The sequence below is a fragment of the Dipteris shenzhenensis genome, chromosome 10 (genome assembly GCF_047967505.1).
Source record: "Dipteris shenzhenensis isolate YYH24624 ecotype China chromosome 10, Dip_SZ_1.0, whole genome shotgun sequence".
Lineage (NCBI taxonomy): Eukaryota > Viridiplantae > Streptophyta > Polypodiopsida > Gleicheniales > Dipteridaceae > Dipteris > Dipteris shenzhenensis.
The window spans coordinates 40,276,235-40,348,323 of NC_141605.1; the positions used below are offsets into that span (position 1 = coordinate 40,276,235).

Consider the following 72,089-nt stretch of genomic DNA (forward strand, 5'->3'; position numbering starts at 1 on the left):
CAATCTATTGTACTGTCCCATTGTATATTACCTCTCCACTATTGCTAATAGAGTTCCTCCTCTCCCTGCTATGCTCTGGTAGTCGTCCTCACCTCCCTTGGCCCATCACTTTCTTTCTATCCATCCCTTATAATACAATACCCTTTGTAATGACTCTCCCCACCTTGTCCCTTCCATGAACTCCAACATGTGCCCGTGTGTGCATGTGCGCATGCACGCGCATGTGTGTGTGTGTGTGTGTGTGTGTGTGTGTGTGTGAGAGAGAGAGAGAGAGAGAGAGAGAGAGAGAGAGAGAGAGAGAGAGACAGAGAGAGAGACAGAGAGAGAGAGAGAGAGAGAATATAACATGAATGAGATGATTGAAATAGTTGTAAAAACCAAATCCAACATTCATACATAGCATCACCTCTGATCGAGAGAACCAAAACACATCAATGCGATATTGCAAAATAACCAAGCCATACATTCAATAGAGTTCACTTTCTTATTCCTCGTTCAACCCCTTTGTCCCCATACCTAAAATAGAAAACAGTGATACAAATACATACACATATTATACTCATGCCCAAGCACACTCATGCACATGAGAGAGAGGGAAAGAGGGGGGGGGGGGGGAACGGGGGGGTTGGTCATGATATACTGAAAAGTTGACACATCTATAAAGGACTAGATCCAAATTCTGCATTTGACACAATTATTTTGTCCAATCAAAAATGTACAATAGACAACTTATAGATAAAATGAGGTACTTCATGAATAAATATTTTATGATATCATGAAAACTTTGTTACTATCCTTTAGGCAATGCCTCGACTTCATTTGAAGAGACCATTTGAAAGTATCAAGTGTTAATTATTTCCAACCAACAACATAATCTAGAAAGGCAACAAGGCCAATTGACAAAGGATACAATAGAATTGCGATAACTGCTAGCCATAAGGGGAAAACCTTTTGAAAAGAGGCCAAAATCCCCATGATCACTACTATGATGAAAATCACAAGCACCTCAGATGAAAAATCCCAAACCAAATCTCGCAAGTAGATTACTAACAAGAAGATTCCCAAGCATAGTGTATTGTTAATGGCCACAGCACCATATACCTACACAACACAAAGCAACCAAAATGTCACACACACTCTCTCTCTCTCTCCAATTGGAGTAGGAAATAATATAAGAAAAGCTACTAAACATGACATGGGTGTAATTGCACGGTGGTAAGAAGGCAGAGTAAATGCAATGTAGTAAAGGGAAAACCAACAGATGCACAAATTTTATAAAAAAAAGGATATGATACAATAGGGCAATGTTAGGTGTGATTTTAGGGCTCCCATGGAAAGGGAGAGTTGCCATTGGTCGACATGGTCTCCAACATTGACTGCACATACATAATAAATGGGGGCTGGACCCAAGGAAACAACACTAATGATGAAGGCAACATGGAGGGTGCCATGGTGATGACTGGGTAGGGAAGTTCCCACATGAGATTGTGCCATTATAAAGTAGGTCCTTACTTTTTGAGAGAACATTGCCATGCTCTCGTATTTTCAGTGCTATATTTCAAGATGATGCATTTTGAAATGCTTCCATGTGCTTTCTTGGAGAGCTTGCCTACAAACTAGGGAAGAAGAATGCACCCGCTAACATCAGGGATTTAGTTGAAATTAGCCATGATGTTAGGGCTCCCATTGTCAAAGTGATCTGCAACCCTGACTGTACATCCATGATAAATAAGGATTGGAGGGATTTGAAGGCAAGGGTGTAGTACAAGAGAATGCCTCTACCTCTCTTTAGCATTCCTCTACCTCTTTCTAATCCCCCGAATCATTCATTGGTGCAACCTCAAAGTCACCATCCACCTCCTCGACCACATGTAGCCCACATATGAAGTTCATAGGGCTTAATGTTGCAAAAGGATCCATGATCTAATCCTTCTCTAAAAATTGAGATTATTCAAAAGATACTTCATGGTCTAATGGTCAATGATGATGATGATGAGCTTGCTGCCATTCCCTTTTGTTTGGGGCATTATAATTTCACATTGCATTGTTTGTTCAAAAAGTTTATGGGCAAGTCTACCTCATGGTCTGATTACAAGACCACTCGCATCTACATGGACATAAAATATGACATATCCCAAATGGACTAATGTAGAATAGGTGCTTTTCCCCTTAAAGTCTCCAAATGAGAGTTGTTGTGCCTCCTTCAAGACAAAGGATCCTTGTGGCGAGGCACTTCTACAATGCTACCACAAAATTAGCATAAAAGCAGATGAACCTCTTGTAGTATCAGACGTGTCCCAAGAGGGACTTAACTTCTAGGGAGCATGGGAAAATGGGAGGTTGATAATCACCTCTACTTTTAGATGGATTTGTAGCCTTGCCATTTGGAGACACAATGTGGCCAAGGAGAACCCCTTTGAGTGCCAATAAAAAGAACTTATCCAGATTCAAGCACAACCTCACTTCCCTACAGTTATCAAAACCCCATTATAAGTGATCTATTTGCACCCTAGGATTGAGCAAGGCACCCTTACTGTTAAAGGTAGAGAAATAATCCATGAAAAAAACTTTGATGAACTTCTCGAGGTTTTCTTGATTAGACATTGAAAGGTTGCTAGGGCATTGCACCTCCATTGTACAGTCTAACTAGCATCATCCAATATGCATAACTTCATCATTGCATTACAAAAGTGGTAGAGGACCTAGGTACTTAATTCTTTATTCCTTGTGGCATCATCTATTATGCTAATGCCAAGACATAGTTCAAGGCTATAGTACACTTCCCTTGATTGTGTGTCTTACAATTGTCTTTAGCACCCAATTGATACAAGGTAGAGGAAATGTGTCCCATGGAGTGAACAACTAAAATCCACATAGATTTGGAGCTTGCCAATCTCAATCATAACATGGACCCAGTTTGAGCAATGTACTCGATAGTTAGTCCTGATTACTGCATCTTGTAAATACTGCATTACCATAGTTAGCATTCATGTAACATAGCCTAGTTACTAGATCCATACAGGTAAGGCTGATTGGAGGACTGTGGAGGATCTACGAGCTTAGTGGCACCTATCTAATGGCAAGGCGGAATTGTTGAGAGCAGTTTTGGAGAGAATTCTAGAAGGCTGGTTGACAAACATTGTGGATGCTTGGTAAAATGCAGCTAAGAAAGCTGTTGGCTAATGTAATATACAAATCCCTTCTGGATAGCTAGGGCGCTATAGGTCGGGGGATTAAGGAGAGGTTTGATGTGGTAGAGGGTGAGGTTGAAACACATTTGGAAAGGATGTGCAGTGGGAAAGCTAAGTTCATAATGTGGAAGGTTTTGAATCATTGGATCCTGTGAAATCCAAGATAGGCAAAAAGGCTACTGGTTAATCTGGGTTGTGTGCTATGTGGTAAGGCGACGGAAGGTCTGAGACATCTATTGTGGAAATGTCCGATGGTTCGGGAAGTCTGGCACAAGGTTGAGTTGGCAGTGCGTCGGTTGGGCTTGATGACGAAGTTTGCGCTACGACACCAATGGAGGATTCCCTTACTAGGTGATACGGCGAAGATGCCTTCTACTTTGCCATTTGGGAGGTGAGAAATAGGAATGCTTTTCGTCACATGATTCAACTAGGGTTCAAAGAATCGGCCATTGTGGCTGTAGGAAAAATATTACTTGTTGATTTTAGCCGCATCATAGTTAGCCATGCTATCCTGCTTTTGGAAACCAACCTTTGGTTGGGATAATTGATACATGCTATGAGAAGCTTAGGCCTAGGATTATCTTCCTATAAAGGCCATAAGGTCTTTTTTGCTAGGGGTGACCACCCCATTTATAAAATCTGCACGTTTTGTTTTTATTAAAAAAAAAAGTATTCTTGCAATACTTCAAGGTGTGAAGGCTCACTCCAAAGAGCTTCAAGGGCCCAGGTCACCTGTATGCCCAATGGTGTTTACAGATGAGAGCCGCCCATGCGAGTGCATCCAAGGTGTGGTGCAATGTTCAGAGTAAAATCTGCAAAATTTTAGGCAGTTCAATTATATTTTAGCTAAAGAATCTGTAAATTCTCAAATAAAACCTGAAACCCCAAGTTTTGTGATTTGTTGAGAAAAATGTTTTCTGTGAACACTGGTGTGGTGTGAGGAAATCGGATAGTTGCCTTGTTTTAGTTGCTGAATTTCTTAAAATCGACGGGACTGGGGGGGAGGCGGTGTGAGGAGAGGCTTCCAAAATGAAGCTGATCTGATAGTAAGCAAGAAGGGATGTGAACTCAACCAGAAACCGGGTTGGGGAGAGCTCAAAACGAAAGGCCAAAGAGGGCTAGAATGCACCAAGCATAATTGGAAAAAGAAGAGACGGCGGAAGGAAAACCAGTCAATGTACAGGCCACGCGCAGGGAAGTGAAGAGGCGAGGGGCAAGGAAGGGGGCCTTTAGGCGTGGAAGGGGAAAGGGGATTGGAACTAAAAGGAGGAGGAAGGTGAGGGCAGCAGGCTTCGAAGCTGGTTGCCGACCTCAAAACCTTGAAGGACCAGCTGAGTTTGCCTAGCAAGTATGTAAACTCTGGTTCCGAGTGCCTCTGATGTAGAAAATGTGCTTCTGTTGTGCACAGATGTATCTACTTTCCACCTGAACATGAAACTTACATTTCTTCTGCAATGCTCTCCTTTCTACTATTTGACGTGGGGAGACAAACCACTACAGTGACGGTAGCACTTGCGAAACTATGAGCGACCTCTCGGACACTACAGAGGAGGAGGGGGGGACTTAGACAAACTGGTCGTGCTAAGCACCACAAGCGTTCCGTTACTAATTTATTTCCTAGACGACGTGAGCCTCTCCAGATCTAGAACCTCTATCGGACAAGATCATCTGGCATACATAGGTCCCGTCACTCGGATGGATGGTTAGTTAGGTTGCCGATGGCCAGGATCTCCCTCATTCTCTCTCTCATGGCAACAGTGCGATGTATTTACTTTCTTGTATCAGACATCAGCCTTGGCTTGGTTTGGTTACAGAAGTTCCTCTCTTCCTGGTTTGCCTTCCTCTGAAATAAAGGTCGTTAGGGTTGATAGGGTCCCAAGGGGTATAGCCATTGTTGCTATCCCTAATATCTCCAATGATCACATTAATGCTTCAGCAACCAAACGGTTCTCTTTTCTGATAGGGAGTTGACATTTTGTGCCGACTCTTTAGGCGCTGCGCTCGAAATTCCTAAGGCCACCTAAGGATACTTGTGTCTCCCTTCGATAGGGTGCTTTTGTGGCACCTCCTGCCCCTGTTGCTCCAACGAAGATTGGTTGTAATTATGGATGGTAGAGTCTTAGATTCAGTTCCAGCTACGAGAGCCTCCTTCTGCAGATCTTGGCCCCCCATCTCCCCATAAGTAGCTCCTCTCTCTAGCAAATCCTCCGTCTTGATCGAGGGCCTAGGTGGCCGTTAACTCTTTTTCACCTTTCCTTGATTGTAGAGACTTGAAAAGTTCATGCCTTTTACCTTTGACAATACTAATTCTCCAGTTTATATTATAGAGTGTCAACTTCCATTAGGTTGGGGTATATTCTAGTTGTACAAAGGTATATCCTTTTCCAAAATGGCTACTTTGCAAGGAGAGGTGCTTCCACTACTAGGCCGTTGAGGAAATTGTTCTAGCCGTCTTCCTCCCATCGACGAGGATCGTTCATTGAACATTTAGGAACACTGCCAAAGGTAGATGATTTGTAATCTGCGTCATCCAAGTGTTACTGGATGACACCGGAGTTTGCAAAAAGTCAGGTGAACTGCTTTTAAGTCATACTTATTGACGTCTTGCTTTTGGTGGATTTACCCTCTAATAAAGAAGGTGGATTAAAAAGGGGGAAGGAAAGCTTCACTCTCTTGAGAGAGCTGCTTGGGATGCTTTCTTTTTTTAGCTCAATAGCAAAGAGTCTTCAATAAATGATAATTTTCATGCTATGCCGTTCTCACTCCTATTTTCTTGGTCAAATAGGGGACGTCGCATGTCCATCCATGCATGGATTGTTAGATTTTAGGTTCACAATTAGGCATTGGATACTATTTGCATTGTCCGAGGGGTCTCCAATTCGGATCACTTTCCAATGGTCATGATAGTTTTCGAACCATGTGTGCATGCTCGTTTTTTTCAATAGTAAGATTTCACTTCACTGCCAGTATCAAGAAACGTGAGATTTGTAACATCGGCCATTAGCAGCCCTACAAAGGGAAGAGCCAAAGTGGCCTGCAAGTGCTTGGATTCAGGAGCACATTGCTATAACAACAAGGGCTCAACAACAGGCACTTTTGGATCAAAGAGTTGAGTATGCCTTTCATGTACATGAGTCTTTTTGGATTCAGATAGGAGGGAGAGTCAATAAACACTTTTTCTCTACTCTTGATCCTAGATGGGAAGAGAAAGTGTTTTTTATCTGGTTGAATTTGACGCAGTTTTACGGTCACATCCTGATACCATAATTATATTGCTTCATATTTTCTTACTACATATGAGGACCTTACTTGATGCAATCTTTCATTGATCTAGGATTCAGGATTGTTGTTCTTGCCCTTCGCAAGGACAAATGTCGTGGCTTAGATGGGTGGGCCTTCTCTTTCTTCACTACTTTCTCAAACATGATTGATGATTATATCACTTCAGCTTTGCAGAGCGTCTGGGACTCCAGTGCTATGCTTGATTGCTTTTGGGACTCGAGTGTTATGCTTGATTTACTTGTAGAGGGTTTCATTCATCTTATATCAAAGGAGGCTATGTATATTCGGTTATCCAATGGAGGCCTATTACTCTCTTAGGTGCTACGTATAAGATCTTGGCAAACGCAATGAACTTGCAATTGTAGTCCTTTCTCCCATAATTTATTCATTATACGCAAAGTGGTTTTGTGCATGGCTAGAGCATTTTCTATAATATATTTCCATTTGGAGGCTTCAGAGTGGGCTATGCTTAGTGGCCAGGGTTTTGCCATTCTACTCCTAATTTGGAGATATCTTATGACAAAGTAGATTAGGGTCTCTTGAAGGGTATCCTACAACATTTTGGTTCTTTCAGATGGAGTTTCTTCATTTTACATATCACTCCATAGCCAAGTGCTTATTAGAGGGATTCAAGGAGTGAGGGTTTTAGATTTTCAAACCAGTCCGCCAGGGATGTCCTCTTTCCCCTTTCTTGTATGATTTGTGATTGCACATTGAGCATCTTTTTGAGATCTCATGGAGATATCTTTGGTCTTGAGTTTGCAAATGACATTGTTGTTTTTCTAGATACCACTCCCCAAACTCTCATCTCTTTCAAGATAGCCTTGGATTTATTTTGTATTGCAGTAGGAGCACATCTTAGTTGGAATAAATCCCATGGCTTTCGATTTGTGACGAGGACACCCCCAATTGGGGGGCTGATTTCTCTTTCACTTGGATTCAAAAGGCTGTATCTCTCAGATATTTGGGCTATAAGGTTGGTGTAGGCAGCTCTCCCTCGCTGTAGTTCACTCTTGTGTTGGAGAGCATGAGAAGGAAACTTCTCTTTTGGAGTTTAGCTAAACTTGACCTTGCTTCTAGAGTGGTAGTTGTCAACCAAGTACTACTGGCTTGTTGGTGTCACTCTAGCGACTGCATCACTCAACCCGAAAGATCAATTAGGAGAGTTTTATGGAGTGGGCTTGATGTTTCAGTAGATGCTCTGTAGAGCCAGGGTGTGGACTAGGAGAGCTTGATTCTCCCAATGCAAGGATGAGGCCTTAATATCGTTTATTTAACTCTACAGTGCAAGGCTTTGCTTCGCAAGTTTGTGATTAGGGAATTTTTTTGAAGACGAGCTTTGGAATGATTGTTTTATTCAACGGATTGGGTCTCTACTGCCTCCTCAGGTGGTATTGTAGGGATAGCACCAGGTGGATCTGTTGCATCCACACACCTTAGGATGCCTTCCTTCACCTTTATGGTTGCCATTGTGAAAGCTTGGGACAGCTTCGGGAATTCTCTTGGATCTCTTCTAGAAAGAATTTACTTTTCTTGCTGTTTGCATAGAGCTTGGGATTTCGCAGCTCTTGGAAAACAGTAGCAAGATGCTCTTTATGCTCTTCTTTGGACTTAGAGAAGACAATGATGTCATCAAAGAAGGTACTTGTGAATTGTCTATAAGGGTAGACGATAGGATCCATCATCCTGTTGAAGGTAGCCGGGGCATTCGTTAACCCAAAAGGCATCACCAGATACTCATACAGCCCAAAAGTAGTGTGAAACGCTGTCTTGTGCACATCCTGTGGCTGTATCTGGTGATAACCACTCTTTAAGTCTATCCTACTGAAAACTGAGGCTCCAATAAGCTGGTCCAGCACATCATCAATGCGCAGGATGGGGAATCTGTTCTTGATGGTCATCTTGTTTAGCGCGTGATAGTCAACGCACATACGAAATGAACCATCTTTCTTTTGCACAAGAAGTACAGGGGAGCAAAATGGAGAGGAATTGGGCTGAATCAGCCATTTGGACAAGAAGTCCTGCACTTGGGCCATGATTTATCTCGTTGAGTTGCCCCGAAGATACTGAGTATGGAAAAAATCAAAAAACAGACTTGGGTCGTGGTAGAGCCTTTGTGAAAAGATCTGCTAAGTTAACCTCCGGGAACGTAGGACAACTGTATATCTCCAGCCAATAGTCGCTCTCAAATATAGTGATAGTGTATCTCAATAATGCTTCATATGCACATGAAACATAGGATTAAGCGCTACGGCCACAACACTCTGGCTGTCAGTGTAGATGATAGTAGAAGTGCTCTGATTGACATGAAGATATGAAAGTAACTTGTGTAGCCAAAAACATTCTATGGTAGTTGTGAAAGCTGCCATGTACTCAGCTTCACAATGGGAAGAAGCAATTGTAGGTTGCTTCTTGCTGAGGCAAGAGACGCATGAAGAGCCAAACATGAAACAACTGACACATGGGTATCATAACAACCTGCCCAATCACTTTCCCAAATGCTATGTGGCCTTCAAGTAACGGTATACCCGCTTCATTACCTGTGTCGAGGTGTTCGCAAGAAGGGAATGCTCAACCACACATGTCTATTTGACGGACCTGCTATTGTCAGCTTAATTGCAAAAGCTGATCTGAATTTGCAATAGGCTGAAAGAGGGGCAGCAAGGTACCAAACACATCTAGGCATCCACATTAGGCTGTCTTTTGCAGTCCAGCAAGGTAGGGCTGCATGTTCAGCAAAAATAACATCCCTACTGACAATAATCATTCCTACTGTGGGCTGAAACAACTTCTAACCTTTGCTTTGTGATTTGTAGCCGATGAAGATGCATTTGATAGCTTTACCCTGCAGCCTCAGGTGAGAGGGAATATGAGCAAATGCCACAAATCCAAATACCCTCATGTGAGAAAGCATCAACCTACGACCTACCCATGCCCCATAAGGTGTAGTCTTCAATGCCCGAGTAGGTGCTCGATTCGGCACATAGTCTGCACACACGAGAGCGTCTACCTAAATTTTTTAAGGCAAAATACTTGCCCTTAAGCATACACCTGGCCATTTCCATTAAGGACCGTTTTTTCTGCTGTGCAACAACACTCTGTTGCAGGGTGTAAGGAGGAGTGCATTGATGAATGATACCCCAGGTGCCAAAAAATTAGCAAACTCTCGAGACATATGCTCTGCCCCCGTCTGTACAGAGGGTCAAGAGTTTACATCCGCTCTCATTTTCAGCCATGGACAAAATATTAGAAACCACCAACAGAAGCTGTCATGAATAGCACAACGATAACCATCAAAGACAACCCTGAAGCCATTGGTAGAATTGGCTGAAATGGAAGTTAGATTTACCTTGATGCTTGGAACAAACAATACTTCTAGAAGAGTGACTGTATCCCCTAACACAAAAATAACCTCAATTTGTCCAATTCCTTTGATAGGATAAGAGGCATTGTTTGCACAAGTGCTGATGCCAATGTGCTTGGAAGCACCACTATCAAAATACCAGTTAGAGTTAGAATCTAAAAGTGATGAGGCTGAAGCATCCAATGATGGATTATAATGGCATGTCACAACAAATGGCCACTCATCATGAGCAAAATGTATTGCCTCATGCGTGGGCTCATGGGCAGCTGGTGCATTGTGAGTACAAGTCCTTGGTGTTGCTGCTGCTTCTTGGAAGCAATGTGCTTCCGGCACTCAAAGATGTCATGGCCTGGTTTCTTGCAATAATTACAGTGCTTCTTCTCCCCATCAGCAGAAGAAGGAAGGGATGAGGTGCCAAGATTGGTGGCAGAATCACCTTTCCATGTATGACCTCCATGGGGCATTTCCTGTGGAGGTAATGCGAACTCCACTAAAGGAAGGTACTTTTCTCAGTCTGATTTACAAGACAGTTGAATTTGCTACCTCACTTTGACCATCTATCTAGGGATGGAAAGAAGAAGAAAAATTGAGGCTCGCCCCCATATTATCAAATAAAGCTCTCCAAAATAGGCTGGTCATCTTGGGATCTCTGTCACTGACAATGGACTTTCGCATATAATGGTGCTTAAAGATTGGAGCCATTAAATTGTTGGTCATATGGTCTATCTTTGATCGTGGAAAATCAAAGATAAAGTCCATTGCTATACTTTCCCATGGTGCTTGAGGCATATGAAGAGGCATCAGAAGGCTAGGTGCCTTCGTCTGTCATACTTGAGTTACTAAAAGAAAGGCATTCTGTCTATGCCCAGCATATGGAGATACATGGCATTCCTCCAAAGTTTTCTTAGGCATTTAAATCACTTAGACCTGGCATTCTGGGCCTGTCATATTGGCCAGTAGACCTTTAGGTCTTTTTTTTTGGGCTAGAAAAGAAAGCCACACAAGAAAGGACAGATTGTGGAATCTTCTGAGTTTTGTTCAGCTTTTGCCCTTACGTATCCTGAGTGCAGATTAACTGCTCAATTTTGTTTAGCACTTTCTTCTTGGATGCAACACAATCGAAGGCTGAGTCAATTGTGGATTAACATCTCAAATACGTGAGGATGCCCTCTTCCTAGTGCAACGTTTCATCACAATGTCAATTAGCATCCCAAACTATGCATATACACTGAATCAAAGCAAATACGACCAGCATACAATTTTGGACATCTCTCCTAGCGGAATTGGGATACGTGAATACAGGCTTGACAGTTTAATGGGCTGCAAACCTTTTCCTCGTACTCATGCCCTCAGTCTGCCGATGACCATCACATGCTCAAAAGGTATATTACAATAGCCATTGTACCCTGACTTCTTAGTCTCAACGTGGCTCAACGAATAAGCGTCCAGCATGCGATTAAAAGAAATACACAGATTCTGCTCATAGTCACTCCTTATGCACGTTGGATAATTTGATGCTCTGCATACACTTACTGTATCCCCTCCCAGCCAATTCAGGTTTCAGCTCTAGGGTGGACCACTATGCTAACGAAATGTTGGACATCAAATACCCAAATAAATCTCGTAGAGCTGCTGCTCCTCCCCGTTCCCCTGCTGCTCCCCCTCCCCTCTCCCTGCCTCCGTCCCCTCCCCCCTGCTGCTCCGCTCCCTCTCCCTGCCTCCGCCCCTCCCCCCTGCTGCTCCCCTCTGCCCCCTGCTGTCCCGCCCCCTCTCCCTGCTGCTCCGTACCCTCCCCCCTTGCTCCGCCCCCTCTCCCTGCTGCTCCCCCTCTCCCCCTGCCTCCGCCCCTTCCCCCCTGCTGCTCCGCTCCCTCTCCCTGCTGTCCCGCCCCCTCTCCTGCTGTCCGGCCCCCTCCCCTGCTGCTCCGCTCCCTCTCCCTGCTGTCCCGCCCCCTCTCCTGCTGTCCCGCCCCCTCCCCTGCTGCTCCGCTCCCTCTCCCTGCTGTCCCGCCCCCTCCCCTGCTGTCCCGCCCCCTCCCTGCTTGCTCTCCCGCCCCCTCTCCTCCTCTCACTCCTCCCTTTCTTCTCTCCCTTCCCCTCCCTCCTTGCCCCTCTCCCCTCTCAGCCTTAGCCCCTCTCCTCCTTCCCTCCCATTCCCCCCTGCTTCCTCCTAGCCTCCTTTCCCCTCCCTTGCCCCTTGCAGTTTTTTGGAACGGAAGGAGCCTTTTTTCCTGTTCGAGTCGGCCTCCTCACCTTGATTGGCGATGGATTCCCCGTCAGCCAATCCTACTCCATCTCCACCGGCCGCGAAAACTATCACATTCTCTAAAGACGAGTTGCAGCAGCTCAGGAAGGATGTAGAGATTGAGTGCTCTACCACTTTGTTAGCACGCATCTTCGGGTCTCACCCTTCCAGATCCCAAGCCAGAGACTGGATGCTTGCGGCTCTCCCCCCAGACCTCGCTCCTCGATTGGTAGATGTTCGCCTTCTGGGACGAGGTTTCTTCCAGGTTGTTTTTGACACTCCAGAGGCTGCGAGCAATGTGCTCAAGGCCGAGCTTTTACACCTGGGACACAGGAAGATCTTCTTTGAAGCCTTTCACCTTGGTTTCGACCCAGTTGAGGCAGATAAGAAATTCTTTTCGCTCTTCATCAGGTTCCCCGGGCTTCCCCAGGTCTACTATCGACTTCTTTCTGTTATTGGGGAGCATTTTGGCGTAGTTGCTGAGATCCCACCCCTCCCTGGGTTGCCATTGACTGCAGCAGAGGCAACCAAGGCTGATGGGGTTCCTAGAGTTAGGGTCCTTTGCAAGGATCCTAACCTCGAGATGGACCACGTCATGATACAGCGCCCGGATGGTTCCTTTTTTCGCCAGAGAGTGGAGATTTCAGGCAGGCAGGACCAGTGCAGGATTTGCAGGACCTCGGGACACTTTGCCAGGGATTGTCCCAGAAAGAAGAAAAGGCCTAAGAAGACCTCTGGTACAGCTACCGCCTCAGGACATCGACAGGGGGGACAGGGGGGGAGATTAGACCCGGCACTTGCCCCTCGACCTCGACAGAGGGGTGGTACAGGTCCAGCTCCTGCTCCTCATTCTTCACGTGGCGGTCCTGCTCAGTTAGGTGGTGGTACAGGTTCAGTACCTATTCCTCGGCCTCACCAGGGGGGTCGTACAGGTCCTGCTCCTCGACCCCCACCTCCCTCAGGCACACGTGACGCTTTACAGTGGGTTCCAGTACGTGTGCAGGTCCCTCCTTCAGTTCACGAGGGTACCTTAGTAGATTCTGCTTCACCTCGAGCTGTCCTTCCTGTCTCACCTTGCACAGTCCGAGACGCTGAAGCTTCGACCTCCTCCCCAGTTGCAGCTTCTTCCTTAGATCCAGCACTGCCAGATGTTCCTCTTGAGGACGGAGAGATTTCCGCGGCTGGGCAGACACCGGGTAGAGAGCCTTCCTCACTCCCTCCCTTAGACAGGGGGAAGGGGATAGCTTACACTGTTGATCCTCTTCCCTCAAAAGGGATCCTTCGTACTCCGGTGTCTGGATTGCTCCACAGGAACTCATTTTCAGCCTTGGCAGAGAGTTCAGATTTCCCAGAGGAGGAGTTTGTTCCCGCTACTTTTGGGGAGCCAGTGGTTGGATTTCCTATTGACAGGGCTTCTTCTTCAGGTGCCAGGATTCTTTCCCCTATTGACTTTCCTCCACTGGGTTCCTTCCCTCCATCCAGGAGGTCTTCCCCTGTTGAGGGGTTTGTTTCCGCCACTAGGTCGGGTAAGGTGTTCCACTCTACATCCTCCCGTCGATGAGGATTATCAGTTGGAACATACAGGGCCTAGGTGGCGTCCCACATCGCCGCCGCAGACAGCTGATCCGGGATCAGCTTCATCCAGGTGTTACTGGTGGTCCCATTGATATATTATTTATTCAAGAGCACAAGCTGGATTATAGAGATTGTGCCAAGTCAGGCAAGTTGCTCTCAGGACATACTTTTTGGTCGCCTGCATTGGGCACTAGGGGAGGCACTTCTATTTCAGTTTCGCAGTCGGTTCTCCCCTTAGTTGTTGGGCACGGAGTCATTATCCCCTCTAGAGCTCAGTGGATTATTCTCTTGATTGGAGGGCGTAAGGTTGGCTTCCTCAACCTATATGCCTCCAACATTAGAGGGGAACGTGTCCTTATGTGGAAGACTTTGCTCTCCTGGGCCCCCATTGTGGATTCTTGGGTGATTGGAGGTGACTTTAACATGGTCGAGTTACCTTCAGACAAAAAAGGGGGTAGAGAAGGCGGACTTCACTCTTTGGAGAGAGCAGCTTGGGATGCCTTCCTTTTCCATTTCTGTGGCAGAGATACTTGGTGTGATGATGCCTTTCTTATTCAGCCACAGTCCCTCCTGTTCTCTTGGTCGAACAGGAGGCAACAGATGCCTATTCATGCACGCATTGACAGATTTTATGTAGATGACTGGGCACTTGACAGAGGGGGATCGGTATGCATTGCTGCAGGGGTTTCCACCTCAGACCATTTCCCTGTTGTTTTGGCTATCTCAGAGCCTCACTTGAGAGGCCGATCAGCCAGCATCAGGATCCCAGATGCCTTTTACACAGAGGAGGACCTTACAGAGGCAGCCCTACGGGTATGGTTTGCTCATGTCCAGGGAGGGCAGCCACATCCTTCACATTTAGCCGCTGCCCGCTCTGGTATTAGTGACTTTTACTGCTCAGTTGCTTCTACCAGGAGACGAGATATTCTCAGACGTGAGATTGGTGTTCGCCAGCAGTTAGCAGCTTTGCAGAGGGAAGAGCAGAAACGGCCTTCAGATGCTTGGATTCAGGAGCGCCTTGCTGCAGCGAGGGCTCACTTGCAGTTATTGCTTGATCAGAGAGCAGAGTATGCCTTTCATGCACGGGAGTCCTTCTGGATTCAGATGGGTGGTAGAGTCAATAAACACTTCTTCTCTACTCTTGGCCCTAGACATAGTAGAGAGAGTGTATCTCAGCTTATTGACTCACATGGGGTTTTACAGACAGAGCCAGATGACGTCTTACGCATAGCTTCAGATTTCTATGCCACCCTCCTTACTGCTGATCCTGAGACACACGATATAGAGGATGCTAGACAGGCTATTTGGCAGAGTATCCCAGTGTTGGTGAATCCGGATTTGCATGTTCTACTTGACGCACCTTTCACCAACACAGAGTTCAGGACTGCACTTTCAGCCCTTCACAAGGGCAAGTGCCCAGGTTTAGATGGCCTCACTCCGTCTTTTTTCATTGCATTTTGGGATATGATTGGAGACTATATTACTTCAGCCATGCAGGCCATTTGGGACTCTGGCGAGATGCCTGAATCGCTTACAGAGGGCCTCATCCACCTTATCCCAAAAGGAGGTAGCAGAAATTTATTGTCCCAGTGGAGGCCTATCACACTTCTGGGGACTTGTTACAAGATTCTGGCCAAGGCGATCAGCCTCCGATTGCAGCCACTTCTCCCTGATCTTATCCACGACACTCAGACGGGATTTGTGCATGGCAGAAGTATTTTTGATAACATTTTTTCTTTCTGGGAAGCTTCAGAGTGGGCCGTGCAGAGTGGCCAGAATCTTGCCATTCTACTGTTGGATTTTGAAAAAGCTTATGACAGAGTAGATTGGAGTTTTTTGGAGGGCACCCTACTACGCTTTGGATTCACTGATGTTTGGATCAGAGGTGTTTCCTCTTTGTACAGGTCAGCCCATAGCCAGGTACTTATTGGTGGGGTAAGGGGTGAGAGATTTCAGATTTCGAGATCAGTCCGTCAGGGATGCCCCCTTGCTCCTTTCCTTTTTTTATTCGTGGCCGAAGCTATGAGCATCTATGTTAGATCTCAAGCTGACATCTTTGGGCTGAGACTTCCTATCAGAAGAGAAGAGGAGCTGCTTGACAGTGAGTTGGCTGATGACACAGCGATTTATTTGGATGCCTCTCCACAGACATTGACTTCTTTCAGGACAGCATTGGATTTATTTTGCTTGGTGGCAGGGGCGCAGATAAATTGGCATAAATCCAATGGCTTTTGGATCAGTGATGAGGACACTCCAGTTTGGGGACTTGACATAGGGTTCACTTGGGTTCAGAGGGGTGTGCCTATCAGGTATTTGGGCTGCCAGGTCGGCTTGGGTATTTCTACCACGCAGCAGTTTGCTCCCGTGTTGGAGAGCATCAGAAGGAAGCTTCTCTTTTGGAGCTCAGCCAAGCTGGATCTTGCCTCTAGAGTTGTGGTGGTCAACCAGGTCCTTTTGGCCACGGCCTGGTTTATTTGTTCATGTTGGTGCCGTTCTAGGGACTGCATCATTCAGCTCAGAAGACCGATCAGGAACTTTCTCTGGAGTGGGCTTGATGGCACAGCAGATGCCTTAGCCAGGGTGGCTTGGGAGACCCTCATCCTCCCTACACAGGATGGGGGTCTCAATATTATTGATCCAGATTTACAGTGCAGAGCCTTACTTTGCAAGATAGTGGTGCGAGGACTTATGCCAGGACAGGAACCGTGGAAGGACTTTCTTATCAGCAGCATACAGAGGTGCACACCTTCCTCAGGAGGAGACTGGATGAGCAGTGTTAGATGGATTTTCACCTCAGCACACCTCAGATCACCTTCATCCCCTCTCATGGTTGCCATTCTGAAAGCTTGGGCTAGTTTCAGAAGCTCTCTTCGGAGGATTCCTCCTTCCTCCCGGGAAGAGATTGATAGGCAGCCCATCATGTGGAACGACAGTATTTTAGATGATCGTGGCAGACCACTGGGTGCCTCACTCTACATGCAGTGGGCCAGGTGGGAGAGGGGACCTGCTTCTTCTTTGGGATCTTGGAAAGCCTTCCGTAGGCTTCCAGAGGAAACCAAGTCAGGGTTGATAGGACATCTCAGAGGGAGTGCAGGGAGGATCTTGCAGATTGAGTCAGCCCTTCCAGAGGCTTGGATAGACACAGATGATATGCCTCTCACTACCTCCACTTGGGCAGGTACTTTCTTGAGAGGCGGGGTTCCACTTCAGGTCTTAGCCTTCCGAGGTGCACAGGAGGATGCTTTGGTTTTCAGTGTCCAGGATGGTGGCAGATTGCTCAGATCTACAGATGATATATTGCTTGAGTCTGCTTTTCAGCCTATCAGGGTCGTAGGCCTTTTGATGCAGGGATCAGATTCAGAGTGGTTCTTAGACCCTGACCCCCAGTTACTCTCCACCGGGTCTTGGAGACTTTGGCTCTATGGAGGAGTTCCCATCAGGTATTTACAGTGGGACCCCGGAGAGTGGGAGTGGATTGACGTGGGGCATCGAGAGAAGACCATCCCCTTCTTTCGTTACACGGTCAGTAATGCCAGGAGATTTCAGCTCAGTAGTAGAGGTTGGAGACCCTCCAGAGTTCCTCATTGGGAGACTTTTGGTATTACTGCGGATCAGCAGAGGTACTTCTGGAGGAGGCTCTGGAAATCCCACAGGAATAGAAAGATCACTATCTTCTTTTGGCTTTCTATTCATGGAGGGATTGCAGTGAACCTTTGGAGGTCCAGATTCGGAGCCGACCCTACTTGCCCTCGTTGCCTTTCTGCTTCGGAGTCTATTCAGCATTGCTTATGGGATTGCAGACAGGCGAGATTGATTTGGATGGGGATAGCCAGGATCTTCAGTCACTTTGCCCATTCCCCACTCTTTATGACTTGGGGCTCGGTGGCTTGGCTTTCTCTTACAGGACCTCAGGTTTTCTATGAGGGACTTGACTCCTCCCGCGCCATTTCAGTTCGACATCATCGGGTTGAGCTCTGCTCGTTGGATGTGGTTACACACCGTCCTTTTACAGCTGTACATGCCTCTGTGGATACTTCTTGGGAGATTATAGCGAGCATAGCAGCCTGGCATATCTGGAGATCCAGATGCACAGAGGCTATGGAGGGTACTCAGGTTCATCCCTCGCACACATTGGCTAGTATCTGGACAGACATCGTACACACTCTGATGGCCGTATGGACGGGCATGCAGGGGGACTCCCGTGCAGCCTCAGCTAGGAGGGCTTCTTTCTTCAGGGAATGGAAGGATTCTCCTTTCTTCTCTGAATCTACTACAGGGTTGAGATGGCACTTTCAGCCTCAGCCTTGGTTTCTTTCCACCTCACTCTGAGGGGGTTTTTTATTATCCTCATGATTTCATGATGTATTCCGCTTTGAGCTTGCTCTCGCGGGTTTTTGTTCTTACTTAATAGAAGTCTTTTTCATGAAAAAAAAAAAATAAATCTCGTAGCTCATCTTCAAGCTGGTGACATAGACTCATGCAAACAGAGTATGTAAATATACTCGGTATGTGTAAGCTGCGCGTCCTCCCTTGGCATGATGCACATAGTCTTTGAATTTTCCATTCTCGCTCTTGAACTCTAAGATCATCACGTCTTGAGAAAGAGCGCGAACCTTCGCTCTAACACCAATGCAAACCACTAAGACGCCTCTTGCTTCAGTTTTCTGCTAATTTGTTAACACTGGTGCAAGTAGTAGACAAACGATGCATTCCATGTTTGCTTTGTACACTGAATGAGGTCCAGACAAAAGAGCATTTTCTATGTATCTGCCCAGCCTACTACGAGATCTGGAGACGATACCAGAAGAGCATTTTCTATGTATCCAGCCTACTACAAGATCTGGGGATGATACCACTGGCTTGGCTTTGGTCCACTTTCACGTTTGATCCACTTCAATGACCAAGTCCGCATTGGGCTCTATCTGCTTGAGATGCGACGACACAGAGAGATGCTATTGCGACAGATTAGAGAGCAGTAGGAGGCGATCGACCACAGGCTATTGAGGCATAGACCAAGCATAGAGACATGTCACAGATTACTATGCATTTGAGTAAGCTCTAGGACACAGTGGGCTGGAGGAGGAGAAGGTAGCTAATATGAGGGCAGCATGGATCAATAGAGAGAGCCGACACGATGCTCCTAAGCGAGGGGCACAGTGACCACACACGACACGGAGAGGGACCAGAGCACATACGATCGAGGTCCGGCCTATCTTAGCCCTCTCAAAGGGGACCTGCCAAAGACGAGGTGTCACTCTTGACATAGTCCATGGGATCTAGAGATCGAGGAGACCACATCCTCTGTTGCAACGCGAGACATCTCGACAGACATAGATCCGAGATATCTTTGTAGTGCACTAGAGAGCCACCACGGGGCCGGTGTTATGCTCTAGCCGAGATAGCATGACCTCGGAAAGATCGGTGGGCATTTTCCCTTAGAGGACCGACTTCTGTAATATTTTATGTTGTAAATTAAATGGTCAAGGGAAGTAACTGCCAAGGTCCTAGGTGAGGGTGTATTGGCATCGACTAGGTGGTTCTGAGTGCTCAGGCCTAGGTGCACCTAAATGTGTAAGAATGCCAAGGGGAAAATGTTTTAATTGTGCCCCAAGAGAGGGGTAAATGGTGTACCAAGCTAAAGGTCTAAAATGATGACATGTCGCAAGAGGGAACCATCTAGGGATTTGTGGGCTTGTAGATAGGCATGAAAAAACAAATTACGTATCTGGTGTGTGCATGCAATCCATGAGAGAGGCTGGGAGGATAATTGGATGCCATCGCCTGTGATTCAAGGGAAGAACGAGAGATTTGTATTAGTGTAATATTTGGTATCAGAGCGCAGAATGTTTGGGATGTGTGACGACGGACAGTACGGAGGTGATGGCGCAGCTTGATAGTCACGGACGTCATCGCAGGCACGGGATTTCTTGGCGGGAGGACCTGGCTTCTCGGTAGAATCCATATACTGTTCGTGGGCTCAACGAAGTTGGTCGGGACTGTGCTACCATCCCTGGCTTAATTCGTAGAATCAAGGGAAGCTTTTTACAAGGCTGTAATCGGGAGGCGCACGACGGGAAGTCCGACCGATAAGCGGACGTCGTTACAGCTGTACCACGTGGTGTTTTCAGAACTCCTTGGCGTCGCGGTGTGCAAGCTATATAATTGTTGGGTAGGTTGATGAGCAGCGCCGAAGATGCGTGGAAGAGTTGCGCATTTGGGATGTGGTCACGCAAATAGCCCGTGGGCCGAGGCTGATTCCGAAAGAGAGGGACTACGTTTGAGAGAGAAGCGAATAGCTTGGGTGAGTGCAAGAAAGAAGGGCATCCGAATTCGGCTATGGAGCAGTAGAAACTCGGGCTGGCTGAAGGAACTCGAAGTACGTGAGTGCCTTGGTTGGTGGCGGCGAATCTTGAAGCTACTGTATGGTCACGGGACTCGCTTTATGATATTCCGTCAACTGCATGGGAATGGGTTCAAATAACATCTACGAAGTCTGAGAGACGGAGGAGTGGCGCAGATTTTCGAGGCTTGCAAAGGCTTTGGCTGAAGAAAGAAGAAACAAGTTCAGGATATCTGCATTACGTGGAGCTTCCAGGGGGCATCTTTTTTCCCTTCTATACAAATTTTCAGTTTTCAGTTTGCAGTCTATTATTCCTGTACAGCAAAGGGGAATTTGAAGTGTGATATACTTTTGGAGTTTTGGCGTCCGGAAAGAAGTGAATAAAAGTAAAATAAAATCTATTTTCCCTTTTGAAAGAATGGAGGCAGAGGGACAAGATTCCAGGGTAAATCCTGGTGAATCTAGAGCGCGATCTATGCAACAAGTGTTCCATCACACAACACCTACTCTGGTGGGTAGGATTTCTGTACTAGAAGATGCCTTACAACAGATCATGAACCAGCAGCTTCAAGTGAACGCTGGTCAAAATGAAATTAGAGAGATGGTGCAAGCCTTGTCGGCTAGACCATCTAGAAATGAAAAGGGCAAAGCTCCAGCAGAGCCAGAGCCCAGTATACACTCGTCGAAACGTGCGAAGGTCAAGGTATCTAATATTGCTAATTATAGACCGGAAAAGTACATTGGTCAGATGACCGAGCGCAGTTCAGATGTGATCGAGGTTTGGTTACACAAGTGGGAAGAAGCCTTCACCATTTGTGAAATCAGATCTGATCTAAAGAAAATCCGCGACACCACTCACCTGTTTATTGAGGCAACGGATAGGTGGTGGATAAAACAACAGAAAGATCAGGTTGCCCCTACCACCTGGGAAGGGTTTAAGGCTGAATTTAAGAAACACTTTCTTCCACCTGACGAAGAGTCCCGAGCTTGGGATGCTTACAGAAACCTTCGCCAGAGGAATTTGTCGGTGGCAGAGTACACTGACAAGTTCAGGGAATGTGTTATGAAAATAAGACCCTCTCTCTATGTCGGTTCAGTTGAAAGACTATATCTATGGATTGAACGACAAAATTAAAATGGAAGTTCGGGCTAAATATGTGACTACATTAGATGAAGCTATTGCAGTAGCCCTGAACTATGAGGATGCCAGAGGCAGACCTAGTGGGTTTGTGCAGGCAGGGACTCAGCATGAGTACACGAGAAAAGGGGGATTTCAGAGGAAATGGACTTCAAAGGCAAGTGTCTCGCAGCCAAGTGGCCAAACCAAGCAGGTGAAGCCGGTTGAGGGACAAGCAAAGACAAGTATCACCGTTGGGGTGAAAAGAAAAGTAACTCTGATGGCAGCCCGGGCTTGGTCAAAGTCCTCGTTGACCCCTGAGCAAAAAGAAAAAGCTAGAAAAGAAGGATTGTGCTTCGGCTGCCTTCAGCAACATCAGTGGAAAGATTGTCCACTAAACAAAGACCGTCGCACGGCCAATATGATAATATTTGAATGCGACGCGGAAATGCAGGAGAGTCCCAATGCGGAACATATGCAGATGCAATTGGCGGGACCTTCTTAGAGGTTAGTACCTGTGTTGTTAAGTGTGTCTGTTACTAAGTTAGTAAGCAGTGCACCCGATAACATCCTTTCAAAGCCCGCAACAACGGGGTATACTGTTTTCGATGAGCCCGAGTTGATTAAAATGAAAGGGCAAGTAGCCAATCATGATGTGATTGTATTGTTTGACTCAGCATCAACGCACAATGTAATTAACTCGAAGCTTATTAAGAGGCTCAAGTTGAAAACTAGTCTTTCTGACTATGCTTATACGGTCAGGATGGCGGACGGAAGTTCAACTGAAGTATGGGACCAGAGGGTTACCCAGTCGGAACTTTGAATTCAGGACTATGTTGAGAAGCTGGACTTTGAGTTGACCAGGCTTGCTCACGCAGATATAGCCCTAGGCATGGCTTGGCATTTTTGGAAAAATCCAACCATTGATTGGAAAAAGCATATTTACCAGTTCAAGATGAACGGGGTAGAATATATTTTGCGAGGTGAAAAGGATTTACCTCGAGGACCATCGATTTCAGCCATGGAAATTCGGAAGACTCCGAAAGAGTTTCTGTGTTTGTGTATAGCATCGGTAGAGTCGATTGATGATGCATCAACTAGCACTGAGGCTACCCAAGATGGGAAAATGGTCGAGTTGGCTAAAGAGATATCGGAGAAGTACTCTGATTGTTTTAGGGATGAGTTACCTTATGGGTTACCTCCAGAGGGGAATGTTCAGCATAAAATTGAGCTTATCTCGAGGGTAGAACCTGTAAATAGACCTCCCTATAGATTAAGCTTTACAGAAGAAGCTGAGGTGCGAAGACAATTGGAAGAATACCTCAAGCTGAGGTAGATTCAACCAAGTTTTTCACCTTTTGCTTCGCCAATGATATTAAAGAAGAAGAAAGATGATACTTTTCGTCTCTGTATAGATTACAGAGCATTGCTTAATATCACTATTAAGCATAGGTATCCAATGGCTCGGATCGATGATTTGCTACATGCATTACATGGGGCCGTAATTTTCAGTAAGATAGATCTGTTGGAGATAAGTGCACACTAAGTATACTATTTCCCTAGTCTACATTTGTCTAGTCTAGTCTAGTCTTTGTGTCTTGAATGTGTGCTATGTGGCACCTCTACAATTATCCCATAAGCACTCTTACTTTATGTCTTGTACTTTGGCCCATATATTCATGGGTCACATCATTGCAATCTATCTAGCTTGTGTCTTGTCTACACTCTTCTCAAGGTACTTCTTTGTCTTTCAATCTTGTTCTTATTTTAATTCTAGTTTTCTAGTTTCTAGTTCTTCCTTTTATATTACTACATGGTATCAGAGCCATGTAGATCCCTGTTCTGTCCCCTCAGTCTGCTGTAGCCATAGCCGCCTCTTCTCAGATTTCTGCCCCGCTCAGCTGGTCACCATCATCTCCGAAACGGGCTGCTTCTGTCTGCCCTGCCACTCTGTGCGCCGCCATCTCCATCTTCTGCCCATCTTCTCCACTACATGGTATTCAGACCGTCACCTCCAGCTGCTGCCGTTCCTGTTCAGGTTGCCGCTGCAGATCTGCCCGCCTCTTTCTGCCCCGTCGTCTCTCTGCCAGATCTGCGCCACCACATCAGGCCGCCATCTCTCTGCCAGATCTGCGCGCCAGATCTGCACGCCATTGCGCTGCCAGATTTGCTGCGCTCAAGGCGCCATCTCTGCCACATCTGCGCGCCATTGCTGCGCTGTGAGCTGCCGCCCCTGTTCATGCTGAAGAGCCGCTCCATGTTGCTGCCCATGACTTTCTGAAGCTGCTGCCCGTACCTTTTCTGTTCGAAACAGAGGAGCTGAAGCTGTTCTATCTCTGCCCAACCTGCATTCAGTTCTGCCATCACTTCCTCTTGAAGAGTCTACAAGGTACTGTGCATTGTCTCTTCAGTTTGCTGAGCAGTCTTTTTTTTTGTTATCCTCATATCTGCAAACTGCTGGTTCCTCGTGCTTCGATGGGCTGTCACATGCTATGGCCTTGACAAAGTGGTGAGAGAACCCGCTTCTTGGATCTCTTCTTTCATTTATTTCTGCAATATTGTAAGGGAAATAGACACTGCCCTTGCATGTTAGCAAGAGGTAAGACCTTCCCACATGGCCTCTTCCTCTCATTCTCTCATGTCTATCGACAAATTCAATGGGTCCAACTTTCATACTTGGCAAATCAAAATCAAGTGCCATCTTATGAAAGGTCTTTGGGACGTTGTTCACCGTGCTGCTCCCGAAGATTCCGACATTGAGTAAGTTGTCACTTATGTTCCCACTGCCAAGAACGACAAAGCCTATGCTATCATCTTGCTTGGTCTTGGAGATGATTACATTCATCACATCTCCGACATACAGTCTGCTTCTCAAGCATAGATCACTTTGGATACCCTTTTTGGACCCCGATCTAAAAACTCTAAGATTGCACTTATGATCTCATTCTTTGATCTACATATGCATGAGGGAGCTACTATAGCCTCTCATGTCAATTATCTTCGCAGTCTTATGGTTCAGCTTGCATCAGTGAAGTCCCCCATCTCCGAAGATATTGCTATTGCTGTGCTTCTCAAAAGCTTACCTGACACCTATGCTACTCTTGTCACTACCTTCAAGTATCACAATAATCCTTCTCTTGAAGGTATCATCGATGCTCTCCAAGAAGAAGAAAGAACTCAACAATGAAAGGTAACTGACACTGCATTTTTAGCAAAGAAACGAAGTTCTAAGGTAAGAAAGCCTTGCACCCATTGTGGCAAAACTAATCATATGGAGAAGGACTGTTTCAAGGCTCATCCATGCACCATTTGTGGCCGTGACAATCACCGGGAGAAGGACTGCTACTCCAAACCCTCTACATCAGCCCCTGCATCTACCTCAGCCCATGTTGCCGCAACATCTCCATCAGCAGATCCTGCTGTTCATTCCTCATATGATGAGAAGTGGGCTTTCTGATTACTTCATATTTCTTGTCTACCACTTTGACCACCGATGATGTAGGTCAAGGGGTTCTAGTGTCTTGGTCTTTCTGTTTGTTTACAGTCAGTCTTCTGTCTATCTAGTCTTGTATGTCTATCTATTTGTCTATCAATCTGACAGTGTTTTGTTTTAGATCCATCTTGTCCCTACCCTTGTGGACCCATATGAGGATATCACTTGAGAAGGGGTGTCTTAGGATCTTTGTCTGTCATGTCTTCTATCTTGTCTCTCAGTCTATCGGTCTTTATCTCTGTCTTCTAGTCTTGTCTTTCTGTCTTCCTCCTAGTGTCCACTTAAGGAGGGTGTTGGAGATAAGTGCACACTAAGTGTACTATTTCTCTAGTCTACATTTGTCTAGTCTAGTCTAGTCTTTGTGTCTTGAATGTGTGCCATGTGGCACCTCTACAATTATCCCATAAGCACTCTTGCTTTATGTCTTGTACTTTGGCCCATATATTCATGGGTCACATCATTGCAATCTATCTAGCTTGTGTCTTGTCTACACTCTTCTCAAGGTACTTCTTTGTTTTTCAATCTTGTTCTTATTTTAATTCTAGTTTTCTAGTTTCTAGTTCTTCCTTTTATATTACTACAAGATCTTAAGTGTGGCTACCATCAGATCCGTATTAGAGCCGAAGATGTGCATAAAACCGCTTTTAGAAGCAGGTTTGGACATTATGAGTTTTTGGTAATGCCCTTTGGACTTACCAATGCTCCAGCTACATTCGTCATGCCTATGAACGATTTACTACGTCCCTATATTGGAAAGTTTGTAGTACACTTTATTGACGATATTCTGGTATTCAGTAAAAGTATTACTGAGCATCATGAACACTTAAGAATAGTGTTCAGTACTTTGAGGAAAGCCAGTCTTTATGTAAATAAGAAGAAAACTATACTGTGTATGATAAGACTTGAATATTTGGAATTCATAATTACTCTTGAGGGGGTAGAAATGGATCCAAAGAAAGTGGCTGCGATACTGACTTAGCCAATCCCTTAGAGTTTGACCGCTTTGCGATCATTCTTGGGATTTGTCTAATTTTATCGAAGGCATATCAAAGGATATTCCGAAATAGTATCGCCATTGACTGATCTGACCTCAGATAAAGTACCTTTTATATGGGGACAGAATCAACAAGAAAGTTTTAATACCATAAAACAAGCTATGGTCTCAGGACCGGTGTTAAAAATAGTTGATCCCCAGAAACCGTTGTTCCTTGAAACCGATGCAAGTGGCATTGCAGTAGGAGCAGTTCTCCTCTAAGAGGGAAGGCCAGTAGCCTTTAAAAGCAAGAAGCTTTCTCCCTCTCAATGAAATTGGCCAACTCATGAATTAGAGTTGTATGTTGTTGTCCATGCTTTGAAAACATGGAGACATTATTTGTATGGATCAGAGTTTTATGTGGATGCTGATCATGATACTCTGAAACATTTTTGTAAACCACCTGACTTGAGAGGCCGCCAAGCTAGGTGGGCAGAACTCATGCAGGAGTTTAACTTGACGATTCGGTACCGAAGAGGGAAGGATAATAAAGTTGTTGATGCGTTGTCACGCATTATGCATTACATGAGTTTCATGGTGTTAGAGAGTGCTCTAATGGCCGAGATTAGAGAAACTCAAAAGGTGGACGAGTTCGTCCAGAGCCTATGGCCTAAGGCTCATATGTTAAAACCCGGGGAAAAGGATGACCTGGCATCCAGAAAAGGCAAAACTTATGCAAGATATGCCAAAAGTGATGGTATGCTGAAAAGAAATGGCAAGGTAGTAGTACCTAATCAGAATGATATCAGGCAGAGAGTCATTCGACAATGCCATGATAGCCCATGTGCGGGACATCCAGGAGTCGAGAAGACATATGATCTCGTAAAGCGAGATTTCTTTTGGCCAAAGATGAAAGTCAGGTAAGTAAGGCAGAGCGACTGAAGCCACCCGGACTTTTACAGCCCTTGGAGATACCACTAAGTAAGTGGGAGAGCATTTCCATGGACTTTATTGTAGGGCTGCCTACGACACAAGGTGGATATGATTCTATCCTTGTGGTGGTTGATCGTCTTACCAAGATGGCTCACTTCATTCTAACTAGAGAATCTGTTAGTGCCCCGCAAGTGGCGGATTTGTTTATTAGACATATATTTCGTCTGCATGGATTACCCAATCCATAGTGTCAGATAGAGATGTCAAATTTACCGGTCATTTTTGGACTGCGGTATTTGAGACACTAAGGACTGAGTTGGGAATGAGTAGTAGGGATCATTCAGAAACGGATGGTCAGACGGAAAGAATCAACCAAATTTTAGAGGATATGCTAAGAGCATATGTGTCATTAAGGCAACATACATGGGACAAGTGGTTGCCATTGTTAGAGTTTGCCTACAATGATGGAAAACATTCCTCTACAGGGTTCAGTCCGTTTGAATTGAACTATGGTTATAGGCCAGCGAATCCAAGTATAGTTGAAATACCTCAGAAAGTGCCTAGTGCCGCGAACTTTGTGGTTCAGATGCGGGAGATGCTAGCACTTGCGAGAGCTAACATCTGCCAAGCTATGGATAGAGCTAAGGTGTATGCGGATGAAAACCGATCCACTAGAGAATTTAAGGAAGGAGAAAAAGTTTTTCTCAGAGTTCCTTCGCACTCCAAGTCTTTGATTGTAGGAGAGTATGCTAAGTTATCACCTCGATATTTTGGGCCATGGTTAATTCTAAAAAGAATAGGCAAGGTAGCCTATAAATTAGAATTGCCACAGGGTTGTAAGGTGTACCCAGTGTTTCATGTTTCTTGTTTGAAGAAATTTTTGCATACAGGTGACTCACTAATCGAAGGTGTTGTTTTGTTTCAGGAGATAGAGGATAATGCAAGACGCAAACCAACAGGAATCTTGGACCGAGGAACAGTGCAAGTGCGAAATCGGAAGATACCCCGGTGTTGGTTGCATGGCATGGTTCACCTCTATCGGAAGCTACCTGGGAATCCGTATACCAGTTACGGAGAGTGTTCTCAGATTTCATCATCGAGGACGCTGATGCTTGAAGAGGGAAGGAATGTTATGCTCTAGCCGAGATAGCATGACCTCAGAAAGGTCGCCGGGCATTTTTCCTTAGAGGACCGACTTCTGTAATATTTTATGTGCGTAAATTAAATGGTCAAGGGAAGTAACTGCCAAGGTCCTAGGTGAGGGTGTATTGGCATCGACTAGGTGGTTCTGAGTGCTCAGGCCTAGGTGCACCTAAATGTGTAAGAATGCCAAGGGGCAAATGTTTTAATCGTGCCCCAAGAGAGGGGTAAATGGTGTACCAAGCTAAAGGTCTAAAATGATGACATGTGGCAGGAGGGAACCATCTAGGGATTTGTGGGCTTGTGGATAGGTATGAAAAAACAAATTACGTATCTAGTGTGTGCATGCAATCCATGGGAGAGGTTAGGAGGATAATTGGATGCCATCGCCTGTGATTTTGCCTGTGATTCGACGGAAGAACGAGAGATTTGTATTTAGTGTAATAGCCGGGCTTCGGTTTCTAAGCCTCAGCTTTCAGTCTGTATTTGAGTTTTAAGTTCTGTTTGTTTGAGCTCTTAAGCTCTTTAGCTTGCTTCAGCCCTTCGCGGCTTGTATGAGCTTTTTTTCACTTGTACTTTGTCCCATAGGCCTGTGAGGCCTCTCGAGGATGTTAATATATCTTTCTTTCTTTTCTTTCCCTCTCTCTCTCTCTCTCTCTCTCTCTCTCTCCACTCACAGGCACATTAGGGCCCATAACCAATAGCTGGACCCCGCCTCCCCCCGAAAGATTATTTTATTCAATGATGAAGTTCTCAAAACAAAGCTTTGTAGCCCATGGCTATCCATTTATAAACGTGAAAATTGAGATTACATTCACGTTGAAATTTGACAACTCCCATTGCTGTCCTTATTCTAAGTTCTATTACATTGTAGAGGTGCCATGAGTTGGCAGCTGTGGGCTTGCCAAGCCTACGGTCACACACTCCAAGGTAATTCCCTTCTGTGTAGGCAGCCTGAGCCGCTTAAAAATAGAGCCATTACCACTCTTATGTACCTACAAACAATTAATTGTAGCACATAACCATAGCACCCATTAATTGTTAGCTTGCATGCAAAATAGAATCTCTAGACTAGTCCTAGTCTCTATGGGCATTCCCACCAAGCAAATCGTTGCACACCTAATAGAAGTACTTTGGTTGATTGAGATTAACCCTCTTTGACCGTGGTTAAGAACCTTGATCAAGGTCAAAATACTTAACTCTAGTCAAATCTCTCTGACCATAGTCAGCGCAAAAACTTTGGTTGACCCTAGTCAACCCTGTTGGCCTAAACCAAGTCTCTTTGATTGAAGTCATGCCTACTTGATCGGAGTCAAAGTGTCTTTGATCGAAGTCAATGCTTTGACCAGTTAAAAGAACTCTTTGACCATAAGTAGAACCTTTTGACTGTGGTCAAATAAGAGGTCAACTTTGTATTTACAAGTTACAACCTGGTGACAGTTTTTGTGAGATGCATAGCTCCTCTTGGGCCTTTTTGAGTCAACATGATTTGGTTGAGCTATGCTCTTTGATGTTGTTCCATCCTGTCCCTACAGACTTACACATGCCTCACTTGAAACACATGTTGGGAATCATGGCGAGCATTTCATCTTGGCATATTTGGAATCTAGATGCATAGAGGCACTTGATGTCTCCCAAGTCCACCTTTCTCACATCATGGCCGGTATCTGGACAGACAATGTACACACTTTGATGGTCATTTGGTTGAGTATGCAGAGGGTCTTCAAGGTCTACTTCTGCTAGGAGGACTTTTTTTTTGTAGGAGTGGAGAGGCTGTTCCTTCTTCTTGGAGGTCACTACATTTGAGGTGTACTTTCAAACTCAGCCCTGGATTTACCAGGTTCTTTTTGTTGAGCAGGGCTGGATCCTCTATGGTTTTTTTCTCATGCCATGCATGGTGTATTCCTGCCTAGAGCGCTCTGCTCTTGAGGCTTTTTTCAGAAGTCTTCCTCAAGAAAAGAAAAAAGAAAGGCTAAGTTTGTTGATGACATTGACTTAAATGACTCCTCTCTAGACACCGTATTGTAAGCTGAATCATTGTTGATACCTCAGTGTGGACATTTTCGTAAGTGCTATTTGGTTTACAAACAGATAGCCTTTCTTGAAACCGTATACCCATTCAAGCTGAAGAACGAAGAAGTTTTGGCCTCCCATTTCTTGTGTGTAATGTTTGAACACTTGATTTTCTATTTCACTGAAACTATAGAACCAAGATATTCGTCAAGAAACAACAAAGGAGGTGTCTACGATAAATACCGACCCTGTACAAGCATTAGGTGAAGAAGGAAACATTGACAAAAGCTTGCTTACCTGAGAGTAGGTCAATGACATGGTCACCTTCCTTTTACGTGCTGAAAACAAAATGGACGATACTCCCTCACTTGAGTTTGAGGCAAGAGGTAGCAGTACAAAAGACAGGAAGAAAGAAGGAATATGACTGGCAATTGATAACTCATTCACTGCATCAACCAGGGGATCTGCAAATACAGCAGCCACAACTGTGCCTCCCAGCAGCAATAGCACTGCTTTCCAAATAAGCTGTCTTTTCGTAGGGAGAGTTTTCGTTACTTTGTCCGTGTACTCATCTTCATTACTTTTCAGAAGCTCCTCAAGGAAAGCCGCAGCCTAATACACCAGAAATACACAAAAAATCATGCCTGTTGTAACTCCAGAAAACTCAATATTTAAACTCTTTATGACCATTTGCTGCAATAAGTCAACTTCAAATAGATAATCAAAACTCACTATTTCTGTACGTTTTGAGATAGGAGGTTCAGCTTTGAGTTTTAGGTCTCTGCACCATTTCTCCATGCCCATCAGAAATTCTTCCTTTGAGATTTCCTTGTCTTTGTTCTGATCGAACTCTTCCATGACATGGTTCATTATGTCTTGATGTCCGTTGTCATCCAGAATACTCCTCACAGTAAGCATCACTCTGAGTTCATCATATGATATTTTTTCGTCTCCATTGCTATCAACTACCTCAAACAACCTGCATCATGTCTCCTGGTTCAGCTCCTCACAGAGAGAACACATTATCCTAAACAAACAACTAACCCCCCCCCTCCCCCCCTTCCGCCCGCATGCTCACTGGATGAAACTTCAATTTACAACACTATTTACTGAAGTTTTAGAGCAAGAGTCTCACTTTGTAGCGACTTCTTTGTCCAGATTCCCCTTATCATTGACAAGCCTCTTACTAACTTGACTAAGGCGCAAAAATATGTCTAAAGCAAGTAGCTTATAGACAACCTTTTGTGCCCTCAATATCCGGTGCTTTTGCATCCATGGCGCTAAGACCTGCAAAACTAAAAACCACATTATCACACTGGAAAGCCAAATGGTAGCATTTTTTATAATAAACAAATCAGGTCTTCAAAACTGACAATTTTTCAAAAGAGATTTCCAAGCTAGAAGATGAATTTTTTAGCACATCATTGAAAAATATAGCTAGACATAACAAATGGGCACCAAAGATACCATAAGGCACAAAGAACTGGAAGTGGAGGAAATTAACACCTAATTAGTACATCAATTTCACAAGGGTAGTTGTGTTGGCAAGAGGCAAAGAAGAAGTCGAGGAGCATGGGGGGGGATTGTTGGGTAGATTGGTTGAGGCATGGAAGTGGAGGCATCAGGGTGGAAGGAGCTTGCAAAAAATAAAAGAAACCTCGAATAGTAATGCATGCATGGGATGATCAGCAGCAAAAAAAGCAAGCTGTGAAGAAGAAGAGGCAGTGGCTAAGTTGTAGAGAAGACATGAGAGAGCAGTAAGATGGAAATGCAAGAAGAAAATATGAGCAACATGGGGGGGCGGGCGGGGGGGGGGGCGTGCAGGCTTGGAAAACCTTTAGGGGAGCTTCAGGTTGCCATGGGTGCTCTCCTAGTTCTCGTGCACCACACCGCATGCGCGTACACACATATGCACATGATTGAGCATCCATTTATACAAAGGTCTTCATATTGGGTTTCTGTAAGCATTCTAGAGGTGAAGCACACTCAGCCATGACAAAGTCTAGCACGAAAGGAGAAGGCTAATCAAAACCTAGTCCACATTCTCTTCGTTCAAGCAACGCTCGTGAAGACTATATGATTTCATTTTAGTCTCTACTAAATTGTTTGCTGCACTAAGTTCTTCCATTTGGACTAGTTAAGTTGTGAAGAAAATATCTGATTTATGTACCTGGAATACGCAATAAGCCACAAGTCCACCAAGGGACAGCACACATGCTGTAAGTACAGGAATATTCCGGGCTGCCAAAAAGTGAAATATAAGTGGAAGCTGAGCTACTATGAGGGGAACAACAGACACGATCATGATTCGAGCAGAAAGCCTTGTCAGATCATCGGTTTCAACACCTGTATCTGTAGATTAGCGCTCAAATTTAGAAACAATAAAAGACCCCTACACATTAAATTTATAAAAATGAAGACACAAACTAGAAAAAACCTTGATATGGACATGGACAAAAGTTGAATACCTTTGAGAGCAAAGCGCTTCGTGAGCTGCTCATCTTTCGCAGTAGTATTTTGCCCGTCTACCTCCAAATCACATCGACCAAGAATAAGGCAGCTTCCCCATAAAATTGTTAGAAGCATTACGATTGATCCCGCTAGCAATCCAATGCCAATCAATACCTGTTCTTGAGCTTCAGCCTGGGTACCGCCTAGACCAGAGACTGCAAAGAGAAGTAGCATATATTAAGATACAACCCATGTTTCTTTTTTCAAAGTCTATCTGAAAAAATAACACTACCCACTAGAATACTTAATATGCCAAGAGTTTAGATTCATGGAGAGCTTTTTAAAATCAATGGTTAGAACATTAGACTACACCAGACGTCTCCTCATAAGTTTGTAATTCTGTATATGCACACAATTTGAGTTATATTAATTATGCATCATAATTTGCATGTTTGGAATATTATAAATTTGCAATGGATTTGTCAACAAAAATTGGTATAAATTTATAGTCTCTTTTCTGTCAATTTGAAGGGACAAGAACCATAAGGAGCCAAGGGAAAGGGCATGGGAGTTGGTGCACTCCTCCCCCTATTCCTTTTTTTTTAAATTTTAATGAGAAATTTCCCAAGTCTCTACTCCTGGGAAGATACAAAAATTTTGACTCTATCAACCATCTTTCTGTACAAACAAGACCTGCCATGCCGACATTGAGGTCACACATATCCCCCTAGTGGATACTTTGAAGCACAACACCCAAGGGTGATCCCAACATGATTGTGCAATATTTGGCTACTCGAGATGGGATCGTGGATTATTCACGAAGTATTATGGGGGACCTTAGGCCACTTGAGTTGGGAACTATATCTTTCCAAGCTTGATTACGGTGTAGAGGATAAAGACATGATAAGAGCACATTGTTAAAGAAAGAAAGAAAGATGTATTAATGTCCACGGGAGGCCTCGTGGGCCTATGGGAAAAAGTACACAGAAAAGCGAATTCATACAAGCCTCAGTGGGCTGAAGCAAAGGGCACGCTAGGGCCCTTGCTGAGTACTAATCTATGCTAACAAAATTATAATCATGAATAGAAATAGTCAACTGCAACTGCAACTGCATAGTGGACCAGATTAATCTAACCAATATCAAGTACAAACTGAGAAACAAGTTCGTCTCGGCGTTGGGACTCAGACAAAATCAGAAACTGAAGCTTGGTACATTGATGGCTCTCTGGTGGGCTGCGAAGATGTCCCGTATCTGTGTCTATCGAGCTATCTCCCGTTGTGGTGGGGGACGTGGTCTCCTCGCTCTCTAAACTCTTTGAGCTATGTCCAAAGTGACACCTCGTCTCTGTCAGTCCCCCTTGAGGAAAGCTGTGATAGGTTGGACCTCAATAGAGTGCACTCTGGGGACTCTTTGTCGCGCATGTAGTCTTTGCGTCCCTCTCTTGGTGGTACCGTGTATCCTTCTTGAATTAGATTTAGATCCACCCTAGAGGGCAGATCTGTATTTTGGACAGCCATGATTTGGCCATCCTTTGGGCCATGTATGGGCCCATAGATGGGATATGGAGCTGAGCAGATGCTCAGGGTATGGCACCTTCTGGCGGGCCATTTATAGGCCAGGAAAGGGGCTGGTCGGCTAATTGCAGGGCTGTCTGTACTCCTACAGACTGGATCAGCCATTCTGTTCTGGTCTGCCAAACTCAGAAGGGCATTCAGTCCTATATTAAGCCCCATTGGGGATGGCCACAAATACCATTTCAGTACAGCAGTTCTAGCCACTGCAGGGCCGGTCCAGGCACTAGCAGAGGCAGACTTGGGCAGCAGCAGGTTGGAGTTAAGGCACCAGCAGGAAGATAATATAAGCAGCCCCCCCCTCGGCTCACAGTAGAGCTCATCAATGAAGTAGAAAAATTAGAGTAGAAGGAGTGCTAAAGGAGGCAGGGGCAGACTTGGGCAGAAACAGGCTGCACTTAAGGCATCAGCAGGCAGAGAATATAAGCAGCCCTTGGCTCATGGTAGAGCTCATCAATGAAGCAGAACATTAGAGTAGAAAGGGTGCTGAAGGAGGCACTTTGGGGTTCCTCTCTGAGCCACATAAGACCTCAGTTGGAAGCACACAGAAGGAGTATTGAGTAACACCTGTGGCCTCAGATCTAACACCAGTGGAGCAGCATCCCACTGTCCATGTGTTGTATGTTGTGAGTTCCCTTTTGTACCCATGTTTGGTCCTATTTACATACATATCTATTACATTTGGTTGCAATATACTGATTTCTATCTCCAGATCTCAGCGTTAATCTTTTCTCTCTTTTTTTGCAAGAAAATGGACCAAAATACAAAATCTTGTAAGAGCCTCATACAAAAGAGAAGCGAGGTTGTCATAATCAATCTGATGAATGGAAATGCCATGAAGTCCTGTATTGGTATATGTGAAGAATAGACAATGGTTCCACTCTCTCATGAAAGAAGCTCTCCTGGCCACTGCGGCACATGATGATCCCTGAATTCTTTCCTAGGAGGCCATGAGGGGTGAATAATGTCCTGCCCAATAATAATGGGACTGAGAAGAAAAAGTATGAGTCCCATGTATAGCCTGTATGCATCTAGATCTCCATATCTGCCATGCCATAAGATTGGCAATAGCGTATCGTGTCCCAAGCCAAGTCTACAAAACAAGAGTGAGGTCTATGCAAAGACATTGATACTGCATCTAGGGCCTTGAGCTGACGGACTGCTCTCTGGATCAAAATGGACCTGTGCAAATCTGCTCCTCGTATAACATCTAAGGACCTAGCTGTATGAGCCAAGCCACAGAGCAAGCCTCTCGGCAACTCCAATGCAATATAAGTGGACTCCAATGCTGTGAAGCATTGCGAGCATCTGGGATGTGCATCAAAGACATATCTCTAGGTGTTAACCGAGAGTCCACCAAAGACCTATCTCCAAGTATTGACCTAGAGTCCACCATGTTGGAAGAGCTAGAATAACATGGAAATATGTCTCTTCTGATAGGATCTCTGGTTGTCTCGAAAAGTGCGTTTGCATGGGTAGTGTGATGCCAAAGGTCTCCCAGTGTGCTCTCCGGATAGTTATCAACTACAGGCTCCGAATCTAAACTCGTCTAGCATTCCTAACAGAGTAGTCAGAGAAGGAGTTTGTATGGAGCTGTTTTTGGCATTGAAGTCCTGGTTCCTCCAAATATTCAAGATCTGAAATCTCCTTATCCATGTACATGAAGTCTAGTATCTAGACTTTGGAGATGGAGCTGCCCATACCAAGTTCCTGATATGAAGGACATGGGAAGATTGTTAGATGTGGTGGTAGCTATTGAGATGAAAGTGCATCCCCCTCTATCCAAATCCCAGTCATCAATGTAGAAGCGATCACTCATGGCATGAATAGTCTCCTTGAGCCTAGGAGTATCGGCAACTAGCATAGTTGATCCAAAACTAGTTTTTAAACCAGCTGTCTTTGCCTCTCTAATCCTAAATACGAATTCTTTCCAAGCTGCTCTCTTGAAAGGTTCCTTGCAATATTAAAGCCCTCCCTTACAATCATAGATTGTTAGATGGGGTGGTACCTATTGAGATGAAAGTGCATCCTCTCTATCCAAATCCCAGTCGTCAATGTAGAAGCGATCAATCATGGCATGAATAGTCTCCTTCAGCCTAGAGGCTAGGAGTATTGACAACTGGCATAGTTGATCCAAAATTAGTTTTCAAACCAGCTGTCTTTGCCTCTCTAATCCTAAATACGAATTCTTTCCATGCTGCTCTCTTGAAAGGTTCCTTTGCAATATTAAAGCCGTCCCTTACAATCAGAGTCAGCCAACAGCAATCATCAGTTCCAAAGCCATTCTGATGGGCTGTGGTAAGTGGGTTTTCAAGACCAAGTACATGTTGGATGGAGCTGTTGACAAACACAAATCCATACTTTGTGGCTAAAGGGTATGCATAGGGGCCACACATCAACTACGAGGATGACTTTGTAGTGACTGCCGCGAGGATGGCCACAATTAGGACAATTCAAGCATCGACTACTACGAGAATACCTTGCAAAGATGGCCACAATCAGGACAGCTCTGGTAGTAGCTTCTCATCAACAGTGGCGAGTTTATTAGATGGACGTAAGTCAGATTTTCTGAATGGTGATCTACATTATGTGGAGCAGCCTCTAGGCTTTTAGGTTGCTAATTCACAAGGTATGGTGTGTAGGCTAAAGAAGGCTTAGTATGGCTTGAAGTAGGCTCCTTGGGCTTGGAACCAAAAAATCGATGCTTTCTTTATTCGAAAGGGATTTTGGAGATCGGTGGCTGGTCCAAACATGTATCTTCTGAGAGAAAGGATTGCTTACCCGTCATTTGTATATCGATGATATCGTCTTGCTAGGTAGCCATTAGAAAAAAAGGGAGCTCATTTTGGGGCCTTTTAGAAGAGAGAGAAAATAGGCTCTCAACCAATTAGGAGTGGGCCAACGTAACGTTGAAAATTCAACAAAAGAAGCTGAAAATAAGAAAAAGAAATAGTACTATATGTTCGTAGAAGCATGTCACATTAATGAGGTGATCTAATTTGAATCTTTAAAAATTTTATTTTCTGTACAGAATTTGGCGATTCTAACACCGCAGACGCGTCCGGAACGGCCCAAAACCCCAAGAACGGCACTGGAAACGCTGGAATCGGACATCCGGAGGCCCGGAAACGGCAAAAAAAGGTCGAAAAGTGAGATTTGCAGAAAAACGCGAGGCAGAACTCCGGATGTCCGATTCCAGCGTTTCCAGTGCCGCCCCTCAGAAAGGTAGCAAATCGCGTTTTTCTGCAAATCTCACTTTTCGGTCTTTTTTGGCCGTTTCCGGAGGCCGTTTCCGGGCCTCCGGATGTCCGATTCCAGTGTTTCCAGTGCCGTTCTTAGGGTTTTGGGCTGTTCCGGACGCGTCTACAGTGTCAAAATCGCCAAATTGTGCACAGAAAAGTGTTGCTCTTATATGAACATTGAATGTAAAGCATGTGAAAGAATATATTTATTCCTTTTCACACTGACATTTCTCACGCAAGTATCCATATTTTCTTGCTTTTGTAGAGAGAGAAAAGAGAAAATAGTGAATTTCTTACAGGGCCCCAAAATGAGCTCCCTTTTTTCCTAATGCATGTGGAGCATATTGCCATAACAAAGGTTGCTTTGTCTTAGGGGTTTTAGATGACAGATTTGGCTCTTCTCTTTTTTTCTTGGGTTTAAAGATATAGCAAATTTAGAGAGGTTTTCTTGTGTCCCAACAACGGTATGTTCCTCATGAGTTATTGGAAGCATTCAGCATGGAAAACTGTAAACTGATCTCGTCTCCCATGGTGTCCATGACCAAGACAGTTCAAGCATCGACTACGAGAATACCTTGCAAGGATGGCCACAATGTTAGCCCCAGGGTTAGGCTAACAGTGAATGTGGTCATTGAGCGTCAACCTCGATTGGAAGCGATGGAGTTGACCGAGCACCAATTTTGTAGCGGAGGTGTAGTTGATTGCGGCAACACAACCAATCGGTGAATGGATTTTGGCACACCGAGCGCATACTCGTTTGGAAGGCGGTTCTTTAGGTAGTGATATGATTGTAACATGCAGAGGGGAGAACAAGAGAGCAATGTGCTGAGTTCTCTTCCTCTGAAATGAGTTTGCTAGGTAGGGAGTGTCCATTGCAAGCTGAGGCGGCTTGGTTGTAATCAAGCGAGTTTGATTCAATATAAGTGAATAATCATTTGATTGTCTATTCTATTTCATTTAGTCGAATATACTTTATTTCCTTAAGTGTTAAGTGTGTTACGACTCGGTATTCTCTCGTCATCATACGGTTTTCCTACGGTAGCTAGCTTTGACCTCCAAGTGTTTTATATGTTGGCACCTGCACCCGCCGAGCACGTTCCCCTTAGGGCTGCAAGTTGAGCATCTTCACTTAGCATAGCACCGGGCTGGGTTGTAAACTGAGCACGTTTGAGTTAGTTGGGTGAGGGAATTGGAGCGTCAACATTTTAGCGATCTTGCTGGGGAAGGGTCAAGTGAATTCCGAGTTGACGAGCTATCAAGACAGGAGATTTAGAGAATCATGTTGGTAAGCTTAGTGTCAGGGTAGAATGAGAAGAGAGTTCATGTTAACCAGTGACGAAGTAAAACAGTCGTTGGGAATCGTGGGCTACTACAGAAAATTTATTCAAGTAACTCCGAACGAGTGGCATCGACTAGTAGTGTGCTTGAAGACCAGTGTGTGGAATACAAAAGTACTCGGATTGCTATTCGACTACTTTTTGCCTTAAGCAATGGCTGACACATGCTCGGAAAGACGAAGAAGATATGCGGCCAGACGTAAAGAGTATCTGAGCCAGCAGAGACAGTGATTACATCCAACTATGAGAAGTGTAGTCGTCTTGGAACCAGAGTTCAATGCCCGAAGGAGGCTGGCAGAAGCAACTGTCCAACAAGAGCGACAAGCGCGAGGAGAGAAACTCGACTACACTACCCTAGGGGTGGAAGTTAACTATTATGCAGAGCTAGAAGGTCGGAATGATGGTGTCGGTCCAAGGCGTCCCAGAAGATTGGCGGATGAAGGTCCATCGTGGCAAATGGATTCCGAGCACTCATCAACAGAAAGTTTGGATTTCAAACGGATGGTCATCTCCTCAGTTGAGCATCAAAATGAACGCAAAGACCAACTTAGAGAGCGATGAGAACGTCTTCGACAGTACTCGGCTATCATTCCAGAAGGATTGCGTCGAGAAAAGTATGAAGATAGAAGATCGGCTACTGTTGATGGGCAAAGAACTCATCATTAGGAGAACAGGCGTGCTTGTGATGGAGAGAGGCACCACTGAAGATCTGAGGTAAATGAAGAGAAACTAAGGTAGTTTGCCCGAGTTTCTCTCACAACACACATAATTACTACCCGGCTAATAGTTATATGTCAAGATGTACCTTGGAGGACTGAAGATAGTACCAACCAAGTTAGGAGGAGTCTACAACGGCCTCACAACCATGAAGGCAGTTATGATAGGTGGAGAGCTAGTGACTCAGTCCTTCCAAGTGGAAGATTTGCCTACTCGGGTGTTGGAGTGGAAAAGTTTAAGTCTAGCTCCAACATCAAGGTAAAGTTTCAAAATTTCGCAAGCAGAGATGATGAAGATTCTTACAGTCGCTTGCAGAGTTTTTTGCATGTTTGGCACATCAATGGTGCAACAACAGTTTTCTGAGGGGCAGAAAGGTACCAAATCGCGTTTTTCTGCAAATCTCACTTTTCGGCCTTTTTTGGCCGTTTCCGGGCCTCCAGATGTCCGATGCCAGCGTTTCCAATGCCGCCCCTCAGAAAGGAGCTATTATTCGTGGGCGGTGTACCAACCGCATCTGCAGCTAACAAGTCGGTGACATAAATGCACTTGCGTTTTTTTGCAAATCTCACTTTTCGGCTTTTTTGGACGTTTTCGGACCTTCGGATGTCCGATTCCAGCATTTCTAGTGTCGTTCTTGGGGTTTTGGGCCGTTCCGGACGCGTCTGCAGTGTCAGAATCGCCAAATTCTGCACAGAAAAGTGTTGCTCTTATATGAACATTGAATGTAAAGCATGTGAAAGAATATATTTATTCCTTTTCACACTGACATTTCTCACGCAAGTATCCATATTTTCTTGCTTCTGTAGAGAGAGAAAAGAGAAAATAGTGAATTTCTTACAGGGTCCCAAAATGAGCTCCCTTTTTTCCTAATGCATGTGGAGCATATTGCCATGACGAAGACTGCTTTGTCTTAGGGGTTTTAGATGACAGATTTGGCTCTTCTCTTTTTTTCTTGGGTTTAAAGATATAGCAAATTTAGAGAGGTTTTCTTGTGTCCCAACAACGGTATGTTCATCATGAGTTGTTGGAAGCATTTAGCATGGAAAATTGTAAACTGATCTCGTCTCCCATGGTGTCCTTGACCAAGACAGTTCAGGCATCGACTACGAGAATACCTTGCAAGGATGGCCAGAATGTTAGCCCCAGGGTTAGGCTAACAGTGGATGTGGTCACTGAGCGTCAACCTCGATTGGAAGCGGTGGAGTCGACCGAGCACCAATTTTGTAGCGGAGGTGTAGTTGATTGCGGCAACACAACCAATCGGTGAATGGATTTTGGCACACCGAGCGCATACTCCTTTGGAAGGCGGTTCTTTAGGTAGTGATATGATTGTAACATGCAGAGGGGAGAACAAGAGAGCAGTGTGCTGAGTTCTCTTCCTCTGAAATGAGTTTGCTAGGTAGGGAGTGTCCATTGCAAGCTGAGGTGGCTTGGTTGTAATCAAGCGAGTTTGATTCAATATAAGTGAATAATCATTTGATTGTCTATTCTATTTCATTTAGTCGAATATACTTTATTTCCTTAAGTGTTAAGTGTGTTACGACTCGGTATTCTCTCGTCATCATACGATTCTCCTACGGTAGCTAGCTTTGACCTCCAAGTGTTGTATATGTTGGCACCTGCACCCGAGCACGTTCCCCTCTTAGGGCTGCAAGTTGAGCATCTTCACTTAGCATAGCACCGGGCTGGGTTGTAAACTGAGCACGTCTGAGTTAGTCGGGTGAGGGAATTGGAGCGTCAACATTTTAGCGATCTTGCTGGGGAAGGGTCAAGTGAATTCCGAGTTGACGAGCTATCAAGACATGAGATTTAGAGAATTGTGTTGGTAAGCTTAGTGTCAGGGTAGAATGAGAAGAGAGTTCATGTTAACCAGTGACGAAGTAAAACAGTCGTTGGGAATCGTGGGCTACTACAGAAAATTTATTCAAGTAACTCTGAACGAGTGGCATCGACTAGTAGTGTGCTTGAAGACTAGTGTGTGGAATACAGAAGTACTCGGATTGCTATTCGACTACTTTTTGCCTTAAGCAATGGCTGACACATGCTCGAAAAGACGAAGAAGATATGCGGCCAGATGTAAAGAGTATCTGAGCCAGCAGAGACAGTGATTACATCCGACTATGAGAAGTGGAGTAGTCTTGGAACCAGAGTTCAATGCCCGAAGGCGGCTGGCAGAAGCAACTGCCCAACAAGAGCGACAAGCGCGAGGAGAGAAACTCGACTACACTATCCTAGGGGTGGAAGTTAACTATTATGTAGAGCTAGAAGGTCGGAATGATGGTGTCGGTCTAAGGCGTCCCATAAGATTGGCGGATGAAGGTCCATCGTGGCAAATGGATTCCGAGCACTCATCAACAGAGAGTTTGGATTTCAAACGGATGGTCATCTCCTCAGTTGAGCATCAAAATGAACGCAAAGACCAACTTAGAGAGTGATGAGAACGTCTTCGACAGTACTCGATTATCATTCCAGAAGGATTGCGTCGAGAAAAGTATGAAGATAGAAGACCGGCTACTGTTGATGGACAAAGAACTCATCATTAGGAGAACAGGCGTGCTTGTGATGGAGAGAGGCACCACTGAAGATCTGAGGTAAATGAAGAGCAACTAAGGTAGTTTGCCCGAGTTTCTCTCACAACACACATAATTACTACCCGGCTAACAGTTATACGTCAAGATGTACCTTGGAGGACTGAAGATAGTACCAACCAAGTTAGGAGGAGTCTACAACGACCTCACAACCATGAAGGCAGTTGTGATAGGTGGAGAGCTAGTGACTCGGTCCTTCCAAGTGGAAGATCTGCCTACTCGGGTTTTGGAGTGGAAAAGTTTAAGTCTAGCTCCAACATCAAGGTAAAGTTTCAAAATTTCAAAGGCAGAGATGATGAAGATTCTTACAATCGCTTGCAGAGTTTTTTGCATGTTTGGCACATCAATGGTGCAACAACAGATGAAGAGTATATGGACTATTTTCCATGTACCTTAATTAAAAATTCTCAAAGGTGGTTCAATCAGATTCTGATTAGGTATTTCCCTACTGGGTATGCAATGTCCTAAGCATTCTTACGAAGGTTCTGGCAAGAGATCAACGAGGAAGATGTGAGGACGAAGCTTAGTGAAATAAAGAAGAACAAGAGAGAATTTGTGCAAGACTTTGTGCTTAGGATGAGAGCTCTTATCAATCAGGTGAGTAGGGTTCAGATGACTAGCCTAGCAGGTTACATTATAAGTCACATTTCATAAATAAACATCTTTATATATACTATACATAAAGCACAAAGCATCATATCTTAGCTATAACAATATTATATCATAAGGAAAATTCACCACATCTCAATAAAGGCTAAAACTAAAAGAGATTAACGACTCCTAATATCAACTCCCAAAGCAGATTTCACATTATATCTCACTTTAATAGTTTCGATTTAGCACGTATATAAGTGTTCTACATATAACTTTTTTTAATTGGTATCACTCATTCATGATTAGAGGCACTCTTAAGTATAATTTAAACGTATGAAGGTTCTTATGATATCCTTTAACCCTTATATCTTGAATTTAGCATGAATTACAACACAAGGAACGATTAATATATGATTTGAATTTGATGTTCTATATGACATTAGGTCCCCTAAAAACTCACGCTACTCCATAATATCCTATTGAAGACATATACAAAATATGATTGATTTTGGAACTTGTTAGACATGTCAAAGAATTTGTAAAAGATCAACTTTTGCTTCGCCATCAACATTCACTATAATTACATTAAAGGCCATAGATCATAATGAATATGATTATCTAGCTCCAAGGAGATATAAACATATATGTGTTATAGTTATCCTTAGACTCTAGGACTTATAGACTCTAAGAAAACTCATTCTAAGTAAGAAGTATGGTCATTTTATTTAAAACTTGAGAAAGTAGCTTGAAATGTCGGTGCTAGGTTGACCTTAAAACTTCAGGTACAACTCAAAGTAATAGGTGCAAGATCCAATCTTTAATAATTTCAAGTTTTTTTCAGCATATAAGCTATTATGGCAAATAATCAAAACCCCAAAATACCTTATTGATGCTTTCAAATAATTCTAGGAAGTTGCTGTCAAACTAAAAGGTTTTGCAAGCAAGATTGTGGTGGAGTATCCTCTTTCGAGATGCTCATGCTCATTGCTTGGAATGTGATGTTTGCCAAAGAAGAGGAAAAACCATATGCCTCTTCAACCAAGTATTGCCTTAAGAAGTATTTCAACATTGGAGCTTAGATTATATTGTTCCATTCAAGAATGTTGCTTAGTACACACAAAACAAGTACATCATAGTTGCCACTAGCTATGCAACTAAGTAAGTACAAGCTAGGGCACTTAGAGACAAATCAGCTTAGAGTATAGCCGTCCATTTATGAATTCATAACTTGCACATGATTAAAAAAACATTTTATGAATGAAGTCTTCACTTCTTTGACAATCGAGTTCGTCGTCATATACTAGGTGACGATCACTTATTATTCTCAGTGCAATGGCCAAGCCGAGCCAACCAATAGAAGTACTCAAGTCCATTCTTACAAATTTCATCTATACACAGCGCCAAGATTGGGATACGAGGTTGCATGCTACATTATTGGCATATTGGATGGCTTACAAGGTGACCATGACCTTGACTCCATGGCATTTGGTTTGGAAGATGTAGTTCCTTTGAAAGTTCCTTGTTCCAAGTCTCCAGGTAGCCGTTGAGCATCAACTTGGAGAACTCAAAGGTATCAAAAAGCGCCTATAATAGCTCACGAAGTTGGATGAGCTTAGAATCTGAGCAACTTAGTCACAACAATTCATTCAAGAAAGCTTGGCATGATAGACACATTGTTCCAAAGAATTTAAGAAGAGAACGATCGTTCTGTTCTACAAGACCAAGCTGGTTCCTCTTAAAACAAATCTCAAAACTCAAATGGAATGGACACTACTAGCTTGTTGAAGTTTTTAACAACAAGGTAGTACCACTAACTAATTTACAAGATGTATTGATACCCAAGCTCTTCAATGGAAGCCGTTAAGTCATACCAAGCAGTGGCCTGCCTGGTCTCAAGCCCTCCTTGCATGGGAAGTTTCCACGTTGACTGAGTGGTTGAAATGAAGCCAGGACTAAGGGTAAGCATGGAGACAATGTGCAATTTGCATGTCTCAAAGCATCATATGCTATGATGCACAATTTTGGCAACAAATTGTTTTCAACAAGCCGTTGTGCCATGCAGAAACAAAACAGGGCTTAATCCCGATTGCATTTCACTTTTCCATGTATTTTTAGCTCCTTTACAACCCTGCCATCCTTATTTTTTTTATGGCACTCCTGTGGTTGCTCCTACTCTTGGTCTTTCAATCTTCACCCCTCCTAAATTGTAGCTTTCACCTTTGCAATGGCCTCGATCTTGTACGGCTTGGTTTTGATCCCCTCTGTAGAGATGATATGTCCAAGCAGGGTACCGACTCTGATACAGAACATGCACTTGGTTGGGTTTACGTGTATTTCTTCGTTGTTGCAGTTATTGAAGACCTTTTTAAGGTAGGTGAGATGACCCAATTTTTTTTGTGTAAACATAAAAATAATCTAGGTAAGTAGCTAGGAATTTGGTTAGATACTCCCTTAATGTTTCTACCATTTCTTGATGATATTTTAGCACAGGGAAATGGGATTGTAGCAACTTTACCCATCCATGAATGAGTACATCTTGTGGCTTGCTACTTGGTCCAAGTTACTATCAGTAAAGGGAATGGGAAACTGGTCTGGTCTGGTTTGGGCTTTAAGCACCAATAGTCCATGCATACTTAGAGCTTCCCTTTTTTCTTTGGCACCACCACAATAAAGAAGATGCAATAATTTATCTTGATTGTGTAGATCAAACCCTTTCTTATTAGCTAGTATAGTTGTGTCTTCACATGCTTGGCATAGTTGGGATTCATCCTATACCTCTGTTGGTACACTAGCTTGGCAATTAGTACCAAGGGAATACTATGCTAGCAGATCTTGATGGGACACCTCTTAAGCCAGTCTAGCTCTGTGCAAAGATTTTAGGACTTGAAGCTTATGAACAAGGTTTGACCTTCTTAAGTTGGGTTGTCATCACATTCTAACTTACCTTAAGTGTCCATGATTCTTTTTCCGTTCTTTTTGTGTTGGCTCAAGAACCAGATTCTCCATGCCGAATCGATCGATGTCACTTTGGGCTCATCTGTCTCTCTCTCTCTCTCTCTCTCTCTCTCTCTCTCTCTCTCTCTTCATCTTCAGAATAATGCATGGAAGGTGGAAGTGTTTTTGCTCTACCAATTGCTCCTCTGGTTGCCTTTGATCTTGGCTTCCATTGGATATATTTTGACCTCACCCATACATTCCCATGATCCTAGTCTCCACATCATGTGGAAAGTTGATCTTCCACCTCAAAATCTTATGGCTTATAGCTCCTCGAGATCTTGCTGGTGTTGATTGGTATTTTGACCTCTGTGTCCCTAGTCGTGATTGTCATGAGTTTTGATCCCTAGTCATGAATTACTTTGGCACTTTTGAGCCAAGGCCTATCCAAAAGTAGGCGATAGGCATTCTCCTCCGTGTTTATGATGATAAGACTAACTATGTAGTGGACTACCCTAATTGCAATTACCACATTGAAGGTCGTTCCCCAGGCATCCATACGCCTTTGTTCTACCATTGATAGTCAAAGAGGAGATGGCTTCAGACTTTGAGCTTGAGTCTTTCCCCAGGCATCCATGGGCCTTTGTTCTACCATTCATACTAAAAAAGGAGATGGTTTCATACTTTGAGCTTGAGTCTTTGCACTAGACCCTCAGAAATTGTGTTGACTTCCACAATCCCCCATCCATGATGACCCCTTGGATGTTTTGCTCCTAAATATTGTTGTGATGTCGAGTACTGCCTTTCCACCACTATTGTGTCAACCACTAGGATTGTGACCAATGATTTGATCACAGTTGTGTTCTCATTTTGACTGGGTGCGAATTTCCTTGCAAAATATTACTAGCAATAAGGATGCCAACTACAATGCTCAACATCAACATCTAGATCTTCTTAACTTCTTTTTAACTTGTTTTGGAGGAGTTTGATGTGCTCTTGCCATAGCTAACGCTTTTGGTGCGGCCTTCTTCTTCATAGAAGTAACACTTGACCTTTTTGTTTGTCTTCTCGGCATGTTTCTCACTCTCCTCATCCTCTTAGTCCATAACCTCTTCCTCTTCCTTGGTCAAGATGAGGCTTCTTAACATTGCATCTTCAGTGACCCGGTTGGCATCGACTGTCCATTTGTCATTGTACTAGCATTTCGGATGATTGTGGCCATAGTTGTTGGCACAAATGTCATAGTATTTGGTGCAACACTGTTCTTTTGTGTGGCTATTGCATGGGCTTTTGTCCCACAACTTCTTACTAGCTATGGGCCTTTCTCAAATTCCTAGCGCCTATAGTGCCTTCTTGAGTTGTGCTACCTTTGCTTCCTTTTTCATCGGGGATTGAGCATCTTCCTCCCCCTCTCTTAGGATATCTTCTTTTTATTGGGTTAGCCTATTTCTCTTTTTTCTAGGGAAATGCTCTATGCAATTTTGTTGTCACGTAACATGCTCAACTATTTGATGAAAGGCCTTATGCATAGCACAAAGTCTTGGATTTCTTCCCCTTTCTTTTATTTTAAGTCATTGAGCTTCGTTCAAACATCTACCCATTGACTTCTTGTCAGAATCACCTCAAGAAGGATTTCGACATGTAATGTCAATCCTCAAAATGTCCAATAAAAAACTAGTTGAACCACCTCAGTGCTATCCTCACCAATGCGCATGGGAAATACTTCATGTATTAGTCCTTGGGTGTAGCCTCCATTGATGGTGCACACTTGGAGAAATCTTCGCAATCATTGTACAGGTCTTAATCCTCTTCCCATTTGAAGTATTGGAACTTCACCCTAATGGGTTAGGGCGCTTTTGCACAAGGACTTGCCACTCTATTATTACCCTTTATCACTCCTAACCTCCCTAACCCTTTATTTAGAAACTCTAATTTAGTCCTTATTTGTCTATTTATTAATAACCCCCTTTTTAAATTTCTTCCTTCCCCTTACTAATACTCCACCCTTCTAATTTTTTTGTTGACCCCAACTTCTTGAATAACTAATCTATTCATTACCAGACTCCATCCATAGTCTAAAAAATTCCATCTTGCATGCCTTTTTGTTCTTGCTATTTTATTCCTAATTTGATTTTAATATTTTTTACCCCATCCTTCTCCAAAATCCAATTCTCATAATTTTCCACATGCCATCTTAGTGATTTCATTAACCCTTTTTTCCTACATATCTCTTCTTTTTTTCTCCATAATTTTCCCAAATTCATCACCTTTGTCATACGCTCTCCCCCTAAAACTCACTGTTACCCCAAGCACTCTCTCAAAAACCACATCAAGCTTGTTAAGTCTAGGTTTAAGTTCTCTTGTTTCATTGTCTAGGTTCGCTCTTTTGTCCTTTCACTATGCAAAGGGGTGTTGTAAAGTCTTCCACACCCACACCCACCCACCCACACACACACACACACACACACAATGCTACTCCTAGACCACATTTGGTTATCTATAAAGCTATCAATTTCCTTTGAACCAAATTGGTTCACAAATAGGATTGGTTGATTTTGTTGTTGTTAATGGTAAGGCCACTATTGGTGGCCATGATAAAGCTATTGAACCAAGCTAAAATTATATCCACCTACACAATCAAGATCAATATGTTCATGAACTTTGAGTTGTGGTAGTGCAATTCTTAATCCCATGTACCATTCAAATATGTAAAGAATCTTTTAGCTATTACAAGGATGAAGGATTTCAATGGCCTCGTCCAAGCAAAGAATGTGCTTAGAGCTTGTGATGCTGCTAGTGTAAGTCATGAAGCTTATAACTCTATTTTTAAAATTTCAAGTCTGCTATGGAGGAAAAGTATAAGATATCTACAATGCCATTGCCAACACCATGGTCTGTAAGGCTTGCACATCAAGAAACAAACCAATGTGCTAGAGAAAAGCTTGGAGGATACCATTGTGTAAGTGGCACAATGACTTGGAAGAGTAAAAAGAAATCTAGCATCCAAACGTTTGAGATGAATGCTTTTAATTATGTTTACGTGGATGTAGAGAATTTGCAGAGAGCCATGGTCAAATTCTATGGGATGAGAGAAGAAGGTAAGAAAAATTCCCTTTTCACATTCAACTTTATTTCTTCCGATTTCTATATCCTTACTGAATTTCTCTTTCATTGTACAGATGGCAAGCTAGTATTTGTTATAAAAATGGATGAAGCTCAATTGGTAAAAGAGCACAAGCTAGAGGAAAAGTATAAGATATCTACAATGCCATTGCCAACACCATGGTCTGTAAGGCTTGCACATCAAGAAACAAACCAATGTGCTAGAGAAAAGCTTGGAGGATACCATTGTGTAAGTGGCACAATGACTTGGAAGAGTAAAAAGAAATCTAGCATCCAGACGTTTGAGATGAATGCTTTTAATTATGTTTACGTGGATGTAGAGAATTTGCAGAGAGCCATGGTCAAATTCTATGGGATGAGAGAAGAAGGTAAGAAAAATTCCCTTTTCACATTCAACTTTATTTCTTCCGATTTCTATATCCTTACTGAATTTCTCTTTCATTGTACAGATGGCAAGCTAGTATTTGTCATAAAAATGGATGAAGCTCAATTGGTAAAAGAGCACAAGCTACAGAGGGTGAGCATTTGTATTATGAACGATGCCTTGCGTTTTGCTCAAGGGGATGAGGAAGTTGAGCAGGGTTTCTCAGTCCAATATGAGGAAATATGGTGGCTTGTAGCCTTTGAGACCCCAAAGGAGTGCCACGAGATATTGAAGTGGGTTTTGGAGAGAACCGGCATCCCATCGATTATTCAAAGACAAGAGGTAGGGCAAACATTAATTGTGGATGGGCATGGAACGTTTCAAGTTGAATGGCATTTAGCTGGTGATTTGAAGACCCTCAAGTGCTTGTATGGTTGTGATATAGGTGCAGATGCAAAATGGACATGCTTGTATTGCACCCACTCTCAGAAGATGCAAAAGGGAAGCCTACAATGGGAAAATGGCATCCTTTCTTGCAACCAAAGTGCAGCCCCTGATCATCACAAAAAGGATCCTAAGTGGGACCCCATTCTACCAATTCCATTGGAGCAGGTACACGTGTGTACTTTGCATGTTGAACTACGTATACTTGATAAGTTACTCTATCTCCATCTAGTTTATGCTTGGAATTTGAGGCCACAGCAAGTATCTGCACAATGCATTGCAAAAGCTGAAGAACTACTCTCACTAATGGGACTTCACAGAGGCAATGTGAAGCTTAAGCAGGACAAGAAACAATCAGGAAAGACACAAAATCTTCCTACAAAAGTATCCATGGGTGGAGGAAAGGCAAGGAGGTTCTTGTCCAACCACAATGCTGATAAAGAAAAACGCACATTGGCTCAAAGCACCCTAGGGTGGGAGTACTGGAAAGATTTGTGTGAGTGCATCACAAATCAACCTTCACATCCGCGAATTGCTACTTTGAGAGCAAAACTGTGGACAAAGCTTGATGCATTTATAAAGTTGCTTAGACAAGGTCAAACAAATGAGCTTTATTATGAGAGATTCAGTACAGCATTGGGAGAATTCATATCATTGATGGTAAAAGCATGGGGGGAGTCACATATTACACATTACATTGTAATCCTCCTTAGGTTGAAATTTTGTGCTTTAAACTTGAGTCAGTTTATGTTTCTAATACAATGTTTTTCTTTACAGCATATTCTTTACGCACATGCACCATGGTTTGTGGAGCAATGGGACCCTCTGTCCATTTGGAATACTCAAGGAATGGAGAAATCACACTACAGAGCAAAGGCAACATACTTCAAGAATACAAGGCATGGGGGTGGTATCACGCAAAGCAATGCACTACACGAAATGTTTGATTGGTTTTATAGATGTCTAGAGGCCATGACTCTCAAGCGCGATAAGGTAGAGGTCTCAAGTCTTGCAAAAGCGGTTCAACATGTCAAGAAAAGGAGATGTGCTGCTTGAAAGTCCTCAATAGGGAGCCTAGGGGTTGCACTTTGGTTACAACATAGAGTTAGACAGGGGAGGCGTTGGGTCCTAAGAGAGCCCCAAATGTAAAATGTTTGATGAAATAAAGTTAACACTATTTTGAGTCAATTATAGATTCCAAATTTCACAAATTTGTTTGGAAATTGCAGAATTGCATGTGCGATATGGCAGGGCGGAGGGGTGAGTGAGTTGGGAGGGAGGGTGGTGAAGCTTAAGTATCACCAAACTGGCGACAAAACACTGGGGGGAGGAGGTGCACTCAAAAAACCCTAATTTAAAAGAAAAACCCTAAAGTGCTTTAAAAAAGACTATATAAAGCAACTTTGCTTGGACTCCTGATGATGAGAACTACCTTTAGATCCCTGGTGATCATTGCCCTCTTGGCCACTGGGGCTTGCAGTGTGTTCAGAGGCCATGGCATTCTGAGGAGGACAATGGGTAGCATCTAAACAGTGTCCAGTGGGTCTAGCAGTTTGTTTAACTCGTGCATGAGTCCCCACCATCTGACTCTCATGGGGGATCCCAGGGATCTCAGAACCATGAGGAATCTTAGCACGATGAAGGATCCAAGCACGATCAGGGGTCCTCTCAGTCCTTACACACAACTAATTGTGGAAGTAGAGAGGTCTCCCAAGAGGGGCAAAATAGTCTAGTCAATCCTGATCAACTGCCCCTCCCTCCTCCATGGGGTCCTGGCGTGGAGCATCTAGACGAATAAGGGGAGCAAGAAAGGCAAAGAGAGGAGATGGAGAGATTACAGGGGCCACAATAAGAGGAAGTAATTGGCGGGCTCGCAAATATAATGAACCTTGGCCCCAATCCTCCAACCAAGCAAACTACACGAAAGAGCACCATCAACCCTCTGTGCCTCGAGATTATCAGATATGAGGAGCCTCTAGTATGAGTTGAGCAAGAGCCTCAACCTACTGTCTCACAGCCTCATGAAAAGGAAAAGAGACCAACGATAAAGCAGACCCCTAGGTGCGAGAAGCCACCTCGAATGACCCACCAGACACAGGAAAAGGAGTCTGAAGAGGTGGTTGCAAGGGAGGAGAGGCGAAAGAAGTTCAAAGCGGACAAGTGATCATAGAGCCATGTCCAAAGGCCAGTGCAGGGTCCCCCAAAGATTAAGAGGCGCAAAAAATCAGGCGTGAAGGCACTTTAGGAGATTCGCAAGTTCCAAACCATTGTGGACAATCTCATTCCCCGTGCACCCTTCCAACATGTTGTACATGAAATAGCACAGCATTATAAGACTGATGTGTGTTTCACTTCAGGTGCTATGGGAGCAATTTAGGAGGCAACGGAGCACATGACAGTAGGTCTTTTTGAAGATTCAAACTTATGTGCTATCCATGCCAAAAGAGTAACAGTGATGGACAAGGACCTTGCACTCACTAAGCAAATCCACTCCAATCCCTCCCTTAGGCCCTAGATGTGTTGTTTAGGTTCATTTGGTGTAACTTGAATCATTTTGTAAATCTCTGCCCTTTGAGGCCAATGAATAAAATATATCTTTATGTTCTATTACTGTTCCCATGTTATTATACATGTTACATGATGCTTTCCATCAGTTTATGCAAGTTCAGTGTGAATTTAAGTGGTCAAATGATGTTTTTTCACCGTGCGATAGAAGGCAAATGTGTTCGGCATTGCACGGGGAGCCCAAAAATGGTAAAACCCACTATGGTGCATATGGGGCCTGTGGTTTTACCATTTTTGGGCTCTCTGCACAATCCCGAACACATTTGCCTTCTACTGCGTAGTGAGATTCTTACTGGATTGCTCAGAAATGACCATTATAGCACAAATATTTATCTGATTGCATGCTTTTGAACAGAATAGTGAATGAAAATATTAATGCCAAAAACAATTAAAGTTACAAAATACAATGATAGTATAAAATAAATTTTGTAAAAGAACACAAAATGGGGCACTGTATAAAAAGTATAGTTGTATTCATATAAAATAAATTTTCTATACAATAAGGCTTCAGAGCCTTTCTCTCTTCTCTAAAATACTGAGAACATCGGGCTTTGAATTCTCAAATACACTCCTAGCCCTAAACCTAGTCGATAGAGAGTCAACACTATTGTCATTGCTGGCCAGGGACATGGCTGCTGCCGTTAATGCCATACCTTGAAAATTGGTTCCAAAGGCATTGAGGGCAACCATGCAGTTCACCAAAATGACCTTGTCAGCATTGCGATTGATGTCAGCATGACCTTGATCACTCTTGACAAGGCCTTGCACTTCAGGAGGTCATCAGTGCCATGTGGAGAAAACTTTTTGTGGATAACCACAAAGCACTCTTTTGCTTGGCCAAGGTAATGTGCCAGTGATCTCGGTCGAAGCTACTACGAACAAGGCGTTGCCGAGATGAGAATAGGTCGACCTCAAATGCCTCCTGCAATTACATTAGAATTTCATTAAAGCAAAAGTATACCAAGAGAGAAGAAATTCAAAGCTCATAGTTTCTTACCACTATAGAGTCATCATGCTCAATCCCTTCCTCTTTGTCAATGAGGATGGATTGAGAGGCCTCCTACTGTTTGGAGTGAGATGTGGAGGCTTCTTCTAGAACATCAGGTAGGTAAGAGTAGATTGATTTGGGCCAGTGTTAAAGCAAGAACTTCTTCTATTGAATCATCTGCTCCCAAAAACCCAGGTTCTTGCATAGTCATGTCCACCTCGTATCCACACATGATACCAAGAGCTTCATCCTGCCAGAGACGAAACATAACCTCTATGTCATGGAGAAAGAGGTATTGTTCTCCATCAACAAGAAGGGGAGCAAGAAACTATATCATTGTGCATTCTCATGTAGGCACTTGCATAACCACATGGTTTTTGTTCTGCGCATCTGGATATTATGAAAACAAGAAGCAAAAATGTGCAAAGGCATAAACCAAGACAACCTTACCCATTTAGAGCCAAGTGTAAACTTCATGGCCATGCCCACATCCTTTGCAATCTTTTCCTTGTATGATTGCATTGTTCTTGTATCCACCATGCTGCAATCCATGTCTTCAAGTTGTGGTGTTGCAATGCATTGAAGATGGCCATAGTCTGATGCTGTCCTTGGAGTAATGTACTTGGCATTATACCAATAGATATTTCTCTGTTTCAAAGCAGAGGACTTCTCTCCAACATGCATTTGCCTTCCTAAATCCTCATGAATGGCAGTACACTTACCTAAGAAGCACTCGACTGGTTCCCACTCCTCAAAGTCTGAAGGAAATACATCCACTATGCATAAGTGCTATTTCAAAATACAATTTCAAACTGACAAATTACATTGGTTCTATTTCAAAATACAATTTCAAGCTCACTCATTACACTTCAAAATCTTACACAAAATGCAGACTTACAATGCGATGGTATTGTCGATGTATTGCTTGACGGAGAAAGGCGCATGTCCTTCCCCATGTAGATGTTTGCACCTTTGCAAGCAATCCTTTCTTCCTAAGCTTGAACTTCATGATGCGGCCCTTCCATTCATGCAAAAGATCACCTCTTTTGCTCTTGGGAAGCTTATGTGGACCCTTGGCAGATCCTCTCATGACTATCCAATCATTCAAGTTGTAGGTGCAAGGCATCCATTCACCCAGTGCATTTTTGCTCTTGTGGGACACAGAGTACATGTATGGTCTCCTCACCATGCTTGTATAGAGGTCACAACAGCAATAGTGGACTAGAAAGTGCAGCTTGGAGGGAGAGAGCAGCTCTGATAGAGGGAGAGAGAGAGAGAGAGAAAGTATAAAGGGTGCAACTGAAGGTTGAGAGAAGCTGCAAGAGGTGATGTAGCTAGGAATGGAGGGAGAAAGAGTAGAGGGGGATGAGCAGCTACTCCAGCAGGTGTTGTAGCTAGGAATGGAGGGAGAAAGAGCAGAGGGGGATGAGCAGCCACTACAGGAGGTACTGTAGCTAGGAATGGAGGAAGAAAGAGCAGAGGGGGATGAGCAGCTGCTGCTATAGGAGGTGTTGTAGCTAGGAATGGATAGAGAATGAGCAGCTGCTATAGGAGGTGCTAGAGAGGGAGAAACACAGTGGACTAGAGCAGGAGGGGGTAGAGAAGATGCCATATGAGTTCCCATGTTTGAAAAATGGAGGGAGAATGGAGCTGGGGACTAGAGAAGAGGAGGGGGCAGGCTTGTAACAAGCTGAGAGGGGGGAAATTTTCACCCAGAAGGACCCACCACCTCTTGAATGACTTGTAGGTTTGTTTGGGGAAGGTGCATATGGGAGAAGGGTCAAGCATGGGTTGAGGGGGAGGGGGATGGTTTGAGTGGTCCCCGGTGTAAGAGGAGTAGGCAATAGGGGCTGTTTGCAAGTCTGCCTACCCTACACCTCAACATGGCATTGCCCCACAAAAAGGAGCACTCGGGCCATTGGTACACCTCAAATACCTCACTAATCCCTTGAAATTAGGAAACACTAATTGGGGGCCCTTTGGAGACCCCAATTCTCCCCTAATGCTGCAATTGCCCACTATAGCTTCTTGATATTGTTATGCGTCCATGCCTGTGTTACCATTGTTGCTAACTGCCACCTTGATCTTGGCTTGCCGCCTCCCTACTTGCCTACCACCTCGGCCACATCCAAGTGTTCTTGTGGCTGCTGAGGATGGACATTGGCCATTAGTCTATCGTGACCTAGTGGATTAGAATGGTTCTTTTCTAGAGCATGACAATCCCCAATCAACATCTAACTGGTTGAAAACTTCTTGAAATCTTGAGATTGGCTTACCAACAACTTGCAAGATTCAAGGAACTTTTGTATTTGGATTGCTCTTCTTGAAGGCTCACTATGAGTTTCTAGTTATCTCCACATGTGAATCTAGAAGTAGGAGCACTATCTATGCACTCATTGGATGAAGTAATAAGATTCCAAATACACATTAGCCTAAGGACATACGGATTAAATTAGTCCATAAGCAATATACAATTCACATAATGTTCAATATTGCAACATTTAAGAATGCTCAAAACATTGTAGAGAATAAGCCATCCATAAAGGAGCCTACATATGCGGATCATTAAGAGAGGATAGAAAATAGGGACCCCCAGCTAATGTTTTGCCAATTAATTAATTTGTTTGTTTGTTTTTTAGGGTTGGGAGGATCAATTAACGTAAGCTCTCGAGCACTAATTTTTCCTTGCACATGGAATTAACGTAAGCATAAGCGATGCTGGTGGCTTCTTTGAGAAGCCACTAAATCTAGAATTTTCCGCGCCATGGCCTCTAGATATAAGAGCGGGAGGGGTGGGCGTAGAGTATCAACAAGGGGGTTGTGAAGCCCTCCCCAATACAAGGAGGAAGGAGGGAAGGAAGGGTGGGAAGGAGGAAGGAGCGAGCAGGAGGAACAAGGAGGAGGAGTGGGGAGGAACGAGGAGGAGGAGTGGGAAAGAGGAAGGAAGAGGGGAGGAAAGAGAGGAGAGGGAGCCATCAAGTGGGAGCAAGGGAGAAGGAAGGAGAGGGAGTGCAGGCAGAGGAGATGGGGGCTGAGGAGAGGAGAGTGAGGAGAGAGACAAGGGCGAAGAGGAGGAGAGGGAGCGAGAGGGGGGCTAAGGAGAGGAGAGATAGGCAGAGGAGAGAGGCAAAGGACTGAGCGGAGGAGGGGTTACGAGAGGAGGTGAGGGGCTGAGCGAAGGAGGGGTGGCGAGTCATTCATAGATTAGGATAATTTTAGCTAGATTAGATTGCTAGGTTAATAAGGGAGCAGGAGAGATATGTGATTAATACAATTAGGAGCAAGAGCGAATAGGAGCGATCAATCTTATAGTACAGACTCATCTAAACACTTAACTAAACATCTACTTGTACTTAATAACCTATCCTCTTGAGGATAGAAAATAGTATGGACTCATCTAAGCACTTAACTCGAAAATAGTACTAAATAACCTAGTGAAGAACCTATCCTCTTGAGGATAGAAAATAGAAAATAGTATAGACTCATCTAAGTACTTAACTAAACATCTACTAATACTTATGAAAGAATCTAACCTCTTGCCTTTGAGGAGAATTAAAAAAAGTCTTTGAACATCATGACACCATCATGATCCCATAGACTCCTTGGGAACCCACAATAGTACTTCATATGGTGAAGATTAGGGATGTAGGAAGAAGCGATCCGAAAAAGATGATACATATGGACCCTAAGAGAAGATAAAGTTAATGAATTAATTGATTATTATTTGTACGTATTAGGCGGCTAATAATGCGTCATTATCAAGTTTCATTTATACGAAGCGTTCAACAAAAGCTGCGTTAGCTTGCTCACCCAGGACAAGAAGCGCATCGGGGAGAGCGCCGAGAATGGGAAGCACCATGCCTCCAATCACACCAGGATCTAGCACTGTAAGTAGGAGCTCGCTTCCCTCTGATAGCATCCGGGCTGCACGGTACAGCAGGTACCCATACACGACCACCAGAAAGAGATTGCCGACTATGGTTTTCGTGCATGGTAGCCTTCCATAAGTTGCCTTGCACGATGCCGTTGTGCTGGAGCTTGTGCTGCTCTTTGAACTCGCCCTGGAAGAGACAACTACTGCGCCATCGCGTTGTTGGAGATTCTGGGCGGCATTGTCGCCCGGGAGCTTCTGTGAATCCTTGGTGCAGGGGTTGTTATCTGGTCCATGCGTACACTCTGAGGAGGAGAGGCCATGGTGGGCACGTAAAGATCTGGGGTATGCAGCGGAGAGAAGGGGAGCACAGATGAGGAAAAGAGAGGCGAGGAGGAAGGAAGGGCGGAGGAGAGCCATTTGCTGGAAGCTTTGGGCAATAGCGCTACCATTAAATTGCTGCTTCAGCAAAGACAATGCCTCTTTCCTCCTAGTCGCCTCCTGGATCTTTCTTTCCTAGTTTTTCTTTCCTAGTCATCTTCCACTCGCTCACAGTGTCTATCGCCGAAGTCCCATTATCAACCTCTGTCTTTACGTCACCTCCACTGCCTTCTACCTCACTCATCACATCGCATACCGTTCCTCGTAGTGGCAGCCTCGCTCAGTCGCCGTTTCTGTGTCCCTTTGAGTGAAGTATATACTTGGAGTAGCGCCTCATTTCGCACAGTCTACTCCAAGTACCCGTGAGGGCTACCCACTTCACCATGCTCTCAGCTTGTTGTTCAGCTCACCGTTATACCGCGTTCTGATCCTGGATCCGGCCTTTCCAGCAGCAATTGTCTCGCTCTTTCTAGTTGCGATGTCTGATTCCTGACTTTTTAACCTGGGCGTCCCTCAGACTTCCGTTCATTCCCAGAACTCATTTGTTGTTGCTGGCGCCTTTCTCTAGATCCGCTCCACTCTCGGCAGTAGTAAAGCTAACGTTGTTTTCTTCCATCCCCCGTTTCTGTTCGTCTTTATCTTTACGTGGATTCGTCGCCCAGGGGTGCTCGCCATCATGCTAGCGAATCATGGCGCCATTGCTTTTGTGCATCACTACGCACTGAGTGGTCTGAGTGAAGAAGGGATCTTGGAACTAAGGCAAAAAGGGCCAATATTATCTCAAGCTCACGAAACTCGGCCAACATTTTTGCACCATAGAGACCTAAAAGTCTCACGATTGTTGGTGGAGTATGTCTCCACCGTAAGAACCGTAGCGGTTTTGAATGTGAATTGTCAATACATTAAGTGAATGTAAACAAATCTTGGCAATTTGTGCATCATATGATAGCTTTCCGTGCTAGAAACAATTTTTTCTATGGATGAAACCAAAAGGAGCCACTATGGGAAGAAGGTTTTTTATAAGGGTTAAATTATGAAAATATTTTACTTTAAGGATATTTGGAAGATTTTCCTAGAAATCTAAGATAAATTAAAAGTATTCCAATTAACCTTGTCTCACGTTTTATGAATTAGGGAGACACACACATGTGCACATGCACACGCGCATGCATGTGCGTGTGTGTGTGTAAATGTATTGCTACTAGTAACTATAGAATGGTTAGAGTTGGACTCTACTTACTAGAGGTTTGTATTTTGGTTTCTGAAGTATTGGCCCTTGATGTGTTTGATCAAGGTGAGCTTATCACAGGACAGGCAGTTTGGATGGGTCTTCACATGGGGGATTCCAAGATTGGAATCCTAAATGTGTATGCATCGACCTATAGATAGTAGCGCCATACATTCCGAACATGATTAGATGAGATTCTCCCTGATGTTGACTCAAGTTGTTGGAGGACACTTCAATAACTGGGAGGTTGTAGAGGACAACTGGAAGGATCTTCTTTCTTAGAGATGCCCATTACTGAGAGGAGTATGTGAGAGCAGTTCATTTTTGCAATCAATGGCCACGACCCATGAAGAAAGGTAAAGTTCTCCAGAATTATGGCAGTTTTCTTTCTCTCCTTTGGCCAACGGAAGCATGATGGCCTACTAGAGAACCTTGATCGGTTTTATGTGGGAGATTGGGTGATGCATAAAGGAGGATCCATGGGTATTTTGGTAGGTATGACGATGTCAGATCACTCTGCAATTGTGCTTCACTTGGTGTAGGCCCATTGTAGACACCTCAAAAGGGGGTTCGTATCCTTGATGCTTTACTCCAAGAGGAGGAGATAGACCAGGTAGTACTTCATGTCTAGCAATGGCCAAGAGTAGTGTTCATAGAAAACTTGGGTATAATGTAGTGTGAGCCCCATTTCTTTGCATATGAAGTCCAAATTTTAAAAAGAGGTTTTTAAAATTTCCTTATGAGACTCCTATAAAGGTTTTTGACTACTATAGGTCAAAAGAGAAGGTTTTCCTTAGTTTATTTTTAAGAGTATAGAGGCTTTTCATTTCTATATTTGGATTTAAGAGGTTTTGTGTGTGTGTGTGTGTGTGTGTGTTTCAACCTATCAAACATCTATCCTATTATACTGCTGGACCAGTTTTCAATGTCAAAGTAAATCAATTACAAACATCTACTATTGCCCTTTTCAAACAACTAGTGAGAATAGTCTGTAATAACCAACCTCAATATCTCATAAGTGAAAATAATCCATATCATACCATTCCTCTTAACAAGGTGTCAAAGTGGGAGTCAATTATTATATTCACATTTATATCAGTACATTGCAAAAAGTACACCGATATTGATGATTAGTCTCCAATAAAGAATTCTGCAAACATAGCACGTTAGAACATGCATAGTACATACTATGAATTGTGGGACTGCAGGCTTCAATGCCGGCACACAGTTGTTATCCGTGTCACTCGTTCTAGATTAGCGTAATCAAACCTTGGCATTTTACTATTCAATAGTAATCAGAGGTGGGCAATTAATAATATGAATAAATGCATATAAAATGTTAGTGAAATCCAAGTAATAAGTGGGAATCTCAAGTAAACCATAAATATGGGTATTCCAGCCAAGTCCAAGGGAATTCCCAAGGTTAAAAAATCCAAATATAACCTCAATATACTTATACCTTTCCTCGATCACCTATTGGCACTTTTCAATTGTTAGTATCACAATTAAATTTATGCCCACATCAAAGTGTGATAAGGTCCTTGAGAATGTCAAAATTGAAGGACAGACTCCCTGCTACATGGCCTTTTCACCATTTCACACTTAAAATCATTCTAATTTCTTGACTTCCATTAATAATTACACCATGAATGTTGCTTAATTCAGTATATAGGAAATCTCTTCATAATATAGCTAATAAGATAAAAGAATACTCCGATGGTAATTCTCTCCCCAGTCACATTAGGAGGAGTTCTCAAGAAATGTAACACAATGTAAAAAACATTCCTGGCAAGTTACCGACTTATGACAAGTGATGGCCTTTTCCATTTATCAAAGTATAAAGTGTAAAGTGTAACATATCAAAGTATAAAGTGTAAAGTGTAACCCAATACCATCCTAAGCATAAAATATTACCCAGGTGCTCTAAATATATAAAGATGGTTGTGCCAGACCCTACTATTGGATCTTAGTGTATCATTTGGCAATCATTATTAAGGGTGGAGATCATTCTCATTTGAACAATTATTTATGGGCTCTAAGTCTTCTCACATTCATTGCCCATAGATTCTAGTCCCTTCTATGGGTCCAAAGGAAACGAAAATGGAAATATGTGGCTACGAATGTAAGCCCACTGTCTTAAAGTGACTTGGATGCATGTCTAAATAAAACTATCCTTTACCAAGTCCATGTAATCCTTAAATGATGGGGCAATGTCTCCTCATTTAACAATGTAATAATAATTAATCAAGCACCATAAAATCCAAAGGAGAATTAAAGGAAAAAATAATTTCTCTTAACCCTCTTCTACTCTTGAATCCTATGCTGAGTTGCTGTTAAAATCCCAAGCCATATTGCTGAGTCTCTACGCTTGAACTTTTCATTTCTTCCCAAGAATTTCTCAGCTGAATCGTTGCTTCATGAGATACGTTATTTCTCAGCATAATGAAATCTATAGTAACAGCTTACATAACTGTCTACTTGCCATTCAAATGCATTTCGAGCCTGCAGATGATCGGAGGTCCAAATGCCTCCCCTGGCAAGGACCTACTATCTGGAGAACACCGGGAGCTCAGTCGCTCTACAGAACTACCAGGCTACGCGGGTCTAGAGGTAGAACGGCTCTTGGCGACTTCTATGCAAAGAGACAACCGAGGACCTCTCCAAATCACAAGGCAGCAAAAGCATAAGTGAGGTATTACGAGAGCCAGTTGCTACTACAGACTGAGAGCCCGTAGTTACAACTTTGTAGTATCCCATCTATAAATAATTCATAGATAAAATCACGTATGGAACCTCCATATGGGCTCCGAGGTCCGCTCGAATTTAGCCTGAGAGTTATCCTGAGCAGAAGATAAAGCCACGGCCAGTTTCTCGGCTCTTTTGGTCACGTAGTTGGCCCATAACCCGTGAAGATAGAGCCTGGAACAGAGCTAGTCATGAACCTCCCGGCTACCATGGTTTTCTGAGTCCTCTGATATACGTAAGGAGGTTGGTGTAGTCGCAGTAGCTCCAAAGAATAAGTCGAAGGTCTAGAGGGTCCACGTAAACTAAGAGGTGGAGCTGAGAGCATCCCAAGCCGTGAACCAGTCTACGAGCTCTTCTACTTGATCTTGCGACGACCCAGGCATGCACCATCGACTAGACAACCGGCAAGCAAAGTAAAGTGTGAGCATAGGGAGGTAGTTCATCTATTACCAGACTACGGAGCATCCCCGTGTCTGCGAAAGACACTCAGCTGTAGACGAAATAAAAGACGAGTCCACTGAAATGCATGTGATGAACACCTTGAGGAGCTGCGCTCCAACCAGTCCCACTGTTTCCGTCCCTTTTTCCAAGGCTGTGGCTACTGGGACTATTTGGGCTCCGCTGAGACGAAAAGAATCGGCAATATACAGTTCAAGTAATGGACCCTCACGGCCTCAAGCCAGGACATAGTATGGATTCTTACCTGGGTCTCGACTCCACGCTTAGCCAGTTCCCTGGAACCATCTGGCTGCTCTGCCACAGCTATGGATCGCTATTTTCATGAGGGGTCAAGCATTCGAACTATGAAAGTGTCTACGTAGCCTCATGAAGACGCTACTGTTGCTCACAGAATTGGGCCTTCGTGAATGCCTTGAATACAGACATGAAGTGTAAGAACTGCTCTCGTGTGGCCCTTTATACCCTTAGCCGGTCTTGGAGGGAAGCGAAGATACTTCCCTGCTGAATCCCCCAAAAGGCCCACAATAATGTGAAGTTTGCAGGGAATCCCTCTGCACATAGTTCATTATGGTGGTCCCAAGATGCGGACCAAGTTTAAGTGCTTTGGATACCACTCATAGTCCCAACCAATGTAAAGTAATCAACATGTGCCATCACTTTCATGTGAACATATATAATTTTCAATGTAAATAATATGAGGGCTTTCTTAAATAGTTTCCCTTATTTTCTTTAAGTAATCCAAGTAGTAAAAAGAATATTTCCTAGGCTCCAAGTAGTGCTCCAGACTCTATCCATGTTCAATAATAAAAAGCATTATGGAGAAAACAATAATAAAAGGCATTGTCAAGTGCTAGAGAATGCAATAACCTCCTCGGGACTGAGCCAGTGCATAAGTGGAAGATTATGTTATTTATGAAAGACTTCAATATGATTTCCTATCATCATGGAATATCTATATGTTACAAAGCCTAATGCACACAAGGGTCCCCAAAGGGATGTGTGTGTGTGTGTGTGTGCGTGCGTGTGTGTGTGTGTGTACACACAGACACACACATATATAAAATGACATTTCATAGAATGTGGTGAAGTGACCTTGGATTAGCCTATTGAATGTGGTAGGCACATAATAACTTGCCATTTGTTTGCTTGGTGCCATAGAGCTCGCCTTAGGAATCATGATTCAGCAACTCCATACAGCATTTTGTACATTTCAAACATGATCCTTATGCTAGGAGTCGAGACTTGTGAGCTACCAACTGCTTACTGGAAAGCTCAAAATCATGGCACCATGCTAAATCCAACGTGCATAAGATGGCAGCTTATGTTGAATCTCATCTTGGAAAGTTTAAAGGAAAGGTTTGTTGATAATGCTATCTTGAATCCTTTAAAGATATTATGCCCAAACTCATTTCCTCCTCAGGGGAAATTGTTGAAGTCCTTTGGAGGTGAGGAACTAAATTCTTTATGGAGATAAATTTACGTCAAATGGAGAATGTTGTAATGAGAGATGCTCAAAAAATAGATCCAAGTATTTTAAAGTACAAGCAACATGTGATTGGAAGGCTTGGAAATTAAAGGACATATGGACACATGTAAGCTACAATGATGTTCTTCAAACAAAGTATCCAACAATGCTTTGTTTAGGTCAAATCGCAATGGTATAGTGCTCTAGCATAGCCACTTGTGAGAGGGGTTTTTTTGCTCAAAATCTTATAAAAACAGGTCGAAATCAACTTAAGATAAAAACTTTGGAGGCAACAATGCATATTTTGATTGAGGGAAATCTCTTGAAGAATTTGACTTTTCAGAGACTATTGAAGCATGGGGAGTTGTAGCAAACAATTCTAGGCATATTTCATAGACTATTGAAGCATGGAGAATTGTAACAAACAATTCCAAGCATATTTATGGTATATTGTGTCATTGAATCATAAGAGTAAATGTGTACCTAAGTATGAATGACAATGTATTTTAAGTTTTGACTTGGATTAATGTTAATATACTTCTAGCATATACTCATTTATTTTCTTATGGTTTTTTTGGTTCAAGTATGGCTAGTATAGCCGAGACATATATTTTGAGGCTTGAATATCTTTTTGAGTATGCTTGGCTTCTAGTAAGAGCATGCTTTCATTCATCAACTTTACCTTCGTTTGCATGGTGGTTCTAGGTGATGCTTGGTTTGGGATGCAAGATTTGTGGCAATGATAATGCTGGCATGCCATATCTATGTACTTTTTTTGAATGTTGAACTGGTAGCTTGTTATGGTTTGGATACCCTCTTGTTTGGATCCTATTTGGGAGTGGGTATCATAGTTTCGCAAATATGGTGGGCTGTATTTGGATGCTTAGCTTATATTTATATGTTTCACATGAGATGAGCGTTAGTAAGCATTAAATGTTAATGGACACATGGGATGTTGGCCTATCATAGTTTGGACATGTGGACTAGTGGCTTGTCATGGTTTGGTGGATGCTTTTTGGTTGTAGATGGTACTTACCATGTGAATCAAGATGCAAGATTTGAGGCAGAGATAATTGTGGCCTAGCATATGTATGTAGTTTTTTTAAATGTTGATTGATATATGGGCTGGTGGCCTATCATGGTCTGAATATCCACTTGTTTAAATGATATTTGGGAGTGGATATGACAATTTCATAGATATGGTTGGCTGCATTTGGATGCTTGACTTTTACTTGCAGATTTTGTAGAAGCTAATTTTTAGCGAGCATTGAATGTTGATGTGACACATGGATTGGTCACCTATCATGGCTTCAATGTTGTCATGGTTTGTTCACATGTGCTGGTGGATTGTCATGGTTTGGATGCTATTTGGACACATGGGCTAGTGGCCTATCATAGCCTATCAGTGTGATAATGTTAGTTTGTCATATCCTACATCTCGGCTTTTTATTAATGTTGATGGACACATGGCTAGTGGCCTGTCATTGTTTGGATGATTTTTGGATGTTGTCATGGTTTGGACATATCGACAGGTGCCCTGTCATAGTTTGAATGTTGTTTCGACACATGGTGGGCTTGTGGCCTATCATGGCTTGTTAGAGATAGCAGTGGCATGTCATATCCTAGGACTCTACTTTTTTTCAATTTTGAACACATGGGCTAGTGGGTGCCTTATCATGGTCTGGATCCCTAATTCTTTGGATGTTGGTTGGGAGCGGATATGATAGTTTTACAAAAATGGTGAGCAGCAATTAGACACTTGTTCACTAGTGGCCTATCATGTTTCTATGTCCACTTCTTTAAATGCTATTTGGGAGAAAATATGACAATTTCACACATATATTGGGCTACATTTGGATGCTTAGCTTTTATTTACAGGTTTTACTTCAAAGAAGTTTTAGTAGACATTGGCTCCTATGTAAATTATGACTACTTGGAATAATGTTGTTCTTTATGGATGCTAAATCCTTATGTGGTAACAAGGGATTGTCATATTTTTGAATGCAGGCATGTTCACAGTTCTAGTTGATGGATACGTGCCTTTGCTATCATGAAGTTGACCATTGGGATCCTTTTCTCATCATTGAATTCTATTTTTAAATCTCTATTATCATATGAGAATTTTCTTTAAGCATTTCTCTTGTATGTGTTTTATATGTTTGGTGACCACCTAAGAAATGTTTGCTTTATTTGGATCTCCACTCATGAGACAATTCAATTCCATCAATCTTGAATTATAGAGTGCAAACAATTTCAATTCTCATGAGTGGAGATCCAAATAAAGTGTTGAATATATATTGGATCCATTAGCTGGAATTGTGAACATGTTTTCATTCAAAAACTCAAGAATCCCTTGTTATTACATCAGGATTTAGCATCCATAAAGAATAACATACCTCGAAATAGTTGTAATTTACATAGGGGCTAATGCCTACTAAGACTTCTTTAAAGTAAAACCTGTAAATAAAAGCCAAGCCATGACAGGCCACCAGCCTATGAACAAGCATCCAAATGCAACCCATATGTGTAAGCCCAAAGAACATCCAAAGAGCTAGGGATCCAGAACATGACAAGCCACTAGCCCATCTATCCAACATTGAAAAAAAATAGGGATCTAGGATATGATAGGCCACTAGCCCATCTATCCAACATTGAAAAAAATTAGGGACCTAGGATATGATAGGCCATTGTATCTCTTACAGGCCATGACAAGCCACCAGTCTATGTGCCCTAGTTCTTTTGATTGGCATTACATCTATCTCATCATCAATCTCTTCATCTTCTTCTCCTAGTTCCAAACAATTCTCAATCATGTATAAGGGCAAAATTGGTGCATATTGTTCTTGAGGTGGTGGTTGATCCAATTTAGTAGGTTGTCACACTAGATATATTCCTAATCTTGAAAAGGGCAGTTGTACATCCCATCTTCTCTCTCATTGAAGTTGTAGCATGTATTTATTGAGCTCGTCATATCAAAGGCTTTTTATTTCCTTGTGAAAAGGTGTTCTTTGTACTGGAACTTGTAAAAGCCAGTCCCATCTTCTCTCTGATTGTAGATGTAGCATATATTTCCTTGTGCTTGTCATCTCAAAGGTCTCTCATGTTCTTTGTACTGGATCTTGTACCAAGTGAAGACTTAGGTTATCTAATTTTTCTATATAAAATGCCACTTTTTTCCTCATGGTGAAGGTTGAGCTTAGCCAACAATGTGTCATCGTGCACCCAACACAAGTGTGCATGTGACAAAGAGAGTCTGAACTACCCAATTGATATCCTTAGATCGTCATCGTTAAAAGTTGCCAGTGTAGAAGCACCCTCATATAGAGAAGCCCCCTCGCATTTGGAACCATGTAGCCCACACAAGACAAGAGAATAAAAGGCAGATGCAAACTCCCTTTCATGAACAAGCTGTCCTATGAGCTCAATATAGGTGTGAGATATTTGTGTGAAAATATGAGCCCCTTTTAATATCAATCAAGTCTTGCTCTCTCTCTCTCTCTCTCTCTCTCTCTCTCTCTCTCTCTCTCTCTCTGTGTCATGGATTTCCAGGACCAGAGATCCCTTGGAATGTTCTTATTTGAGATACGTCGACAAAGGAGATTCTTCTTAAGATCCTCGACCCCGGATACCACCCCTATCACTATCACTAGCTTCTTTAGATGTACCCATGATAGTTTTTCTCTAGGAGAGTCCTAGAGAGATCACACTCAAGCGATCCTCTACCATTCAGTGCACTAGGTGCCCCTAGCCCAAGGAGTGTCCTAGAGGGATCACACTCGAGTGAGCCTCTGCCATTCAGCACACCAAATGCCCCTAGCCCCCCAACCCTCTATGGATGACAGAGGCACATTTGAGACACCTTGCACCAACATGAGACCACTTTCTTCCAACCTAGAGGATTCTAGAGATCTCCTCTTAGTTGCTCTGGATTGCCCTATGGCCACTATGTATTGATGGCATACCCTTGCTTTAGGACTTTGTTCCATTTAGTTTTTCTTTTTCACTCTATCGAGAGGATGAAATGCATTAGAAGTTGCATAATAGCTTATAAATTTCTAAAAATGTTAGATTTATGCTAAGTCTGAAGAAATAGCATGGTGATTACAAGAACTGGAAGAAGTTGAAGGTGATGTGCAAGCTCTCCAACTGTTGACATTTGTCATGGCATTCTTGTTTGCCTTGATGAACAACCTCATGCAGCGCCATGTCTCTAACCCTCGCTTGTAAAGGTGGATGTGATATCATGAGGGTTGGTCCTTTTAAGATTGTCTATGTGCTATTTTATGCTGAAGATTCTTCCCGTGTAGTATTTCACAATACACCAATCACACCCTACCTTGCCTATGTGTGCTTTGTGGATGTATCTTCACCCGATTTTCAGTTCAAGCTTCCTCTTTCTATTGTTGGTCCATAGATAAGCCTCATCTTGCCTCTCTCTTTTCCATCTTCCAAGCATGGCTAACATTCCCGTGTTTTGTGGATGGGTGGAAGAAAATCCAAATGAGTATCTTGTGGCCTTCAAGCACTATTGTGTTTCTCTCAACTTTCTTACTGAAGATAGATGGCTATTGGTTCTTCCCACATTTCTAGAGGGTTTGGCTCAAGTGTGGTATGAGAAGCAGGCCGAAGACGTTCGCCAAAGCAGGCCAAGGTTGATAGCAGCGATGATTGAGTATTTCAGCAAAGAAGAGGAGCCGAAGAATGTGTACCTACAAGTGGCAAACTTGAAGCAGTCAGAAGGTGAGACGGCGTGTCGATATGTGGATCGAGCGGCCGTGCTCCTGGACCGTTTAATTGCCATGCAAGAGGACAATGCCAAATTTCGTGCTGGAATGACTCAACATGTGTTGGGCTACCTTGTAGCAGGAGCAAGTGACGAATTCCACCTCAAGCTTAAATGGGAGAATCCAGAAACTATGGTGCTAGCACATGAGATTGCTCAAAAAGATAAAGTTCAGTCTGACCCTGCTTCGAAGAAGACGATTTTCCCTCCGTAACCCCCTCAATTCTTGCAGCAACAACCTGGGGGGTCTAACTCAGGGGCATACTCCCACCCCCCATCAAGGATGTATCCACCACCTCCACCTCAAATGTATGGTCCTCCCTTAGATGCTTACCCTCAACAAGGTGTATATTCTCACCCTCCGCCTCGAAGATTTCCCCAACCTCACCCACAAGGCCCCCTCCTTTCTACTCCCTCGGCCCCTCCAACTAAAGAGGCCCCCTCTGCATCAGAACTTGGAGTCAATGACCTAGCCAAGGCCTTGAATGATCTTCAACTTGAGATGGTGGGCATCAGAAATCAAGCCAACCACCCTCCAAGAGACCGTGCTAATGTTGTATGCTACGAGTGCCACCAGAAGGGTCATTATCGCATGGAATGTCCCAATATTCCAAGGGTGAATCTTCTAAGTGAATCAGGCACTGAGGATTTTGACGTAGAGATCCTTGACCTCAGGAAAAGAAGTCGCACCACCTCGGACCCCTCTCCAAACCATGGACCGGGATGCCCGGAGAAGAAGGTGTCCTTCTCAGAGCCCCCAGATGCTGAGATGGCAGACCCACCAACAGAGAAGACTAAAAGATCCTACAAGAGTAAATGGTCACCCTCATATTTTCCCATCGGCTTAGGGCAAGAGGACTATTCGGTCGTTCAGACCTTGCTCATCGGTCTTTGAGCATTACGCTCCCTCAACTAATAGCATTAAGCCCTAAGGTGAGACGTGAGCTGCAGCAAGGGCTCTCAACAAGGAGGAGCAAGAAAAAGGGAAAGGTACGAGAGGTATCTTCTATCTCTGAAGAAATTGATCGACACCCACATACAGTAGATGTCATCATAGATAATTGCCGTGTCAAAAATGTGTGTGTTGATGGGGGAGCTACATGTAATTTCATGGTGCCCCGAATCATGAAGAAATTGAATTTGAAATGCACAAGGCGTTCCTCCACTCGAATCAAGGTAGCAGATGGTCGAGACTCGCCACCCTGGGAGTCATTGAGGATTTGCCCATCACTATCAATGGGTTGACCACCACCGTTAATTTCTATGTAGTGGACATCGAAGATACAGGCAAGAGTTACCCAGCCATACTCGGGAGACCATGGTTGAGAAAGAGTGATGCAATCAGCTATTGGAAGATAGGACACATGTCTTTTGGTGCTTCTAAGGAGAAGATCCCGGTGCAACCTGTGGGGGTTAAAGGTCACTGGGCCTTTACCCCGGTTATGTATAATACTCAAACACATATATAAATGAATGAAAAAAGAAGATTAGGATGGTTCTGCACCCACCAAAAACTTGTGTGGCTCTCTATCTCTCTCTCTCCCTCTTCCGTTCTTGCTTCCATTGAGAGCACTCTCAACTGGTTTCAGAGCTCGGATGATCTAGCTGAGCGTGCGTGAATGCTTGTAGCTCAGCAGCTCTGTGGGAGGAAGGAGAAGCTTTGTGGGAAGCTTTGTGGGCGACTTTACTTGCATCCGAGTGTGCAGAGACTTGGAGGAACCTTTGGAAAAGTTACTTTGGTTTTGTGAAGTGGTTTTGAGAGCCTGTTAAGCGTTTTCAAAGAAAAAGTCATTTTTTTTTTAGCTTTTCCCTTTTCCGTTCGATGACAGAGACTCCATATTGACTTGTAGAGGCAACTATTGCTTGCTTTTGGTGTCCATTTCACTTCAGGAGCTTGGAAACACCTTCATTCTTGAATCTGGGATCATTTCAGTGGATTTCTGACTCAATGTGTCAGTTTCTGCGTTTTTTGCCCGGGTGTTGGAACTCAAGTTTAGAGAAACCATTTGCAGATCTGTCAGTTCCGGTGGACTCAGGAGGTACTAAGACTTCTATGTTGCTCATCATTCGCACTCCGGTGGAGTTTACAAACAGCTCTGTTTCCAAAAACGTTTTTCAGTCCGTGTGTTGGACCCAGTGATTGAGACCACGGTTTCCAAAACCGTCTGTCCCATTGCGTTCCAGACGCCCAAAAACCCCAACCTGTCAGTTCTTGCACGATTCGGTGGAGGATTTTTAGAGTTATAGATCTCTGTGTATTCGATTTCGTCTCTCTGTTATGCATTTTTCATTCTAAGGTTTTGAAACCTTAGATTTATGCCACATGGTAGTGGATAAGTGTTGACTCCCATTTCTCACTCATCGGTTGGGATTTTGGAGTTCTAGCAGAAGAGAGATATTTGCAGATTTTCTTGTTGATTCCAATTATGCAATGGTGCCCATGTTTTGAGGCATCTCAGGTTCTATTTTTAGTAGCGGTCATTACCATGGGACTATGATTTCTTGAGCATACCTTATGCAGATCACTCTGGTTGCAGTTTGAGCAGTGTGCGCTCATTCGTGGTATGCATTGGGTTGCAGTGGATGATTTATAGGCCATTTGGATGCATTGCAGTCCTTGTTGGATGCGCTGATAGGCCCAAATTGCCTTGTGGGATGCTATTTTTATGGATGCTTTGCACATGGATGCTATTTTATGCTGAGGGACAGCTTTGACACATTGCAGGTGATGCACTGATAGTGCTATGCTCTCTTGGATGAGATATTATTGATGCATATGCCAGTGGAAAGTGTTTATGCTTGAGTCATTTGGCACTTATTGGCATTTTCTTTTGGGCCAGATTTGCTCATATGGATGCATAGTATATGCACATGAGTCAAATGCATTTTTTGATGCTTTGAGCTTTGAGTTTTGGTGATATTTCACTCTATTGTGGCATACACATTTGGGTGCACCTGGTATTTAGTGTGATTCTCTCTTGTAGGCACTAGCATTTGGGATTTTGTTTCATTTGCATCATGGCATCCTCTTCCATGCCTGAAAAGGAGTTTTTCAGTATTAAAAAGTTTGATGGGACAAACTTTTCTTTGTGGAAAGAACAAAAAAGCGATGTGCTTATTCAAAAGAAGCAGATTAAACCCTTGGCAGGTGTTGAAGCTAAGCCTGCAAATATGTTTGAGGATGATTGGAATGAGTTGGATGCATTAGCAAAGTCTACTATTAGACTTCATCTTGCAGAGTCAGTTTATTTCACAGTAGTAAATGAGTAGACTATGGAAGATTTGTGGAAGAAATTGTGTGCCACTTATGAGAAGGAAACTGCCTCTAATAAAGTTTACCTCATGAAGAGGTTGTTTGAGCTGCAGATGAAGGAAGGGGTCTCCATTGCTTCTCACTTGAATGAATTCAATATTATTTTCAGCCAGCTTCAGGCTCAGAAGATGAATTTTGATGCGGAGACTAAGGCAATATTTCTCTTATGTTCATTGCCATCCTCATGGGATACCTTTCGTACAGCTGTCAGTAACTCTGCACCTGGTGGAGTACTAAAGTTTGATGATGTTGTGGGTAGCTTGTTGGCCGAGGAGATTAGATGGAAGTCTATGGATGGCAACAAGCAGGATGCAGCCTTAAATGTGCAAAGGGGCAGATCATAGTTCAGGGGGAAGTCCCAAGAAAGAGGGAAGTCTCGTAGCAAATCCAAGGCACGGAACCTTGAGTGTTACCATTGTGGCAAGAAGGGCCATATGAAAAAGGATTGCTACAAGCTGAAAAGAGAGCAAAAGGATAAGAAAAAGAATGCAAATTGGGGTGCAAATCAAAAAGAAGAGAGTCCAAGGGAGGACAAAGGAAAAGTGAAGATCGAGGAGATCAGTGCAGTCATACATGATAGTGACAATGACGTTCTCTTCATGTCTAGTTTATTTGTAGAGTTGCTTACCACTTCAGATGACGCATATTCCCAGGATTGGATTTTGGATTCTGGTGCTTCATTCCATGTTACTCCCCATAGGGAATGGTTCTCCACTTATGACAGTGGAAAGACAGGTTGTGTGCATCTTGGAAATGACTATGCATGTGACATAGTGGGAGCTGGTGACATAAAGTTTTCTTTTGCAAATGGGTCTGCATTTGTTTTGAAACATGTGACACATGTGCCTAAGCTGACCAAGAGTCTTATTTCAGTGGGTCAGCTAGATGATGCTGGTTTTCACACCACTTTTGGCTTTCAGAGTTGGAAAATTCAGAAGGGCTCTATGCTTTTGGCCAGGGGTGCCAAGTGTGGGACTTTGTATCCCTTACATGTATCAGGGGTATTTGATCATGTTGTTGCAATAACCGAGCAGCCAAGCACTTCTTTGTGGCATTGCAGGTTGGGGCACATGAGCCAGAATGGAATGAAACTCTTATGCCGTTTGGGTTATGTACCGCATTTGAGTTTCTCTGATTTTGAATTTTGTGAGCACTGTCTCTATGGGAAGCAGACTAAATCAGCCCATAAAAGAAGGGGAAAGAAAGAGTTTGAAAAGCTTGATGACATAATTTGGTTTCTCATCCGTCTCCTCCCTTAT

The 72,089-nt window shown here is 43.5% G+C and overlaps 1 protein-coding gene across 1 annotated transcript; it reads right to left on the reverse strand.

The window, feature by feature from the left end:
• Positions 1-813: 813 nt before the first annotated feature.
• Positions 814-57,579, reverse strand: LOC147897822 (sodium/calcium exchanger NCL1-like). The gene is made up of 7 exons (XM_087380352.1): positions 56,396-57,579; positions 32,134-32,331; positions 31,836-32,017; positions 30,801-30,952; positions 30,398-30,644; positions 29,963-30,277; positions 814-1,101 (listed from the first exon to the last, which is right to left on the reverse strand). The coding sequence occupies exons 1-7, from the start codon at positions 56,874-56,876 to the stop codon at positions 853-855; spliced, it is 1,824 nt and encodes a 607-aa protein (XP_087236478.1). The 5' UTR covers positions 56,877-57,579; the 3' UTR covers positions 814-852.
• Between the last annotated feature and the right edge of the window lie 14,510 nt (positions 57,580-72,089).

What these genes read in the sequence shown, in the direction of transcription:
- LOC147897822 (XM_087380352.1), bottom strand. Translation starts at nt 56,876, where the DNA reads ATGGCTCTCCTCCGCCCTTCCTTCCTCCTCGCCTCTCTTTTCCTCATC. An exon ending in GACAAAGAAGTCGCTACAAA is followed by an intron (nt 30,645 to 30,800) that starts GTGAGACTCTTG and finishes GACATGATGCAG; the next exon opens with GTTGTTTGAGGTAGTTGATA. An exon ending in TCTCAAAACGTACAGAAATA is followed by an intron (nt 30,278 to 30,397) that starts GTGAGTTTTGAT and finishes CTGGTGTATTAG; the next exon opens with GCTGCGGCTTTCCTTGAGGA.